Below are 69,368 nucleotides of genomic sequence, written 5' to 3'. Positions count from 1 at the left end.
AATCTTAAGGTTTATTTTTCCCTAAGTATGCCGGTTTTCCTCTGTGCCCCCCACCCCAAACCCTTCTCTCTATGCTGTTTTCTCATCTTAAAATCTAGTTCTAAACCTCTTTTCATTTTTAAAGTTTTATTTTATTTTCATTTTTAATTTTTTTTTTTTTTGGTAGAGATGGGTTCTCACTATGTTGCCCAGGCTAGTCTTAAACTCCTGGGCTCAAGCCATCCTCCCACTCATGCCTGTAATCCCAGCACTTGGCCTCCCAAAGTGCTGGGATTACAGGCGTGAGCCACCGTGCGCAGCCTAAGCCTGTTTTCAGATCTAAGGAAACCACCCAGCTTTCCCCAGTCCTTGGAGAGGCATGCCATGTATGGCCATGGGCATGGACTCTGCAGCCAAACCGTCTGGGTCTGATTCCTGGTTCTGCTGCCCACTTGGAGATTGACAGGAACAAAGTATTTCACTTCTTGATGTCTTTGTTGGTGAAAATAGGGATAACAATATAATTATTGGTAGGATTAAATAAATGTAAATACATATAAAGTACTTAAGATGGTGCAAGAAAACCACCATAAAACAACAGCAACATAAAACGATGCCTGACATGGGTATATATAACTGTAAGCTCTTATTGTAAGTATTTTCCTGTGGATAGAAAGGGAAACCTACATGTGACTTGAAAGGACAATGACACTGCTTGATCTCCCTTGATCCTTCCCCTAACAACTTAATACATCAGAAGCAACAGTGGACAGGTGTGGTGGCTCATGCCTGTAATCCCAGCACTTTGGGAGGCCATGGGGTGGGGGTGGATCACCTGAGGTCACGAGTTCAAGACCAGCCTAACCAACATGGTGAAACCCTGTCTCTACTAAAAATACAAAACTAGCCAGGCATGGTGGCACATGCCTGTAGTCCCAGCTACTCGAGAGGCTGAGGCAGGAGAATCACTTGAACCTGGGAGGCGGAGATTTCAGTGAGCTGAGATCGCAACATTGCACTCCAGCCTGGGCAACAAGAGTGAAACTCCATCTCAAAAACAAACAAACAAACAAACAAAAAATTAGCTAGATGTGGTTGTGCATGCCTGTAATCCAACTACTCGGGAGGCTGAGGCAGGAGAATCACTTGAACCTGGGAGGTGGAGGTTGCAGTGAGCCCAGATTGCACCACTGAACTCCAGCCTGGGTGACAGAGTGAGACTCCGTCTAAAAAAAAAAAAGCAATAGCAGCAAACTTTGTCCCACAGCAATGTTACAGTCTTTCAGCCCAGTGTATGGGATGCCTTGCTCTGCATCCAGCCTCGCCTGCCCCTGTGCCTCCACCACCTGCAGAACCCTCTTGCCTTCAGCCCTACACTTGCCTTTCCTGCGCTGCCTTGGCCAGGCTCTTAAGAGACCTTCCCAACAGTTTCTCACACCTCTGCCCCACTCTGAGTTTTATAGAAACCTGACCTTTCCTTTCCTCTGTGTGGCGACAGACCATATCCTGTTGGGCACAAGCTCCCCAATTCAGGGTGCTCAGAAAAGCCTTGATCTCCATGTAGCAGCTTTGCTTCAGCACATTCACATTTAATACAAAGGACAGGATTTGTTTCATGTTAAAAAAGGAAGCCTTCTTTTTAGAGGGAGAGGGGGAAAGGCACAGTGGTGGCAATGTGTGTGTGTCCCACCAGCAAGTCGATTTGAGAGAAGCAGCAAGAGCTATGGTATATATTATTAGGGTACAAATACACCAAGGATACATTCCAAGAAATTAATCGTTAGGCAATTTCTTTTTCTTTTCTTTCTTTTTTTTTTTTTTTTGAGACAGAGCCTTACTCTGTCACCCCTGAGCTGGCATGCAGCAGCGCGATCTCAGCTCACCACAATCTCTGCCTCCCAAGTTCAAGCGATTCTCTTGCCTTAACCTCCCCAGTAGCTGGGATTATAGGCGTGTGCCACTGCGCCCGGCTAATGTTTGCGTTTTTAGTAAAGACAAGGTTTCGCCATGTTGGCCAGGCTGGTCTTGAACTCCTGACCTCAGGTGATCCGCCTGCCTCAGCCTCCCAAAGTGCTGGGATTACAGGTGTGAGCCACTGCGCCCGGCCTTAGGCAATTTCATCATTGTGCAAACATCATAGGTTGCACTTATGCAAACCTAGATGGTAGAGCCTACTGCACAGCTAGGTGATATAGTATAGCCTATTGCTCCTGGGCTACAAACCCGTGCAGTGTGTTACTGTACTGGATATTGTAGGCAATTGTAACACAATGGAAAGTATTTGTGTATCTAGACATAAAAAAGGCAATGAGTTGCACTACAATGTTACAACTGCTATGACATCATTAGGAGATTTTTCAACTCCGTTATAATTTTAGGAGACCACCCGTAGTAAATGTGGGTCCACTGTTGACAAAAACACCTTTTTTTTTTTTTTTTTTTTTTTTTTGAGACAGAATCTTGCTCTATTGCCCAGGCTGGAGTGCAGTGGCACAATCTCAGCTCACTGCAACCTCCGCCTCCCAGGTTCAAGAGATTCTCCTGCCTTAGCCTCCTGAGTAGCTGGGATTACAGGCATGCGCCACCAGGCCCAGCTAATTTTTTTTTTTTTTGAGACAGAGTCTCCCTCTGTCACCCAGGCTGGAGTGCAGTGGCATGATCTCGGCTCACTGCAACCTCCGCCTCCCGGATTCAAGTGATTCTCCTGCCTCAGCCTCCCGAGTAGCTGAGATTACAGGCACGCATGACCACGCCCAGCTAATTTATTTTGTATTTTTAGTAGAGATGGGGTTTCACCATGTTGGCCAAGCTGGTCTCGAACTCCTGACCTCAGGTGAACCACCTGCCTCAGCCTCCCAAAGTGCTGGGGTTACAGGCGCGAGGTACCGCGCCCAGCCCAGAAACATCTTTATGCAGCATAAACGTCATTATATATGGCCATTCACCCACAAAGGCGTCCCAAAACAGGAGAGCTTAGATGTGCATCATTGGAAGAGCAGGCTGGGACTCAGAAGGAGTACCAGGCATAGAGGAAGGCCAGAGGTCCAAGGGGAAGGCCAGGGACTGGGCACCTGCTGATCATGGTGTAGACTGCGTACTTCACCGGGAGCTCCAGCTGGAAGGTGGCCTTGCTGCTTGAAGCCTTATTGTTCTCACTGGAGACAGAAAGGGGGGACCAATGGGAAGGAATCCAGGAGAGGGGTCTCTAGCCGGGGCATGCGATGGAGGGTGGGGGATACCCTGGCCTGGACCCACCTGCTTGCACTGGCCCTCATAAGCATCCTGTCTCCCAGGGTGGCCTTGTAGGAGACATCGAATGTGACTATGAAGGTGCCCTGAGGGAAGAAGGAAAGAATGGGGATAAAAGGAAGGGCATGGCAGAGTGAGGGACGGATTGGGACAAGGGAGGACAGTGATGGGGATTTAGGGGGAAGCACTGACGTTAGAGCCCTCATGGAAGATGGGGTGGTTGACGCTGCAGCGGCTGCTCCTTAGGCCCTCGTCCTCAGTGGGCACTGTCTCACATGCCAGGCGCAGGGCACTCTGATGGGGCTGCTTCTAGGGGAGGAGAATGAATTTTAAGAAGTTACCCGCATGCATGTGTGGGCTTGATACACAGCAGTGGTGGCACTGCAGAGCACTAGGGAAAATGACAGACTTTTCTTTTTTTGTTGTTGTTTTTTTTGAGACGGATTTCACTCTTGTCACCCAGGCTGGAGTGCAATGGCATGATCATGGTTCACTGCAACCTCCACCGCCTGGGTTCAAGCAATTCCCCTGCCACAGGCTCTTGAGCAGCTGGGATTACAGGTGCCTGCCACCATGCCTGGCTAATATTTTTGTATTTTCAGTAGAGATGGGGTTTCACCATGTTGGCCAGGCTAGTCTCAAACTCCTGACCTCAGGTGATCCACCCGCCTTGGCCTCCCAAAGTGCTGGGATTACAGGTGTGAGCCACTGCACCCGGCCAAGGACAGACTTTTCAATCAATTTCCATCAATGCCAGGAAAATTGACCCATACAGAAAATTTTTTTAAAAGCAGAAGAAAAGTAAAGAAAGTACAAGAGGAAGAGGAGGAGAAAGAAGAAAAAGAAATTGGATCCCTACCTCACTCCATAAATTAAAATAAATTCCAACTGGATTAAATACTTAAATGTGAAAAAGCAAAACCATGAAGCTTTTGGAATATAATATAGGGGGCTATTTTCATAACCTGGAAGTGTTTCTTAAATAAGACCCACACACAGAAACAATATGGTCAGGTGTGGTGGTTCACACCTGTAATCTCAGCACTTTAAGGGCTGAGGTGGGAGGATTACTTGAGCCCAGGAGTTTGAGACCAGCCTGGGCATCATGGTGAGACCCTGTCTCTAAAAAATAAATAAATAAATAAATATTAGCTGGGCATAGTGGCATGCACCTGTAGTCCCGGCTACTTGGGAGGCTGACGTGCAAGGATTGCTTGAGCCCAAGAGGTCTAGGCTGCAGTGAGTGGTGATTGTGCCACTGCACTCCAGCCTGGGTGACAGAGTAAGACTTGGTCTCAAAAAAAAGACAGAGGGAGGGAGGGAGGGAGGAAGTAAGGGAGGGAGGGAGGGAGGGAGGGGTGTGGGAGGGGGGAAGGAGAGAGAGAGAGAGATACAAGGAAATGATGACCACAAAGTCAGAATAGTGATGACCTTTGGGGACAGGATGGAGCTGTGATGGGGAAAGGTAAACAGGGAGGGGGTTCTGGGGATGCTAGCAGTGATTTATTTCTTGATCTGGATGTTAACTCTATGGTTTGTTTAATATTATTCATTAAGCCATATGTATGCTTTATGCACTTTCTCTGTGTGTATGTGTGTGTGTGAGAGAGAGAGAGAGAGAGAGAGCACATATCATCACAGAACAATTTTGAAGAACACTGTGTAACTCCCGGGGCTACAGGGCAGGGGAGAGGCCCCCTCCCACTAGAGCCTACAGCAGTTGTTACCTGGGCTCCTGACACCCGTCGGTGCGACAGCCCTGCTGGATAGTAGAGGCTGACCACGGTTCCATAGGAATCCTCACCCACGTTCCACACAGTCACAATCACATTGAGCTCCAGGGAGCTCCCCACGGTCAGGGTCTGCAGGCTGAAGGGGAAGGACGAGGCTGGGAGTGGCGCTCCACTGGAAATAGGTGGGAACTGGGAAGGGCAGGGCAGAATCCCAGGAACTCTGGAGCTCTGGGCCAATAACAATCCAGTGAACATCACTTTTGTTAGAAAGAGAGCCAGAGAGCAGCACAAGCATCCCAGGAGGATGGGGGACTCAGAAGCCTGAGTGTCTGGATATGAAGGGAGTTACAGCTCACCCTGAGAAGCTGAGGGTGACACCCAGGTCCCCTTCACAGAGGCCATCTTGCCCACAGTTCTTCTCGAAGGGGAGCTGCAGCAAAATAGTATATTCTGTTCCCATCTGACATCTTAGTCTTTCTCCAAGCCCCTCCTTAGAAGCACTCTCCAACATTGAGCATTACTAAGCCACTGCCCCCAGCACTTTGCTGGACACCAACAAGGGGCGCAGGTGCGGTTTGGAGGTTGGCATATAAAAGAAAGATAAGACAAGATCCTTGGCTTCAAGGGACATAAAGTTCAGTTGAGTTACATCCAGCTTATCCTGGAACAATTATTCCACAAACATTATTAAGTGCCAATAATTGTGCAGGTTCTGGGTTGGGCGAGGGCTGGGGGAAGGTGGAAATGACAGGCCAATTCGACATGGTTCCTATGCTCAAAGAAACTACAGTCCCAAGACAGCCTCAAATGTAGATGCAGATGGTTATAACAGCCATGTGATATCTGCTGTGGCACCACCTTGGTGTAACAGGGACCAGAGAAGGAGCGGCAGATGCTGAGTGTGGCCTTCAGAAGAGAGGGAGGTAAGGCTGGAGCTTCGGGGGGAGACGGGGAGAGAAGGCAGAAGGCACTGTTTTCCAAGTGAGGGGCGAGAGAGGGAGTTAAGGCTGGAGCTTCGGGGGGAGACGGGGAGAGAAGGCAGAAGGCACTGTTTTCCAAGTGAGGGGCGAAACAGGGACAAAGGCACAGAGGTAGGAATGAGGAAACTTGGGAGGGATCTGGGAATGAACAAGAGAGTCTGTGCTAGGGAAAAGTGGGAACTGCCTAGGATGTGTACAGTTCCTGGGTGTGTGGATGGAGGTGGGAGAAGGGCCTAAGACCAGAAGGGAAAGCGAGGCTGGCGCATTTATGAAAAGCGTGCCTAGTAAGGGCGAGTGGGATGCCGTGAAGCCAGAGAGGCCAGGAGGCCAAGTCAGAGAGGACATCAGAGGGAAGGACTTGGATCTTTGTAAATGCAAGGGGGATTACGCAGGGGAGTGAAGAGCCCAGATTTGCATTTTAGGACCAGTCGACTCTAGCTCTTCTATGGAAAATGGGTGGGAGGGTACAACAATAGATATGGGAACCACTTCGTGTCAACTCTGGTGTAGGTGGGAGAGAATCGAGGGGCTGGGGGAAGGCAGCAGCTGGGACCAGGAGGAGAAATGGGTGGACTTCATGTCAGTCCTGGAGACAGAACCCGCAGGCCTGGGTGTGAGGAGGAAGGGAGAGACTGGAGTCAGGTTTCTGGACTGGATGTGGTTGGGTGTTGGGGAGCTACAGTGGATTCTTAAGCTCATGGAGACAAAATGAAGTCAGCACATCCCTGGGACTTCATTGGAAGACTCACAGAAGCAGTGAAGAGGTCTTGTGAGCCCACGGCCAGCACAGGACGCAGGTTCTGGGGGGAGGGGATGGGCTCTCTCACCAGTGAGAAGTTGAGGTGCAGAATGATGGGGCTCACCACATCCTCCACACAATCCTGAGAGAGAACAGGCTTTCAAGAACCTGCTGTCCTCTCTACGCTCCACCACAAGTCCTCCTCCACTGCATCCACTCCCCACTGCCCTGACAGTGCTCCCTCCAAGCCGTGGAGCCAGGTTCTCCTGCCCTAATGTCCCTCTCTCCAGCCCCAACATCCTAACCCTTCCCACCTCGCTCAGCAGAGAACGGGGGTGCCCCAGGCCAGCCTTGGGCTCCTCCTCTCTCCCCCTTCCCAGAACCCAAAGTCCTCACTGGCAAAAGCAGCTTCAGGGTTTCACAGTGAATCCCCAGTCCCAGGGTTTTTCTTCGAGTCAAAGTCGGGTTCTTGGTTTCATTGAAAATGGCACGAGAAGTCAGACGACCTGGGTCCAGTGCCAGATCAAACTTGACAGGGCTTTGGATGTCACCTGAAGTGCAGGGGAGAGTGCAAAATGAAAAGGCAGAAATAACCTAGAATGCTCTGTTTTCATTTATTTGTTCATGCAATACATGTTTGCCGGACACTGCTATGGGCCATGAACTGTACCACGTGCTGGGGATACATGTGAAGAAGATAGATGGATGGATGGATGGATGGATGGATGGATGGCTAGATAATAGATAAATAAATGATAGATTAAATAGGTGACAGATTAGATAGACAGATGATAGATGATAGATTTGGTAGAGGATAGATTAGATAGGTGATAGATGATAGATAATAGGTGATAGATTGGTAGATGATTAGATAGGTGATTAGATTAATAGATAATAGATGATAGATTTGGCAGATAGATGATAGATTAGCTAGCTATATAGATATGGCCCCCACTCTCATGAACCTCACAATCTAAGAAAGAAGCCAAGCACATGGGCCGTGATGTTGCAGCGTGATCAGTGCGAGGGGAGGCTCTCCTGTGGTTCTAAGGAGAGCACGCTCGCTGGACCTGGCCAGGCTGCCATCCCGGATGGACCATGGCTAAGCAGCCACCTGGAGAATGAGCAGGAGCCAGGTGAGGAGTGGGGAGAACATCCGGGACCATGGGAACAGGGCCTAAGACCAGAAGGGAGAGCAAAGCTGGTGCATTTACGAAAAGCGTGCCTAGTAAGGAGGAGTGGGATGCTATGAGGTCAGAGAGGCCAGGAGGCCAAGTCAGAGAGAGCATTGGAGGGAAGGACTGGAGTCTTTGTAAATGCAAGGCGGGTTACGCAGGGGAGTGAGGAGCCCAGATTTGCATTTCAGGACCAGTCGACTCTAGTTCCTCTGTGGAAAATGGGTGGGAGGGTGCAAGAAGAGATGTGGGAACTGCTTCATGTCATGACTTTGGTGTAGGTGGAAGGGAATCAGGGGCTGGGGGAAGGCAGTGGCTGGGGCCCAGGAGAGAACTGGGTGGACTTCAGGTCAGCCCTGGAGACAGAATCCACAGGCCCAGGTGTGAGGAAGAGGGGAGAGAATGAGCCAGGTTTCTGGCACAGGTGGTGAGTGAATGTGGAGGTAAGATTGGATTCCTAGGCCCATCCCATCCTCAGGATGGCATTGGGGCCCCTAATGGAATGAGGGGCCTGGGCCCCCTTTATGGGGGAAACACACCTAGCTGGTCCAGTGAGCTTTTCTGGATGGTGAGACAGATGGTGGCATCCCCAGCTTCCAGGGCACTGGGCTTCTCTTCCCAGCACCGGTACACAGCCTTGGCCACCTCCACAGGGCTGAATCTCATGGCCACCCCTACTTTCAGCACCGGCAGACTCCTGAGGGGCAGAGTAGTGGGGAGGACAGAACACTGGCTTCTGGGAGGATAACGTGGCTGGGGAGGCAGCACCGGTGAATCAGACACAGCACGGGAGGGCAGGATGTTGGGGAGTCACTACCTGAGCAGGAGCACCTGGCCCCGGGCCCCCACGGCCAGGTCCATCAGTCCATCCTGGGTGAGGTCCTGACCCCCGCTCAGCGCCTGCCCAAAATACTGCAGCCTGGGGGAGAGCTGGGAGCTGGCAATCCGCTGGCCAGAAGAGAAAAGGGTGAATCAGGCTGGAAGATGGGGGAAGAAGTTGGAAATAAGTAACAAGGGGAATATGGAGGTAGGATGGTGGCAAAGGGAGAGAAGGGGTGAGCTGTGAACAGATGTCACCAACAAGAGCCTGAAAAGAGGAGGTAGGAGTCGGGAGATGATTGCTAAGAAATAGATGTAGGAGTGGAGATTGGAAGGGTGTCCTGGTGACCCGAGTGTCATTCATTCAATCAATCTCTAGTTCCAATTCTGACTCCTCCACGTATGAGCCACGAGGCCGTGGGCAAGGACTCAATCTGTCTGTCCCTCCGTTTGCTCATCTTTCCAGCGACCCGCTGGCCAGAGAGATGGGAGAGGCGGAAGTCAAAGGGAGGTGATGGGAAAGGTTTGAGAAGAGAGATTTGGAAAACAGATTGTGGTGAAAGAGGATCAGAAGACAGCAATTGGAAAGGAGAGATGTGGAGATAGAAATTGAAAGCAAATACAGCCAGGCGGAGTGGCTCACGCTTGTAATCCGAGCACTTTGGGAGGCTGAGACAAGCAGATCACCTGAGGTCAGGAGTTCGAGACCAGCCTGGCCAACATGGTGAAACCGCATCTCTACTAAAAATACAAAAATTAGCCGGGTGTGGTGGCACAAGCCTATAATCTCAGCTACTTGGGAGGCTACTCGGGAGGTTGCAGTGAGCCAAGATTACGCCACTGCACTCCAGCCTGGGCAACAGAGTGAGACTCTGTCTCAGAAAAAAAGAAAAAGAAAAAAAAAAGCAAACAGGGTGAGGACCTCGGGACCCCCAAACAGAGAAGGGGGCTCTTTGGGTCCAACCCGTCATGAGGGTGCAGGTTGGTGAGGAAGTAAGAGCATAACAATAGGCATATAATATATTTGTGTATTCATCACTGGTCAGGTCACTCATGAACCTTCAGTGAGTGCAGTGGTGATTGCCTTAGCACTCTCACTGTTATTTCTACAAGAAGCCTAAGGAGTTGGTTTTATCATTTCTGCGTTTTATAGAAAGAAACTAAGGCTGACCAAGGCTGTCAGTCACCTGCCTAAGGCCACACAGCTCAGGATGGCCGGCCCGGCCAGGGATTTGAACTGGCCTCTGACCTCAAAGTCTGCTCTCCTAACCATTAAGCCGCCCACACAGATGGAAGGCTTTCTGGAACAAAGGAGAGAAGAGAGATGACGTGTGCTTAGCTGACAAACCACTGCAACAAGGACAGGAATGGTGACAGAGACAGGAGGCTGCGTTCAGTGAACTCAGGACATGGGAAGGAGCTGGGACTAAAAGAGGCTGAAGACGGGCCTCACCTGGCTGTGGGAGGGGCTGATGCCGGATTCTGAGGCTCCGTGAAACAGGTAGACAGCACCCCGGTTCTCCTGCTCTCCCGGGGCCCCAATGGCCACGTCTATCAGCTTGTCCTCATTCACATCCCCCAACACTGTCAGGGCTGCCCCAAAGCGGCCCCAGGGGTGGCCCTGCTCACCACGGAGAACAGCATCACACTGCCACTGCACCCTCTGCTGAACACAAGCAGTGTCAGACCCCAATCCAGGTGACGCCTCCACTCACACCGGACCCCACCCAGCCTAGGTCCCATCAGCCACTCACCCCCCTAGGCAAGGGACACACGGACACCTGGCCCCCTCGGGTCTGCTCATAGTAATGGGGGGCCCCAATGAGGATCAGGTCGGTGCTGCCATCGCTGTCCACATCCACGGAGCAGAGGGAGGCCCCGAAGTAGGAGCCGATCTGAAGGGCAGAGCCTGGGTCATGCTGCCTGTCCCAGCCAGAGGCAGCCCTGTGGGCCAGGGTCCCGCCTCTCCCCAGGTACCAGGGCCTCTCCCAAGGCCCCCAAAGCCCCTCCATCCTCTCCCTAGCCCCGGCCACTGTCCCCACCCTCATCCTCCCCACCCTCATCCTCCCCTCTGGCTCCTGTCACGCCCAACCTGCGTCCCTGTGACTTCGGCCTTCATCCTCCATTGCCTGGACACCTGGGTGAAGATGACAGCCTTCCCGGTATGCTGGTAGCGGGGGGCCCCCAGGACCAGGTTCTGTACCCCCTTCCACAGGGCTAGCTCGGTGGAGTAACCTGAGGGGCCCAGGCCTCAGCACAAAGGCCCCCATTCCCCCTCCCCAGAACCCTGGACCCCCACCCCAGGCAGCGCAGCCCCCATCTCCCCTCCCCAGAACCCTGGAACCCACCCCAGGCAGCACAGCGCCCATCCCCCCTCCCCAGAACCCTGGACCCCACCCTGGCCAGTGCATCTCCAACCTGTCCCCAACCCCTGGCCGTTTCTCACCCAGGTAAGAGTCCCTCATGTCCACATTCTCCTGAGACATGTTGATGAAGGTGGGGCTCATATTTGGGGGATACAGGAAGGCACCTCCAGACCAGCTAAAGCTCCCCACAGCCCCCAGGAAGAGGCCATCCTGGGAGGAAAGAATTCCAGGGCTGGGCAGAGACTAGAGCGGGAAGACAGCATATCCCAGAGACACGCCTGCCACCCGCATCACTCGCCATCCAGGCTTTTCTTCTCTGTCTTCCCGGCCCGCACCAGCAGCCTCTGTGCCTCTGCCTGTCCCCACAGCCACTGCTCCGCCAGCCCCCTGTCCTCTCACTCACCACCCTGTCTGCCCCCGCTGTGCTCACCACTGCCTCTCTGTCTACTGCCCCAGTGCCAGGCTTTCCCAAACCCAAATGTGCAGCCACCCCTGCTGGAAAACCATCGCCAAGGCCCTTACGGTGGTACTTAGGACCCTTCCCCATCAAAGCCATGGAGCCTCCCTCTGTTCCAAAGCACATCAAGCCTTTGGCCAGGACACCTCCCTCCCCTTCTTGTTTTCTGGGACTCAGCTCATTTCCCCTCCCTGGAAGAGTCAACTTCATCCTTTCTCTTTTTTTTTTTTTTTTTTTTTTTTGAGACAGGCTGTTGCTCTGTCACGCAGGCTGTGACGCAGTGGCACAATCATCGCTCACTGCAGTCTTGAACTCCTGGACTCATGCAATCCCCCCATCTCAGCCTCCTGAGTAGTTGAGACCACAGGCATGTGCCACCATGCCTGGCTAATTTTTTTTTATTTTTTGTAGAGACAGGGTCTCACTATGTTGCTGATCTCAAACTCCTGGCCTCAAATGACCCTCCCACGTCAGCCTCTTAAAATGTTGGGATTACAGGTGTGAGTCACTATGCCCGGCTGGAAAAGTCAACGTCAATGTTGCCTCCTCTGTGAGGTCTTCCTCAGCTCCTTCAGGGAGCCACAGGCATTTCCTCCTGGGTGTACTTTGTTTATTGCTTTCTTGAACTTTTGATATGGATAATTTAGAACACATACAGAAGTAGAAATAAATGTATAATGAACCCCCAAGTACGTGTGACCTACCTTGAGTGATCAATTCTTGACCAATCTTATTTCATTTCACCACCCCCTAGACACCCCCAAATTAACTCTGAAGTAAACCCATCTGGGGTTTTTTTTTTTTTTTTTTGCTTTGTTTTGTTTTGTTTTGGTTTTGTTTTTGTTGTTTTTGTTGTTGTTTTGAGACGGAGTCTCATTCTGTCACCTAGGCTGAAGTGCAGTGGCACAATCTCGGCTCAGTGCAACCTCTGCCTCCTGGGTTCAAGCAATTCTCCTGCCTTGGCCTCCCAAGTAGCTAGGATTACAGGCATGAGCCACCACACCTGGCTATTTTTTTTGTATTTTTAGTAGAGGTGGGGTTTCGCCATGTTGGCCAGTTGGTCTCAAACTCCTGACCTCAAGTGATCTGCCCGTCTCAGCCTTCCAAAGTGCTGGGATTACAGGCATGAGCCACAGTGACCGGCCCCATCTGGATCCTTTGAACACACACGCACTTCCAAACCACATCTTTGATCCCACCTGGTCCTTCTCAGCCTCCAGACCTCTCCTTCCAGGCTGCCTGGGCTCCCTGGGCTCTGGCAAGCCCGGATCTCTCCCGCCGAGGACCTGGGTCCTGCCTCAGGACCTTGGCACTTGCTTTGTCCTGTGCCCAGAACAGTCTCCCCTGATTTGTCCAGGGCTGGCCTTTTCCATTACTGAGGCTCCTCTGGCTATCTCTCTCTCTACCCTGATGCTTAGTGCTATCTGAGAGGCTCTTGCTTACTGTCTCCTCCACTAGAATACGTGATCCTTGAGAGCAGGAACCCAGGCTACCCTCCTCCCTGCTGTGCTCCTGGCCCCTAACACACGTGTGGGGGCCTCTCCCTGGCGATTGAGGATGGGGTCTGCTCTTGTTTATGTCTGGCTCCCAGCCCCCAGCCCAGGGTGGGCGCAGAGTTGGTATCCAAGAGCTATGGATTGAGGGCAGGCTCTACCCACCATTGTGAGGGCTGTGCTGAAGCCTTCTTGGGACATCTCGTGCTGGAAGGAGCTGCTTGCCCTGGACTGGGTTCCTGTGGGGAAACAGGTCAGTGAAGTTCCTAGAAGCCATGAGACCCATGAGGACTCAGAACACAGGGAGGAGAACATGATCTGAGGCTTGGGTTCCAGACAGCAATTTTGAGTGAGTTGTGAACAGGAATGGCCCATCAAGACTGTACGGGACAGGCTGGGCGCAGTGGCTCACGCCTGTAATCCCAGCACTTTGAGAAGCTAAGGTTGGCGGATCACCTGAGGTCAGGAGTTCGAGATCAGCCTGGCCAACATGACAAAACCCCGCCTCTACTAAAAATACAAAAATTAGCTGGGCGTGGTGGCGCGTGTCTGTAATCCCAGGTACTCAGGAGGCTGAGGCGAGAGAATCACTTGAACCCAGGAGGCAGAGGTTGCAGTGAGCCGAGATCGTGCCACTACACTCCAGCCTGGGGACAAAGTGAGACTCCATCTCAAAAAAAAAAAAAAAGCCTGCACGGGACAATTGGGTGGGGACCGCTTGGCTCCCAGGCGCACCCTTGCTTCCATTTACCCTCAACTGCATAGATCTTCTCCTGCAGCTGCTTCTGGATGCTGCCAAGGGCTGCAAAGTTGTCCACCTTGAACACGTGGTCCTGCGGAGGCGCTGAGCTGATGGTATTCAGCTCCTGCCTGGCAGTGGGTCCCTGGAAAGCGTGTCCCACCTGCAGCAGAGAGGCAGCCGAGGAGGATGAGCCCAGCAGCACTGCACCTGAAGGAGGTGCAGGCTGAGCCTGGGGCAGGGGTGAAGAAGAGACGCACCCCGATAGCGTAGCGGATGATGCCAGCCTTCTCTGCCTGGGGGATGACATCACTGTATTCCAGGGGGTCTTTGTACTTCTGCCCATCTGTGATGACAATGAGGATCTTCTTGGCACTTTTTCGGGCCCCATTCTTATGATGAAATAGCTGTGTCCTGTCGGGGAGGAAAGGAAGATGACTCTACTGAGATGTGATTGATTCTGGAAAGACATCATTTGCAGTCCTCCCATCTGGAGAGGCTGGGGAGTCCTGGCACCCTCACATTCTATCAGGCATGTTAAGGAATTGATTTTGCCGTTTTGGGTTTTCTTTTGAGACAGAGTCTCGCTCTGATGCCCAGGCTCTGGAGTGCAGTGGCATGATCTCCACTCACTGCAACCTCCATCTCCCGGGTTCAAGTGATTCTCCTGCCTCAGCCTCCTGAGTAGTTGGGATTATGGGTGCCCACCACCATGACCGGCTAATTTTTGTATTTTTAGTAGAGAGGAGGTTTTACCATGTTGGCCAGGCTGATCTCAAACTCCTGACATCAAGTGATCCACCAGCCTCAGCCTCCCAAATTGCTGGGATTACAGGCGTGAGCCACCATGCCCAGCTAATTTGGCCATTTTTGAAAGCCACACAAACCATAATTAAATCAATAATAAAAGAAGTCACATTCTTTGTTTCTAAATTCTATCCATGGCTGAACTCTCTTCCCCAGAGGCAGTGTGATTCAAAGCAGGGGCTTTGGAGTCAGACACACTTTGGGCATGGGACTTAACCTCTCCGGGCCTCTGCCTCTCTCCATGCATGATGAGGATAACTGTGCTGTAGCTGTCTCAAAAGATGGCCCCCAGTGAACCACACCTGGTTCCCTCCCACACTGGACCTGGCCTGGCTGAGTCCCACTCTCATCAGTAGCGTGCGGTGGAAGTGACACCATGCCAGTTATAGGTCTCAGAAGCCTTGGTTTCTTTTGCTTTTGCACTTTTGGAAGCCCTGAGCCACGATGAGAGAAGTCCAGCTGCCCTATTGGAGGCACCCATGGAGGAAGGCCACCTGAAATAAGAGGCTCAGCCGTCCCCACCAAGCCTGCCTTCCAGCATATCCCCCACAGGCACCAGACACCAGCTTAGTGCTGGATTGTTTAACCCACTTAATTTGGGGATGGTTTGTTAGGCAACAGTAGATAACTGAAAAAATTAGTGTCAGGTTATCCTGAAGATTAAACAAGGTCAAGCTTTTACAGTGAATGGCCTACGGTGACTACTAATTAGATAACAGCTGTAACAAACAATTAAAAATGTAACTATCTGCCGGGCACAGTGGCCCACACCTGTAATCCCAGCACTTTGGGAAGCCAAAGTGGGAGGATCACGAGGTCAGGAGTTTGCGACCAGCCTGACCAACACGGTGAAACCCCATCTCTACTAAAAATACAAAAATTAGCCAGGTATGGTGGCGCATGCCTGTAATCCCAGCTACTCAGGAGGCTGAGGCAGGAGAATTGCTTGAACCTGGGAGATGGAGGTTGCAGTGAGCCGAGATCATGCCGTTGCACTCCAGCCTGGGCGACAGAGCAAGACTCCGTCTCAAAAAAAAAGAAAAAAAAAAAGTAACTACCTGCTCATGTAACTCTATAAACTCAGATAAACTCAGAGCAAATACACACAGGTGTCAAATACAATATTGGAAATAACCCAAATATCCAACACTGGGGAAAGGGTTTAGCCAGTCATGACCTAGCCTGTTAGTAGACACAGCCATTTCAAAGGAAAGCAGTATGGGAGGCCGAGGCAGGAGGCTCTCTCGAGGCCCAGAGTTCAAGACCAGCCTGGGCAATATAGCAAGACCCCATATCTACAAAAAATGTTTTTTAAAATTAGCCAGATGTGGTGGCATGCACCTGTGATCCCAACTCGGGAGGCTGAGTCAGGAGGATTGTTGAGCCCAGGAGCTGGAGGCTGCAGTGAGCCGTGATTGTGCCACCGCACCCCAGCCTGGGAGACAGAGTGAGACCTGTCTCAAAAAAAAAAAAAAAGGAAGACAAAAAATTGTGGACCTAGATGAGGGGGAAAAAAACCCAGACAGGATGAAAATAGCTTCTGCCCTGAATGTGACCATACAAAATAAGCCTGAATAAAGATGAGTATGGAAGTGGCATTGTGCTATGCAGCTGAGATTTATTGATTCACTTGTAAGTATCCCTTGATGTTACTAAAATACTGTAGGGTGGTTGACTAGAGGGACTGTGGGTAATATAATACTTCTTTTTAAAAAAGTTTCCTTACTATTATGGCCGTTTGGGTTTTGCTTTGTTTTTGTTTTTTTGTAATAAAACTTCTTTTTAAAAAAAGAAGAAAAGAAAGAAAGGGAAGAAAAGAAGAAAGAGAAGGAAGAGGCTGGGCATGGTGGCTCACGCCTGTAATCCCAGCATTTGGGAAGCTGAGGCAGGCAGATCACTTGAGGTCAGGAGTTCGAGACCAGCCTGGCCAACATGGTGAAACCCCATCTCTACTAAAAATACAAACATTAGCCAGGTGTGGTGGTGCGGGCCTGTAGTCCCAGCTACTCAGAGGTTGAGGCAGGAGAATTGCTTGAACTTGGAATACAAAAATCAGCCGGGCATGGTGGTGTGCACTTGTAATCCCAGCTACTTGGGAAACTGAGGCAGGAGAATCCAGGAACCCAGAAGATGGAGGTGGCAGTAAGCCAAGATTGTGCCATTGCACTCCAGCCTGAGCAACAGAGCAAGACTCTGTCTAAAATACAAAACAGAGTGAGAGAAGAAACGAAGTGAGGGAGGGAAGGGAGGGAAGGGAGAAAGGGAGGAAGAGAGGAAGGGAAGAAAGGAAGGAGGGAAAGAGGGAGGGAGGGAGAAAGGAAGGGAGGGAGGGAAGGGAAGGACCGGCAGCAGGGAGGTCCAATCCTTGGCTGAGTCCAGCCCTGAGATGGGCTTGGCTCTGGGGAGCAAAGGCTGCTGGGAAATTTCCTGCAGTCTGGGCATGAGAGCAGGACTGGAGTTGGTGAGAACCACTCGGTCACCCCTGCCTCATTCATTTTTTTCCCCAGGCCCCACCACTGGAAGAACTTTGAGGGGTGAGGTGGAGACTCCAGAATGGGACACTCCCGTGTGACTTTAAACTTACAGGACAGACGGAGGCCTTCCTCTGGGTTGCTGAGTCACAAGGGGCCACCGTTCAAGGCAGAAGAGCCTCCCAGAAGTAAAGAGGGTGCGTTTGGTGGGAACATCTCTTGTTTAAGCCAAATTCTAGCACCACCCCAGGGCTGCTCCCAGGGGTGTGTGCAGGAAGCCAAGGATCCCCGACCTTCAGCCCAGCTCCTTCCTACAAGAACCACATGCCCTTCTCGGGGGTCCCACCTCCTACATCGTTTTAGGAATAGACTGCATGTGCATGGGGCAGGCCCACGGTGAGTGCCTGGGTAGCACAGGGGGTGCGCAGGGGTGAGGGATGTGGGAGAGGAGGTGAGTGGGGAGAAAGGCACCAGGACGACCTTGGGTGACAATTCCTGAGTCCCTGACTGCTCCATTCTCTGATAAAACCTCAGGCATTTATCCGACACCTCCTGCGTGCCCCGGGCTGAGCACCCCACACACATGATCTCAATCCTAAACTGTGAGCTTATCTTCATCTGAGAGTTACTGAGACTTAGAGCCCATCACCCCCAGGGTTACACCCAGAGTAGCTCACGGGGAGCCAGGATGGGAGCCTGATGTGTCTGAGCCAAAGCCCGGGCCTCTGGCTGCTGTGGGGTGGGGAGGGGTCCTGGGGTCCAGGCTCTGCAGAACCAGGCAAAGGGGAGGCATAGCTGCAGAGGAGCCTAGTCCTATATCAGGGAGACCGGCAGCGAGGCAACCAGGAGCACCCCGGGGGGAGGTTCTCCCTGCAGCCCCGACATGCCCCTTGGTAGCCCCTTTCCCTGGAGCCTCCCTCAGCCTCTGAGAAGAGCTGTGCTGACCCAGGGTTAGGAAGTGGGGGTGGCAGTCACATCGCCAGGCTGGGGTCGGGGGTGCTTACACCACTGTCTGGATGCCCGTGGCCGTGAACGTCAGGCCTTTCAGTTGGACGATGGGATCCACCAGGCTCTGCTGGCTCGGGCTGGTCCGGAATTGGGTGAAGGTGAAGTGGATCTTCAGGAGGTTTGAGTACTGCATCAGTGCAAACTGCAAAGGCCAGTGGGGAGGGCCCAGGGCTCAGTGCCTGTTACTATTGTTTTTATTTTAATTTTTTGTAGAGACAGGGTCTCTCAAACTCCTGGCCTCAAGTGATCCTCCTGCCTCAGCCTCCAAGTAGCTGGAACTACAGGCACACGTCACATGCCTGGCTTTGTTTTTTGTTTTGTTTTGTTTTTGGTAGAGACAAGGTCTCACTATGTTGCCCAGGCTGGTCTCGAACTCTTGGCCTCAAGCAATACTCCCACCTCAGCCTCCCAAAGTGCTGGGATTACAGGTGTGAGCCACCACACCAAGCCATATTGTTTTCAGTTTTAATAAACTTTATTTTGGAATTATTTTGGATTTACAAACCATTTCCCATGTGTTTTGAAGCCCTACAAATAATATACTGAAACCCAGAGAAGAAAATTCATTGGCCCAAAAATACAAAATATAAACTGGAAAATCTAAACCAAATGATATTTCCTTCACAGTTTATTAAAAATAACTTTGCCAACCACAATATTTGCTACCCTTAGCTTTTTAAAATTTTTATCACACATTAAATCAATTTGTGTATTTCCTCCCTTCTCAAGAATTTGTGGCTGGGCATAGTGACTCATGCCTGCAATCCCAGCACTTTGAGAGGCCAAGGTGGGAGGGTTGTTTGAGCCAGGAGTTGGAGACCAGGTTGGGCAATATAACAAGACCCCATGTCTACAATAAAAATTTTAAAAAATTAGCCAGGCATGGTGGCATGCACCTGTAGTCCCATCTACTCAGGAGGCTGAGGAAAGAGGATCACTTGAGCCTGGGAGATCAAAGCTGCAGTGAGCTATGATTGCACCCCCACACTGCAGCCTGGATGACAGAACAAGACCCTGTTTAAAAAACAAAACAGTGGGGTTTTTTTGCACATACATAGGCACTAGTTATGGGAAAATAAAATAATAAAAAGAAATCATTAGTTACATAGAAAATATAATAAATCATCAATCAGTTGGATGAGTTATAGTCAGTCAAATTCCATAGCAAAATTATTTTTTAAACACTTTCAATGTTTTTAAACAGCAGAAACATTGTATTTCCTGTAGCTTTTGGATACATTATTAAATGCCAAGGGGGGCCTCCTAGGTCAGGGCTCAAGTTGGGCCTGTGCTGGGACCATAGCTTCATTCTCCACCCCAGCCCCATCACACACGGCTCACTGGCCTGCCCCCACCCCTCCCGGGATGCCTCCCCGAGGCCAGCCTCCCCCGTCCCCCAAACCCCAGCCCCAGGTGCCCAGTCTTCACCAGGGTGTCAGTGCCCTCAAACTGGCCCATGACAGCTTGGACAAAGCCCTTCATCTGGTTAAAGTCATTTTGGTCAATGCTTCCAGAGCCGTCAATCAGGAAGACGATGTCCATCTCTTGATGTGGACACTCTGTGGGGGAATGGGGAGGAATCGGAGATGCACTGCGGGGGCCCAACCCCCTCCTGCAGCTCCTGCTCAACAGAGCCCAGGGGCTGTTCTTGGCATCCCCACCTAGTTTCCGACCCCTCCTTGGAGGAGGCCCCAATCTGCCACCCCAGCCCCCTGCTCCCTTCCTCCCACATGGCCTGGAAAGAGAGGGATGACAACACAGGACCCAGGTGGGCTCCTCATCCATTTAATCAACAAATATTCATTAAACACAGATGCTAGGGGTGCCACAAGCATCATGGGCGAATGTTTAGCAAAGTGGTTCAGGGCGCGTGTTCTGGAGCCAGTGTGCCTGGGCTAAACCCCAGCTCAGCCACGTGCTAATTGGTGAATTCAGGCACATTACTTAACTTCTCTGGACTTCAGTGTCCCTATCTGTAAAATGAAGGTAATACCAGTGGCTACCACGTGGGATCACTGCAAGGATAAAGCAACACGCACATGGGTGCTGGAGACACGTCCTGGCCCTCTGCCAGGGTCAGCTGCTGGCACCATTCTCACCACGTGCCAGGCACCTTCGAGGCCTGTAGGATATGCCTGTAGGGATGCTGTGGGGGCGGGGCAGGGATCCACCCCAGACCCCACCCTACCCCCAGTCAGGTCAGAGGTCCTTATTTCCAGCTACGTGGAGTTGGCTCTGAGCTGAGTCCCTTCCCAGGAATCACGCTAGGCAGAGGGGAACTGTTGCCCACTGGGACACCTCCTGCCCCTGGAGGAAACCTTTACCGATGACTGGTTCAGCGTCTGAAGGGCCAGCTGCACTCTGAGCCCCCCAGGCATTGGCTGAGGCCTCTGGTTTTTTCATTTTTTGTCTTTTTGAGGCAGAGTCTCACTGTCACCCAGGCTGGAGTGTAGTGGTGTGATCACAGGTCAGTGCAGCCTCGACCTCCCCAGGCTCAGGCAATTCTCCCACCTCAGTCTCCTGAGTAGCTGGGACTACAGGTGTGCGCCACCTTGCCTGGCTAATTTTTGTATCTTTTTGTAGAGACGGAGTTTCGCCATGTTGCCCAGGCTGGTCTCAACCTCCTGGGCTCTAACGATCCACTCACCTCGGCCTCCCAAAGCACTGGGATGACAGGCAAGCACCCCCGTGCTGACCTTGGGCCTCTGTTATGATTGCATTGCATCCACCCTTCATGCTCCCATGGGTGCGGCACCCAAGAATATTCCCAGTTGGGAGTGGTGGCTCACGCCTGTAATCCTAGCACTTTGGGACGCTGAGGTGGGCGGATTACTTGAGGTCAGGAGTTCAAAACCAGCCTGGCCAACATGGTGAAACCCCATCTCTACTAAAAATACAAAAAAATTAGCCCGGCATGGTGGCGGGTGCCTGTAATCCTAGCTATTTGGGGGGCTGAGGCAGGAGAATCACTTGAACCTGGGAGGTGGAGGCTGCAGTGAGCCAAGATTGTGCCACTGCACTCCAGCCTGGGCGACAGAGTGAGACTCTGTTTCAAAAAAAAAGAACATTCCCAAGTGACCTCAGAGTTTGTGGAGTTCACTCTGCAATCGTGAGGGCACATCATATGCACATGAACAAATAAGACTTTTCATGCTGTCCCCAGGCTCATGGGGGGTGTGTGGCCTGTGTTCAGGGCCCAGTTGGTACCTCCACCAGCAGCCACATCCTGTGCTGCCCGCAGGGCACTGGGAGATCAGGCCACCAGAGCACTAAGGTGTGAGGCCCACACCACAGGGCTGTGGTTTCTGCCCCCTGCCCACCACTGCAGAAAAAAAAAATGCCTTTTCCTCTTTCCTCTCCCCTACCCCACTTGCTCAACCACTGGTGCTTCAAGGGTGCTGGGGAGAAACAGAAGGTCACTTCCTTCCTGCTTCTTCAATCACCAGCAAATCTTGACATCCATGGGGCAGGCTGCAGATTCCCCCAGGAGCTCCCCGTTTTTTGCCCACATCTGGGCAGCCAACATCTTGCAGTGGTGCCTGTTTTTTCAGCTGCATCAAGAAACCACCCTCTCATCCTCTCTCAGGCCAGGTCTGTGGCAAATCCTCTCACAATGTCTCTTCTGTTTCTTGGTCTTTTTATTGTATCCCCTGGTCTCCCACTAGCAGAAGCCTGGACTTATCCTTTTGAAAAAGGACCCCACCAATCAGGCAAGGATGGCTCAAGCTCTGGGCTCTGCCTCTTGCTATCGATGGAACTCATCTATCTGAACCTTGGTTTTCATATCTGTAAAATGGGAATGGGCCTGCCCACCACCCAGGATGTTGTGAGGATGCAATAAGGTGATTCATACCAGGTATTCAGCACTGCTTGGCACACAGGTGATCCTCAGTGGACCCTGGTCCCTTCTACTTGGACCCACACCCTCCTTGCCTGCACCAGTTTTGTGCTCCAGTCCCATTTGCATCAGGCATCCCACCTCATGAGTTCCACGGATGGCTGTGAGAAGACATTTACCCCTTGTTTTTAAGTGCCACCTCCCTAACCTGACTTTGCAGACATCTCAGGCTGGGCACGGTCCCCCCAAGAGCCCTGGATGTCCCTTCCCCCTTCCCTTGGTCCCCTCCATAGACTCCACCCTTACCATTTGCTCTGGTAATGTTTCTGCTGCTGCTCCACCTTTGTCTAAAGGCCCAGCATGCCTGTCATCATGGCCTCTCTGGTCTGAAGCCCCACCCTCGGTCAGCACCCTGAGCGGCCCCTGGCATTCCCTCTCGCACGGCAGATGAGACAGTTTGCCTGTATCTTCCTCCCAGTCCCAGCATGCAGTCCCCAGCTGGAAGATGGGTCAGAGGGGCTATCACATACTATGTGCCAGGCAGGGTTCTAAGTGCTTTATGCACCTCAATCCCTTTCACCTTCATAACCCCCTGATTATTGAGCTCTATTTTACCAATGAGGAAACTGAATGGCTTTGAGGGAATGAAGCTTCAAGGGAATGAAGCCTGGTGCCCATGGAAAACAAACTTGGGAACCACCATGATGCAGACCAACCCTCAGAGAGATGTCATGGTGGTGTCCCCAGGCCCTGTTCTCTGTGGAAGACATGGGCACTGACAAAATTGCACATCGCATTTTCCGCAGCCCTGTCGTTTGCTCCTCTTCGAGAGGAAAGTTAGTTTGGGGAATCCTGGAAGCTCAGCAGTGAACCATCCAGAAGAAACACCTCCCTCATGGATTTATCTTCCTCACCACGTTCTTTACCACACTAAGGTCCTTCCTGTGAAACTCAAGAAGTGGCCATGCACCTGTTGGCAACTGGAAGATGCTGTGCCCTCTACAGCCCGCACAGTGGGGCTCCTCTCTGCCTCCATCAGAACTTTCACCCCTCAGGCCAGGCACAAGGACTCATGCCTGTCATCCCAACACTTTGAGAGGCTGTGGCAGAGGATTACTTGAGCCCAGGAGTTCAAGACCAGGCTGGGTAACATAGCAAGGCCCCCATCTCTACAAAAACGATTTTTTTTAATTAGCCAGGTGTGATGCATGTACCTGCAGTCCCAACTACTCAGTAGGCTGAGGGAGGAGGATCACTTGAGCCCAGGAGTTCGAGGCTGCAGTGAGCTATGATTGCACCACTGCACTCCAGCCTGGGCGACAGAGCAAGACTCTGTCTCAAAAAAATTAGTAGGGTGTGGTGGTGCATGCAGCCTGACAGAAACTCTGTTTTTTTTTTTGTTTTTTTTTTTTTTTTGAGATGGAGTTTTGCTCTTGTCACCCAGGCTGGAGTGCAATGGCACAATCTCAGCTCACTGCAACCTCCGCCTCCTGGGTTCAAGCGATTCTTCTGTCTCTGCCTCCCGAGTGGCTGGGATTACAGGCGCACACCACCACATCCAGCTATTTTGTTTTGTTTTGTTTTGTATTTTTAGTAGAGGGGTTTCACCACATTGGCCAGGCTGGTCTCGAACTCCTGACCTCAGGTGATCCACCCACCTCAGCCTCCTAAAATGCTGGAATTACAGCCCTGAGCCACCGTGCCTGGCAGGGACCCTGTCTTAAAAAGAAAAAAATATAAAGAAAAACCCTGCAAAGAACTTCTACCCTGGAGCAGCAGGGCTCCTGCCTGAGCCACCCTCTTCTCCTGGCTTCTCTCCTAGCCACACTCGGCCCTCCAGGGAGGGCACAGGGGCCCAGACACAGGCCTCATGCCTGCTCACCCTCAGTGCCAGCATGTGCTCCACAGGGAACCACGGCCTGCCAGGGACCTACCTGGCGTGGCGTCGGGGACTGTCTGGATGATCTCCCAGCGCGAGCCCAGCAGGAGGCAGGAACCCTTTGAGTACGAGTTCTCCCCACAGACTCTGTGCAGGGTCGGGCCACAGGCCTGGAGGCAGAAGCCTGTGAGCCAGGAGTCCCTAGCAGCCCCTCCTCCTTCACCCCCAGCCCCAGCCTCCTCCCCAACAACACCCCCCACCCCACCCCACCCCACCCCCCCCCCACCGTGGCCCAAGACACTCACTCACCAGGAGCTGGGAGCCGTTGGTGGAGGCTGCCAGGGTCAGGCCCAAGGACATGTTCACGGCCTCAGGGCGGACTGCAAGGGCAGACACGCGGGGTCTCACTCACAGCACACACTCATTTGCGGGGAAGGTCTGGACTGGAAGCTAAGCGGGGGCACAGTTGGGTCCAGGAGGGTTGAGGGGCCCAATTCCCAGGTGGTCACTCACTGTGCAGCGGGATGGGCTGGCACATGCCGGTGGCAGCTGCGCAGTCATACAGCCGTCCCGTCTGGTTGGCCGCCACCACCTCCAGGGGTGCTCCCACCACGAGTCTGGAGACACAACCATGGCCATGTCACTGCAGCCACAGGAGGGGTGGGAGCAGCGGGCACTTGGGGGTGAGGAAGTGTCCCTCCATGGGGAAGCGAGACTCTGTGGGGGAAATTCCTGGCATTTGCCACTTGGCAGAATATTCAGAAATCAGGGCCCAAGTGTAACTCACAGATGCCCAGGGGCCATGCTGGGGTTTATTTGGTTTTGAGTGTGCATACGTACGTATGTGTGTATTTATGTTTAGAAATTTTTTTTTAACATTCACCAAAAAAAAAAAAAAACCTATTTAAAGACCAAAATGGCATTTCCCAATCATGGGTAAGCACATTGCGTTTCTGAGTTGCCATTATTTTGAGCCACCCAAGAAATAAGATCATCTCAAGTTAATTGGAACGATTTCCTGAAGACATGTGCTTTCAAAACAAATAGTTGATTCTGTAATTCATTGGACCAATTTAAATATTGTATAAGCAATTTCAATTGGCCAATGTAAAGCAGTGTACTAGGATCCATAACTATATCTATAGTTATGTAGAGTCAAGGGTTTATTTGCAAAACTCCCTGAGTGGGAAAGTTTTTTGATTTTGGAAATGTTTTCTCACTACCCACAATCTCCTCACCCCGGTGAGAAAAGCAGACAGATACTGGTGTATTTTAATGCGCCAAGCAAGGCTTCATTAAATGGCCATGTGAGGGTTCCTTCTAGGTGCCGCTCCTTTACAGAAAGCTACAATCCCTGTGCATCATGATTCAGGGGATGCCTAAGGCTTTGTGAAGAAAATCTGAGCATTGGCTAGAGAGGTAGCAGTTTGGAACCTGCTGATACAAACGATGAGCAAAACTTTAGTGTAACCCATCAACCCATATGTTTTTTGAGACAGAGTTTCACTCTGTCACCTAGGTTGGAGTACAATGGCGTGATCTCAGCTCACTGCAACCTCCACCTCCCAGGTTCAAGCAAATCTCCTATTTCAGTCACCCAGCTAGCTGGGATTACAGGCACCTGCCATCACACCAGGCTAATTTTTGTATTTTTTAGTAGAGACAGGGTTTCACCATATTGGTCAGGCTGGTCTCGAACTCTTGACCTTAGGTGATCCACCCGCCTCAGCCTCCCAAAGTGCTAGGATTATAGGCATGAGCCACTGCACTCAGCCAATGTATTCTTTTTTTTAAAATGTGGCCCGAAAAACTGATGGTGACAGAAGTCTGACCAGGGGTTCTCTGGGGATGTTGGGTGATGAGAAGGGGTCCACAGCAGCCCTGTGCCTGTGGGATTTTACACAGGAGCAGCTGACCTAGGTGGGGCTCACCCAGGCACGCACATGTGTATCCTTTATCAGATTGGGTCTTTCAGATTTGTGCACCTCAGTTGACCACATTTCCAAATAAAGAAAAACAAAACCCTGGTGCCTGGTGCTTGCTTCCATCCCCCCAGACTGCCAGTCACATGAGGAAGGGAGAGGGGTGCGCGGTGGGAGCTCGGTGACCTCTTATAGCTCCTCGTGACCAACTGAGCCTTCCTGTCCACTGGGGCTCACTGCCAGCACCACTTCCTCCATGGAGCCCTCCTGGGTCTGCTCTCTCCCTGCCTGCGCCCCCCAGACCTTGGTGACACCTGTGTCACATTGTGACTTGAACTCTCTGGGACAGGAGAATGTGAGCTCCTGGAAGTGGGGGCAGGTTCATAATTTGTGGGTCCCAATTTGAAATAAAACTGTGGGGTCTCTTGGGGTTGGGGGGCTCTTACCTTTCTTCTGCTCTCTTCCTCAACCTGTCCTGGCGTTTTTTATTTGCTATGTAGCGTCCCACTCCCTCGGGGTACTCCCAGGGTGAGCGCCCCTAACTGACTTTACCCAGCTCATGCCAGGGGCGGAAGGTAGCAGCGGTCATTGCTCCCACATGGGTGGGGGAGCCAGCAGCTGATACCCCTTCACCACCCTTCAGGAGGCGGTGGGAGGTGGGGCTGCTGCTGAGCTAAGGCTCCAAACCCCCAGTGCATCTCCCTTCTCCCATGACTTTTTTTTTTTTGACGGAGTCTCACTCTGTCACCTAGGCTGGAGTAAAGTGGCACAATCTCGGCTCACTGCAACCTCCACCTCCCAGGTTCAAGTGATTCTCCTGCCTCAGCCTCCCAAGTAGCTGGGATTACAGATGCCCGCCACCATGCCCAGCTAATTTTTTTTGCATTTTTAGTAGAGACGGGGTTTTGCTGTGTTGGCCAAACTGGTCTCAAACTCCTGGCCTCAGATGATCTGCCCGCCTCGGCCTCCCAAAGCGTTGGGATTATAGGCGTGAGCCATGGTGCCCAGCCCTGCCATCATTCTTTACTTGCAAAACACAAATGCACAGATAAAATTTTTAAGATTTGGCAAGACAGGGTGGCTCACACCTGTAATCCCAGCACTTTGGGAGGCCAAGGCAGGAGGATTGCTTGAGCCCAGGAGTTCAGCCAGTCTGGACAACATAGCAAGACTCCATCTCTGTAAAAAGTAAAACAAAACAAAACAAAAAACAGGCATGATGGCATGCACCTGTGGTCCCAGCTATTCAGGAGGCTGAGGTGAGAGGATCACTTGTGCCCGAGAGTTTGAGGCTGCAGTAAGCTGTGATTGCACCACTGCACTCCAGCCTGGGTAACGGAGCTGGAGTAAAAATAAAAATAAAAATAATCAGGAATTTCAAGAGGTCAAGGGCAGAACATTAAACTCCAAAGTTAATGAGTGTGGGCCCTGTGTGACCGTACTGGCCCCAAGAAGTGGGCCCTGCCTGGAAGGCAGGTTCAAGGCTTCCCTCCCGCGGTAAGGTAGGGTCTTGTCTAGAGTTTTGTGGCCTTTCCTGGGATTGAGAATAATAGGTGCTGATGTGAGGGCCTCCAAGGAGCCAAGGAAAGACTTCTCACCCCTGCTGGCCTTCCTCCAGGACACCTCCCTGGGGTAACCCACGTGTACCCATCCACAGGACTTGATGTAGTGGAGGTTGGGGAAGGAGGGTGAGTGGGGCCTACCGAGATCCACCGAACTGCACCACGCTCTGCCCAAAGCCGCCTGCATCCTCCTGGAAGATCGTAGGCTCCTCCACATCCAGGTTGAATCCATGATAAGAAGCCAGGACTAAGAATATTTGGCGGGCGGGGAGGCTGGGAGTTAAAGAAGCCCCAATCCCTAGGACCTCCCAGCCTCTTTTTCTTTTTCTTTTTCTTTTTTTTTTTTTGAGATGGAGTCTCGCTCTGTTGCTGAGGCTGGAGTGCAAAGGCACGATCTCGGCTCACTGCAACTTCCATCTCCTGGGTTCAAGTGATTCTCTTGCCTCAGCTTCCCAAGTAGCTGGGATTACAAGTGCACGCCACCATGCCCGGCTAATTTTTACATTTTTGGTAAAGATGGGGTTTCACCATGTTGGCCAGGCTGGTCACAAACTCCTGACCTCAGGGGATCTGCCCATCTCGGCCTCCCAAAGTGCTGGGATTATAGGCGTGAGCCACCACACCCAGCCAAGCCTGATTTTTGATGGCACGTGAATGTGACTCTGATGCAGTTTTCAGCAAGGGGACTCTTCCCTACGTGCAGTCAGGACTTGGGGGAAACAGGCCCAGGGAGGTGATGTCCAACCTTTCCCCCTCCCTGGTGGCTTCTGTGGCCTTCCACTCCCGGGGGAGGCTGGGGAGACCTCTCTCACCCACACCAGGGACTCCATGAGCGGGAGCGGGGAAGCCTGGGACAACATAGCCAGCTGGAGAGGTAGCTTAGTCGCCACCTGAGCACAGCCCCTGAGCCCCTCTTCATTCAGGTCACACTCTACTGACTCCAGGCCACTCGCACATGAAGCACTCCCCTGCCTCAGCTCCTCATAAGAGTGGTTGGAGCCGACCACCAGCCCCCAGCCTGCCCTCCCAGATGGAGTCCCCTCAGAACTCCTCCAAGCTTCTCCCCAGCCCCCTGGCCCCACTTACCACTCAGAAGAAGCACAGTGCCGAAGGTCATCCCTGAGCAGCGCGTTGAGGGGAAGTGGAAGGTTGGGGACAGAGCACAGAAGGTGCTCACCCTCCCAGGGGGTAGTTAAAATAATGATTCAGGGCCTCCACGCAGCAGGAGGAGGGGCACAGTGGGTAGGAGGGCCGTGGTTAATTATGGAACAGAAGTGGGGGCAGGGGCCAACAACACCCTGGGGAAAAACCCTCATTCTGTCCCCCTCCACCACCTGCAGGGACCTGGCTTCCTTCTCCCAGAAGACCACCCTCCCCCAGGCCTCAGGAGCCAGTTGGTACCCAGGGAGCCCCGTAGCTCTCTGAGGTCCCACAGGAGTGGAAGGACAGGAAGCAGAATGACTGCAGAGGCCCTGGCATGTGGATGTGAGCCGGGAGAGAGGCAGGGAGAAGGGGAGCTAGGCCAGGGTGTGGTTTCAAAAAGCAGAGCCCCTCCAGAGGAAAATGGACACCCAAAATAATAAAGTCATGCCATGGGCTACTACTCAGCAAGAAATAAGATCAAACTACAGATCAGATGCCGTGGCTCATGCCTGTGGTCCCAGAGCTTGGCAGGTGGATTGCTTGAGGCCAACAGTTCGAGACCAGCCTGGGCAACATAGCCAGACCCTGTCTTTACAATAAATAACAAAGAACAAACTGCAGTTCTGTACAACAACACAGGTTAACTCAATTTTATCTTAAGTGAAAGAAACCAGACACCAGAATGCCTAATGTCTGGTTCCTTTCATATACAAGTTAGAGAATGGGCAAAATTCATCTACGAAGATAGAAATCAGAAGAGTGGTTGTCTATGGTGGGGCAGAGAGGAAACTTTTTTTTTTTTTTTGACAAGTTTTGCTATGTCGCCCACGCTGGAATGCAGTGGCATGATCAGGGCTCACTGCAGCCTCAAATTCCCAGACTCAAGCAATTCTCCCACCTCAGCCTCCCAGTCACTGGGATTATAGATGCACACCACCATGCCCAGCTAATTTTTTTGTTTTTTGTAGAGATGAGATCGCACTATGTTGCCCATGCTGGTCTCGAGCTCCTGGACTCAAGCAATCCTCCCACCTCCTCCTCCCAAAGTACTGGGATTACAGGCGTGAGCCACCACATCCAGCCAGGAACCTTTAGCATGTGTTAAATTTAGCATTTAACATAATATTTTAACATTTATTACATGGGGTTGGGGAGAAGATAAATGACTGGTTGTTATTTATTTTCTGTGATTTTTCTGTATGTTTGAAATATTCCATGATTAAACATAAAATTTCCTTTAAAATGTGAAAAAAAAAAGGTCTATATATAAAAGGCTAGGAATAGGCCAGGCGCAGTGGCTCACACCTGTAATCCCAGCACTTTGAGAGGCTGAGGTGGATGGATCACCTGAGGTCAGGAGTTTGAGACCAGCTCTGGCCAATATGGTGAAACCCCGTCTCTACTAAAAATACAAAAATTAGCTGGGCATGGTGGTGCGCACCTGTAATCCCAGCTACTCAGGAGGCTGAGGCAGGAGAATCGCTTGAACCCAGGAGGTGGAGGTTGCAGTGAGTCGAGATTGCGCCACTGCACTCCAGCCTGGGCGACAGAGCAAGACTGTCTCAATAAATAAAAAATAAAAAATAAATTAAAAGCTTAGGAATATACTTTGAAGGTTAAAATATAACAAGATCCCTACCTATAACATAAATTATTTTGTATAGATATGTGACAATTATTTGAAACATTTGGTTGGGCACAGTGGCTTATGTCTGTAATTCCAGCACTTTGGGAGGCTGAGGCAGGTGTATAGCTTGAGGTCAGGAGTTCGGGACCAGCCTGGCCAACATTGTGAAACCCCATCTCTACTAAAAATACAAAGATTAGCCAGGCATGGTGGTGCACGCCTGTAATCCCAGCTACTCAGGAAGCTGAGGCAGGAGAATCGCTTAAACCCAGGAGGCAGAGGTTGCAGTGAGTCAAGATCACACCACTGCATTCCAGCGTGGGCAACAGAGCAAGACTCTGTCTCAAAAACAAAACAAAATGAAACAAACAAAATATTTAAAATGTAATTAAACATCAAGTGCAAATAATATGAAATAGTTTTCTATACAAAAATTTTACATCAATTTACTTGAGAGCTGACATTTAATGGACAGAAGAAATTAATTGTGACACAGTAACGATGCCCTTGCAGGAAACCGAGCCGAGGGCTGTGATTGCTAACTTCGAGGCTGACTTATCTACTGCCTTACAAAGACTGCCCAGGCAAAGTGGAGCGGCAGCCTTCTCCCTCTTGTGCTGAAAGGTTTGTGGCTGGCAGCACCCTGTCATCAGTTCTGTGGATCTGTGAACTTCTCCCTGTATTTGGAACCACAAAATAATTTGTTGGTGATTCTTCATAATTCAGAAATTTAAAGAGCTCTTCATTTTCTCCATCTTCACCACACCTCATCTTTTACACATTTCTATATCCCCTTTAATTTTGGACTTCCTTCTGTAAGTAGTGCTTGAAACTCACGATTTGCTGATATCAGCAACTATAAAATTCTCCAACTTTCCCTAACTCGTATTATCGCTTGTCTCAGCAAAATTTTTTGTTTTCCACTCATGTTTGGAGAGCAATGATAAGGGCAAAATGCAGTAAGGTAGTCAAATGCTCACAATCACCGCACGCTGCCAGGAAATCATCTTTCTCCCAGGCCTGGAGCTGGAGCTGCCAAGGCTCAGAGTCCACAGCAGCTGAAGGTGATGCCCCCAAATTCAGGGCATCTTCTGGGGACTTGATGGCGGCTCCACCCTTAAAGGAACCACCAGCTCTCAGTAAATTTTTAATTAATTAATTAACTAATTTTTATTTTGAGATGGAGTCCTGCTCTGTCGCCCAGGCTGGAGTGCAGTGGTGCAATCTCAGCTCATTGCAACCTCTGCCTCCCAGGTTCAAGTGATTCTCCTGTCTGAGCCTCCCGAGTAGCTGGGATTACAGGCACACACCACCACGCCTGACTGATTTTTGTATTTTTAGTAGAGACGGGGTTTTGCCATATTGGCCAGGCTGGTCTCGAACTCCTGACCATAGGTGATCCACCTGCCTTGACTTCCCAAAGTACTGGATTACAGCAGTGAGCCACCGTGCCCGTCTTCTCTCAGTAAGTTTTAAAAAGTTACACTTAGATAAATAAGAAAACAAGAATTTAATAATTGTTTTCAAATCAATGTGAAGGAGAATATTTTTGCAGCCTTTCTCCAGAATGAGCTGTGTCTGCCTGGAGAGCACAACTCCAGGTCCCCATGCCTTAGAGGCCACAGCCAGGATTTGGTTTTGTTTCTCCTGGTCTTCCCCTCCTCCCAGGAAATTTGGCTTTATTCTTCACATGCATTCATAATTCTCTCTCTCCAAATCACTTTTTCCCCCTGCATGAGAAAAATACATCCATAGTAATGTGTTCAAATTGCTGGCTTCCAATTCTCCCCTTTTCCATTTGGGGTATGGATTAGATGCCCTGGAATATTTGCATTGAATTTTACCTATTCATCTACTTTGATCATCATAATGATCGCTGAGGGAAGCCAGGCTGTCAATAGACACATCTAAAATACAAAGTTGATGAGAAGGATAGAGTTTGCAAATGAAAGTAATTAAATGCATTAGTCAAAAGCAGAGAGAAAGAAAACCTAGCCAATAGTTCATCAGATAGAAAAGGTTTTTCTTAATAGAAGGATATCATGAAACTGACAGTTAAAGTAGAATTAATTTTTGTTGTTGTTGTTGTTAAGAGACAGAGTCTGGCACTGTTGCCCAAGCTAGAGGGCAGTGGCGTGACCATAGCTCACTGCAGCCTCGGACTCCTGGGCTCAAGTGATCCTCCCACCTCTGGTTTTTTTGTTGTTGTTGTTTGTTTGTTTGTTTGTTTGTTTTCTACAGATGGAGTCTCACTATGTTGCCCAGGTTGATCTCGAACTCTTGGGTTCAAGCAATCCTCTGGCCTCCTAAAGCACTGGAATTACAGGTATGAACCACCGCACCTGGAGCCACTGCACCTGGCCTCGAAATTAATTTTGTTTTTTTTGAGACGGAGTCTCACTCTGTCGCCCAGGCTAGAGTGCAGTGGTGCGACTCACTGCAACCTCGGCCTCCCCAGTTCAAGCAATTCTCCCACCTCAGCCTCCTGAGTAGCTGGGATTACAGGTGCACGCCACCATGTCCAGCTAATTTTTTTGTATTATTAGTTGATACAGGCTGGCCTCCAACTCCTGATGTCAGTCGATTCGCCCTCCTCAGCCTCCCAAAGTGCTGGGATTACAGGCATGAGCCACCACACCCAGCCCAAAATTAATTTTTATATCATCAGGGATAATACCCTTGTCCAGAGGGCACAAATACAGATGTTGACTTCAAATTCTTGGTCATGTCACACAATATACTACCCTGAAGATTTTCAGTAGATCCTTTTACTTATCTGTTCACACTTGTTTTGTGCATTTCTTCATCATGCTGAGTTCCTGACAGCTTTGTATAAACCACGTAGTGTGGAGACAGGTTTTCCCCTCTGAGCTGATAAAGTTTATAAAATATTCTGGACACACATTCACTCAGACTAGAAACGAAATCATGACTAACTTGGATTCTGTATGTATGCCTCTCTTAAGAATCAGTTTGGCCACTTTGCCCCACTCACCCATGGGTGGGCTAACAGGCACAGATGAACAGGGGCCAGCAGAAAACACCCATGTCCAGCAGGCACTTTGCATCCAATCTAGTTAATGTATTTCTTTTTTTCACTCAGTTCTCCTAAAACCACCAGCCCAGGCTCCTTGCTACAAAAATTGCCAGGTCATGAGAGTTAAATCATAAAAAGTTGGATGCTCAACTTTTCTAGCTTTATAGATGTGTTTTTTGCAGACATGCGACATTAAAGACAATTTAGCTAGGCCAGGCGTGGTGGCTCATGCCTGTAATCCCAGCACTTTGGGAGGCAGAAGCAGGAGGATCACTTTAGGGCAGGAGTTCAAGACCAGCCTGGGTAACACGGTGAGACACCATCTCTAAAATTTTTTTTTTTTTTTTTTGAGACAGAGTCTCACTCTGTCACTCAGGCTGGAGTGCAGTGGTGCAATCTCGGCTCACTGCAGCCTCTGCCACCCAGGTTCCAGCAATTCTCCTGCCTGTAGCTGGAACTACAGGCACATGCCACCACACCCAGCTAATTTTTGTATTTTTAGTACAGGCGGGATTTCACCATGTTGGCAAGGCTGGTCTCAAACTCCTGACCTCAGGGGATCCACCTGCCTCAGCTTCCCAAAGTGCTAGGATTACAAGCACGAGCCACCATGCCTGGCAACGTTTTTAAAACATTAGCCAGGCATGATGGCACACACCTTTAGTCCCAGAAGCTCGGAAGGCTGAAGAAAGAGGATTGCTTGAGCCCAGAAGACCAAGGCTGCGGTGAGCTCTGATTGTGCCACTGCACTCCAGCCTGGGCAACAGAGCAAGATTCTGTCTCAAAAAAAAAATTACCATATGATTCAGCAATTCCACTTCTGGGTGTATACCCAAGAGAATTGAAAGCATGGTCTTGAAGAGATATTTGTGCGCCCATATTCATCATTCACGAGAGCCAAAAAAAGCAACCCAAATGCCCATTGATGGGCAAATGGATAAACAAAACGTGGTATATACACACAATGGAATATTATTCAGCCTTCAAAAGGAGGGGAATTCTGACACATGCTACCACATGGGTGAACCTTGAGGACACTATGCTAAGCAAAATATGCCAGTCGCAAAAAGACAAACGCTGTATGAGTCTATTTCTATGACATGCCAAAGCAGTCAAATTCATAGAGACAGAAAGAATTGTGGTTGCCAGGAGTTAGGGAAAGGGGAGAATTGGGAGTTGTTTAATGGGTATAGGGTTTCAGTTTTACAAGATAGAAAGAGCTCTTGAGATTGGCTATACTTAAAAATGGTTAAGATGGTAAATTTTATGTTATGTATATTTTATCACAATTAATTTTTTTAAGTTCCAAGTAACTATCTTTCTCTTTGACATTAATGTGAAAAGCAATCTCCTACTTGCCTATTCCTCCATACAACACTGAAAAGATGAATAGGCAATGGCCATGATTTGATCATGTTCACCATTTTCCCTCCTTTCTTAAGCACTGAGTCAAGGGTGAGAGGCATCCCACGAACTACCGTGTGCTCTGTGAATACTGCCCTGCAAGCATCAGCCTCTTTAGCCTGAGTGCACCATAAGTAGTTAGCCCATTCTACTGATGCAGGGCAGGCAAGCTCCAAAATTGGGGCTTAGCCAGGGAGGGTTCTTAGCTTTGCTCAGGAAAGAACTGAAGAGCGAGCCTGTGGTGGAAGAAAGCAGGTTTATTGAAGCAGCAGTGGCAGCAAGGTGGCTGTTCCTTGCAGAGCAGGACAACCCATAGGCAGTGAGCCCACAGTAGCAGCCAGTGGGCTGCTGGCTAACTGTACTTATACCGACTTTTAATTACATGCAAATTAAGGGGTGGGTTATTCAGAACTATCTGGAAAAGGTGTGGGGAGTTTCCAGAACCATATGAGGTAACTTGCTGACCGTTGCTATGGTGTGTTGCCATGGCATTTGTAAACTGTCATGGCACCGGTGGGAGTGTCTTTATGCTAATAAGTGGCGAGGGTAATGAGAGTTTGCTTTCCTGGCCATCTGCTGGTTTGGGCTGTTTTTTTAGTGCATCCCATCTTGACCAGATCATGCTCTGATTAGCTGGGTTGTGACCAGAAAACAAGTCCTGCTGATCTCCTACCTCACTATCTCTCTCACCACTCATAGGATTAACATTAATTACAAACGAACAACAAAACCTCCTTTTCTGTCACTAGAGGTTTCAGCAGCTGAAAAGCTCCCACATACATGTGTTGCACAAAGACGAAAGCTGATTCAGACTTTGTGTGGCAGTGACTTATTCCAAGTATGAGGTGACATGCTTGCTCTCCCACACAAGCATTAGTCACTGCTATTCTGCTGTATACCTCTGACATACACAATGTCCAAGCTGTTCCTTCACAAAGGAATCTTGCTTACAGCATAGTCTTCAAGCATAGTATTTGCCAGACACTGTAGGTAGCCTATCCAACAGCCAGCAGTGCTGCCACCTTCCTGGCTGGTGGAGCTACCCCTCCTTTTTTTTTCTTTTTCTTTTTCTTTTTTTTTTTTTTTTTGAGACAGAGTTCCACTCTGTCCCCCAGGCTGGAGTGCAGTGGCATGACCTCAGCTCACTGTAACTTCCACCTCTCAGGTTCAAGCGATTCTCCTGCCTCAGCCTCCCAAGTAGCTGGGATTACAGGCACCTGCCACCATGCCCAGCTAATTTTTGTATTTTCGGTAGAGACAGTTTTGCCATGTTGGTCAGGCTGGTCTCAATCTCCTGACCTCAGGTGACCTACCCACCTCGGCCTCCCAAAGTGCTGAGATTATAGGCATGAGTCACTGCACCTGGCTGGAGCTACCTCTTTTTATTAAGCCTGTGAAAAGCACATGTTCACCTTCTCAGCACTGCATGCAACCAAGGGGATGGAATTTGACCCAATCCTAGTCAGTGGGAAAGAACTAAACCGCCCCCCCAAGGATGATCAATTGGAAGATCAGAAAGAATCTGTCAATGCTGAGACTCTGCATTAAACACTAACCTGCACCTGAACCTCTTGCAGAGTAAAGGTCTTCTGCCTGCTCTTACATGCTTTTGTTTTTTTCTATTATTTGCAGCCAAAAGCAACCTTTCAATACAGGTATGAACTCTACTGCCGTTTCTACAAGCTTCTTGGAAATTATGTGACTTGTACCTACTTTTGCTACTTTAAAAAGCACCTTTAATTTATGTCACTGTAGTTTTGCTGTCTCCTCTGTATTCGGTGACAACACTAATCACTTTTGAATAGGAAAGCTACATGTAGCAGTTGTTCTAAGAAATCTCTATTGCTTTACCTGAGGCAGGCAGATCATGAGGTCAGGGGTTCGAGACCAGCCTGACCAACATGGTGAAACCCCCGTCTATACTAAAAATACAAAAATTAGCTGGGCGTGGTGGTGCGCGCCTGTAATCCCAGCTACTCAAGAGGCTGAGGCAGGAGAATCGCTTGAACTTGAACCTGGGAGGCGGAGGTTGCAGTGAGCCAAGATCATGCCATTGCACTCCAGCCTGGGTGACAGAGAGAGACTCTGTCTCAAAAATAAATAAATAAAAATGGGCATGGTGGTACGCCCCTGTACTCCCAGCTAACTTGGGAGGCTGAGGCAGAGGGATCACTTGAACCCAGGAGACAGAGGTTGCGTTGAGCCGAGATCGTGCCACTACACTCCAGCCCGGGCGACAAAGTGAGACTGTCTCAAAAAATAATAATAATAAAATAAAATAGAAAATAACAACTTGTTGCCTGAATTTAGACAAGAGCCCACTGTAGTCCCTGGAGTCCGTGTGCCACACAATTATTAAGGCCACAACACTATTTCTGTGCAAATCACTAGTTTCAAATGTTTGAGATGTATGGGTTTCTTGCTCTTTTTCTCTAAAACCTTCCACTTAGAAGACCATCACTGACCACCAGTGGTTCGTGGAACACATTCTGAGAAACACCACTCTACGGTCAATTTTTTTTTTTTTTCTGAGACATGATCTTGCTCTGTTTCCCAGGCTGGAGTGTGGTGGTCCAAATCACAGCTCACTGTATCCTCAACCTCCCAGGCTCAAGTGATCCTCCTGCTTCAGCCTACCAAGTAGCTGGGACTACAGGCACATGCCACCATGCCTGGGTAATTTTTAAATTTTTTTGTAGACACAAGGTTTCAATATATTACCCAGGGTGGTCTCAAATTTCTGAGCACAAACAATCCTCCTGCCTCGGCCTCCCAAAGTGCTGGGATTACAAGCATGAGCCACTGTGCCCAGCCATTAGGGCTGAATTCTTACAAAGCCTTATCTTCTGATTCCCTTTCTGAGGAAACTGCATAATAATTAGTCATCCTGGGGACTCAAAAGCTTCAAAATCCACAGGGATTTTGGACCCTCTGCTGATGTATAGGACAGACATTTTTGGCTGGAGGTAAAGGGCCACTTTCCATCTTCCCTTCAAATCACTCAACTGCCTCCCTTCTGTTTTTCTAATTGAAACATCCACACGGCCCGGGTCCCTTGCTGGTGATAGCTGCAGTGGCATCACTCCGAGGTCAGGAATGGCTTGTCCTGTGAGGCCCCCAGCTCAGTGCCAAGCACCATGATGAACTTTATGCCAGGGTGGTGGCATAATAACAAGAATGACCTTATTGTGGGCAGCAGCTCTCAATGTGGGAGCTCTTCAATCACTCACTATATGCAGACAGTGTGCCCTTCAACACATCCTAGGACTTGTAGGAAACACTTGTGAGTATTGGTCACTCCAGAGACCTTGCCAGGTGGAAAAGTAGCCACTGGAGGTTGTCCCTTCTCTATTCTATGCCCCCTCCACCCGACAGCTCCACCAGCTTACCATCGGCACCAGCCCTGAGAGTGGAGTGAGCAGATTAAGAGGTCAGGTTACTTCCAAGAGAGGGATATTCACAACCCTACTCTGGTTAACTTCTTGTCCTGGCCCCAGGCCTCAGGGCTGGCCAGGGTCCACCGTGGTAAAGGGACCCCATGGGTGTCATCCTTCAGGACTCATATCCACAGAAGGCTTTTTTTTTTTTTAGACCTTTGATATATTTCCCAAGAGCGGTAGATGCATCTTTTTGTGCATGTTTTAATTTATTAACACAAACATTTAAAGTACGCTTTTTAAAAAAATAATCATGTCTTGGCATTTTTTCAGGTACTATATTCATAGCCTCAAAAAATAGAAGTGGTTGGGTCTCTTCTGCCCCTGGGGCTGGGTGAGCTGGAGCCGCACCGGGGCCGTGTCCCTCCCTAGAGGGCGCTCCTCCCTTCCAGCCAGCAATGTTGCCCAACGCGGGAGGCCAACTGTGCAGAACCCAGCATGCAGGCATCTCACTCCCAATTCAGCCTGGGAAATCGGAACTGAGAGCCCCACGATGAAGCCCTGAGCTGATGCTGACATGACACTAATTCACTGGAAACGAGGGTGATGGGGGCACAGAGCCTCTCATGCTGTGTGCCCTGAAGCCCACCCTCTGGGATGGAAGGGGACTTCTCACGCAAAGCTGGAGAGTTCAGACATTGTCCTGAGGGTAATGGGGAGCTGTTGAAGACAGGTGGGGATGAGCAGCATATTCAGAACTGTATTTTAGAAAGATCGGGCCGGGCGAGGTGGCGTGTGCCTGTAGTCCCAGCTACTCAGGAGGCTGAGACAGCAGAATTACTTGAACCCAGGAGGCGGAGGTTGCAGTGAGCCGAGATCACACCATTGCACTCCAGCCTGGGTGACAGAGCGAGACTCCGTCTCAAAAAAAAAAAAAAAAAGAAAGAAAAGAAAGATCATTCGTGCCTCACGGGAGAAGGGAGACTGAGGCCTGGGGGTATTGTCCATGTATTTCTAGGTAGAAATTGCAAGTCAAGTCCTGTGGGGAACACAGCAGGGACCCTGTCCTAAGGGTTTCCAGTTGGAACCTTGACAAGACAAAGGCCCCTTCCCAAGCAAGACGTTTTCTCCCAAAGACAGGAAGCAGGCTCATCCCAGCCTCTCTCAGTGGTGCAGTGGTTCCTCCCCGTCAGGCCTGACAGGTGAGGGTAAGTAAGTGGGGAAAACTCGCCGGGGAGAAGAAGTCCAAGGCAAAGAGGGGATCATTTCTCACTGGGCGGGCTGGGGGTCTGTGTCCCGTTTTCTGGGGCAATTTGTCCATTTGCCTCCTCCATCATTTCCTTGTACTGACGCTTGAAGAAGCCAACCTGGGGGGGAGGGCGAAGAAGAAACTCAGGAAGTCCATTCAGTGGAAGAGAGGAAAAGAGATGACTGAGGGAGAGGGGTCACTATTTCTGAAATCCTTGCTAGGTTCAAAGCACTGCACTGGGAACTTTATATGCATCATGTCATCTAGATTTAGCCAAAATTATTTTCTTTTTGAGATGGAGTCTCACTCTGTTGCCCAGGCTGGAGTGCAGTGGTGTGATCTCGGCTCACTGCAACCTCCACCTCCTGGGTTCAAGCAATTCTCCTGCCTCAGCCTCCTCAGTATCTGGGATTACAGCCACCTGCCACCATGCCCAACTAATTTTTGTATTTTTAGTAGAGACGGGGTTTCACCAGGTAGGCCAGGCTGGTCTCTTAACTCCTGACTTCAAGTGATCCACCTGCCTCGATCTCCCAAACTGCTGGGATTACAGCCATGAGCCACCGTGCCCAGCCTAGATTTAGCCAAAATTCTATGAGCTGGGGTAGAATCACCTTCACATTGAGAAATCAAGGCCCAGAGTGGAGCAGACACTGGCCTATGGTCAAAGACAAAAAGAACCCGTGGTGATGTCGACATTCAAATCCAGGTCTGTGCTTTTATATGATAATCTGCTGTCAAGGGAAACACGTAGAATGATGGAGAAGAGCAGGAAAGAAAGGGAGAAAGATTAGAGGAAGCCTGGGAATCACAAAGCAGGGGGCCACTGGGGACAGGTAACATTGCAGGTGGGAGGCAGTTTCTCATATGAAGTGACCCAGTAAGAATGTGCCTCTGCCTTCAAAGTGAGCTCCTTCTCACTCTGCAAAAAGAGCGGTACCAGATGCTGGTGGTGTCAAGAGTGGCATAAAACACTCACTTTGTACAGTACCGCTGTGATGAGTGCCAGCAGCAACAGACCCCCAATGGAGCTGCCTACGATGAGGGGGGTGGGGTTGTGGACCTTGTACTTCTCCAGCACCGTTGTCGTCTGAAGTGGAAGTGACCCTGTCAGAGCACTCCCATCCTCCTACTATCCCAGACTCCTCCCAGGCTCCCCAACTTTTAACTCCCTCCCCTCCTTCCCCAGGCCCTGCTCCAAGAGGTGAGACACAGCAGCACCCGTGCCCTTAGGGACAGCTGTCCTGCCCAGAGGCCTTCGCCCTCCTCCCCCAAGGCTTGCAAACCCCCCACCCAGCACCACAGATGTAGCCCTAGGGGCCCTCTTTCCAGCCTGGTCGCTGCCCTCCACATGGTCTCTACCTGAGCTCTCATAAATGCCTCCTGTCCTGGAAGCTGGGAGTACACGGATGTGTCGAACGTAATTTCAGCCACACTCACGACCGACACCTTCTTCTGCAATGTCTGCAAAGGGGTTGGGGGAAACCTGTTGAACTGGCTCTGGGGGAGGCTCAGAGCTCTGGGGGTGCCCTGGCTTGCAGATGGGCACAGACATGCCAGGTCCCGCCTGAGTCTGGGGCAGGGGCTCTGTCGTTGTGCCCACACACCTGGCGGACCCAGCCAAAGCTGAGGTTGCCCTTCAGGGTGAAATCCAGCTCCTCCTGGACGCTGAAGGAGGGGACGTCACAGCGGAACCGCAGGCAGCCAGCAATGGAGCAGTCCTGGGGGCAGATAAATAGCATGGGGCTGAGAAAGATGAGTGTGAAGGTGGGAGGCAGCATTACACGGTGTGATTTGAGGGCAGCGGCCATATCTGAATGCAAGAGGGTACTTCAGCAGGATGGATGTGGAACATGAACTCCTGGGTTGAATTCCTCTGATGTGGGGCCTACAGTGAGGGCCAGCCCAGAGCCCTCCTCACCAGCACAGGATTCTTCTGAATGTGCGCCAGGAAGTCAGATGCTGGGGGTGCGATTTTCTCTGAGGAGCACCGAAGGGATGGGTTCTGGGGGAAAATGCAGAGAACAAGTGTCTCAGCTGGGACATCAGGGACCCACATGGGGCACAAGGAATCCAGGTAGAAAGGGCATTCGTGGAGGAGCCACATGCAGTCCTTTGGTACCTGAGGGTGGGAGACCTCCACATCCATCCACACAGCCTCCTGGTTCAGCTCCACAGGCACCCAGAAGTTGATGCTGACAGGCAGGTCCCTCTGTCCCAGGTTATTGACCTGCACAGAGGGCACTGAGGGCAGAGCCCACGCCAAAGCCCAAATCCCTCCCCAGTCTCCGGCTCCCAGCCTCCCACCCCAGCCCAGTCTCCTGCATCTCCACCACCTGCCTGGTATCTGTGCATGGCCACATGGCTTTCCTTCTCCTCAGACTCTGAGAAGTTGAGGTATTTGGTGAATTGTTCGTGGCTGGAGAGAGAAGACGCATAAGTGGATGTGAACTACCATGGGGCATCTGCAGAAGGCATTGGCTAGAGCATGAGAGGACAGGTGGTCGGTGGCGCCTTGGAATGTCCTGGAATGAGGGCTGTGGCTGAGTTAGGTTATAAGAGAGTTTAGAGGCCAGGCGCGGTGGCTCAGGCCTGTAATCCCAGCACTTTGAGATGCTGAGATGGGCGGATCACCTGAGATTAGGAGTTCGAGATCACCCTGGCCAACATGGTGAAACCCTGTCTCTACTAAAAATACAAAAATTAGCCGGGCATGATGGTGTGCACCTGTAATCCCAACTACTCGGGAGGCTGAGACAGGAGAATTGTTTGAGCCCGGGGGACAGAGGTTGCAGTGAGCCAAGATCACGCCACTGAATGACAGAGCAAGACTCTCTCTCTCAAAAAAAAAAAAACAGAGAGAGAGAGTTTAGAGGCCAGGCACAGTGCTCACGCCTATAATCCCAGCACTTTGACAGGCTGAGACAGGCAGATCACCTGAGGTCGGGAGTTCAAGACCAGCCTGGCCAACATGGAGAAACACCGTCTCTACTAAAAATACAAAAATTAGCCAGGTGTGGTGGTGGGTGCCTGTAATCCCAGCTACTTGGGAGGCTGAGGCACGAGAATTGCTTGGAGCCAGGAGGCAGAGGTTGCAGTGAGCAGAGATGGTACCACTGCACTCCAGCCTGGGCAACACAGTGAGACTTGGTCTCAAAAAAAAAAAAAAAAGAGAGAGAGAGTCTAGAAAAGCAGGGCTGGGCTTCAAACAAGTGCTAATTGGCTGAGTGCAGTGGCTCACACCTGCAATCCCAGCACTTTGGGAGGTTGAGGTGGGAGGATCACTTGAGGCCAGGATTCAAGATCAGCCTGGGCAACATAGCAAGACCCCATCTCTCCAAAACAATTTTTTAAATTAGCCAGGCATGGTGGCACACATCTGTAGTCTCAACTACTTGGGAGGCTGAGGTGGGAGGCTCGCTTGAGCCCAAGAGGAGTTCAAGGCTGCTGTGAGCTGTGATCACACCACTGCACTCCAGCCTGAGCAACAGAGCAAGACCTGGGCTTTAAAAAAAAAAAAAATGAGTGCAAAGAGCTCATAGCTGCCTGCAGAGGAGGCTGCCAGTGGGGCCGGGTAGTTGGTACAATGAACGGAGCAGAGAGCTCTGCCACTGACTGCAGGAGAGCAGGGGCCATGGCCTGCCCCTCCGCTTTCCTTCCATCCCTTTGTGGGGATGTAGGATGCCAGGGCTCTGTGGGACACAGCACAGAGTTGGGGTGGCCCAGGCTGACGCTGTTGACCAAATGCTACTGAGCATTGCCCCTTCCCAGTCCCCCACATACCTCCCCGGGGGCCCTTTTTTCCCATTTCCTTGGCTTTTCCGGGCCTGGGGCTTGGAGGGGAGGGAGGGCCCACAGCAGACTCTTCATGAGGTCTCAGTTTAACACCTCCTGAGCCCTTTTTGGGCACAAGCCTGGAGACCTGGTGGGCAGCTAGGACCATCACACAGGTGGCCAGTCTCACCACTGCCTCACTGCTTCACTCTTCCGGCACCTGTCCTCCAGCTGGCATAGTCCAAACACCAGCCCACCATGCCTACTCTGAAGCCTCATTCCTCCTCTGCCAATTTTTTGTAGAGCTAGGGTCTCACTATATTGCCCAGGCTGATCCTGAACTCCTGACCTCAAGCAATCCTCCCACCTTGGCCTCCCCCAGAAATGCCCCAACCTGGCACTCCCTGTGCCCTAACCCACAGAGTCACACCTGCCATGTGTGGCCAAGCTGTGGATCACACCTGCCATGTGTGGCCAAGCTGTGGACCACACATGCCTAGAGTAGGTGAGCCCTGCCTGTGGGTCCCCTGCCAAGGGGTATGAGAGCCTGGGGCACACCCCAGCACACGAGCTCAGAGCGTGCACCTGGCTGGGAGCCTCCACGCATGCAGGTGCAGGTGAGAGTGGGAAACACCAGGCACAGGAGAACATCCAGCAAGGCACACCCCACAAGGGCGAGGGTTCATGTCTGGTTTTGATCACACATAATGGGGGCTTAGTAAATCTTCGATGAATGTCAAATGAATGTATGGAAAATAACCACAGCACCCTGCCTGGCACACAGCAAATTCGAGGAAGGCATTGGCTGAAGGAAGGTGTCTGCTGAAACACCTGACCTTTTAGTTTCAAACACCTTATCTCACCCTCTCTGGCAGCGTTTCAAGGCCTTTTTTTTTTTCTTTTCTTTTTGAGGCGGAGTTTTGCTCTTGTCGCCCAGGCTGGAGTGCAATGGTGCAATCTCGGCTCACTGCAACCTCCACCTCCCGGGTTCAAGTGATTCTCATGCCTCAGCCTCCCAAGTAGCTGGGATTACAAGCGCCTGCCACCACACCCAGCTAATTTTTGTGTTTTCAGTAGAGATGGGGTTTCTCCATGTTGGCCATGGCCAGGCTGGTCTCGAACTCCTGACCTAAGGTGATCCACCCGCCTCAGCCTCCCAAAGTGCTGGGATTACAGGCATGAACCACCACACCCAGCCAGCCCTATATTTTTACCCAGCTTCTCCCTGATATACGGCCTCTGTGGCAGGCAGGTCATCTGTCCCTATCCTTCCCCAGGGGTACTGGGAAGAGGAAGAGGGGCTTCTAAAAGCCCTGCAGTGTACAAGTGTATTCCCAAGACAAGAAGAAATGTCCCGTCCAGATGCCAAGGGCCCCTCGATGCTGTGGACCCTTCCGTGTTAACTGAGGCCTCTCCTTACAAGGGGTCCTAGCCCCATCTCGGAAACCCACATCCCCCGCGCCCCTGTAATAGAGAACCACAGTGGCCCTAGATGGAATTCGGGCTTGGACACTGCTCCCCAGTGAGGCTTAGAAGAAGATCAAAGGTAGAGACATGTCTCGTATCTCCTGGGGAAGCCAAGAGAATCTTGGTGCTTTTGAGAAAGGCTTCAGTAACCTCTATTAAAACTGGGATATAATGATAATAACATCACAATTATTATTATCATAACTAGCCCACAATAAACACTTGTTGACATCCAGACATGATAGTTCACGCCCATAATCCCAGCACCTTGGGAGGCCGAGGAGGGTGGATCACTTGAGGTCAGGAGTTCGAAACCAGCCTGGCCAACATGATGAAACCTTGTCTCCACTAAAAATACAAAAATTAGCCGAGCGTGGTGGTGCATGCCTGTAATCCCAGCTACTCCAGCGGCTGATGCAGAAGAATTGCTTGAACTTGAACTTGGGAGGCAGAGGTTGCAGTGAGCCAAGATCACGCCACTGCACTCCAGCCTGGGCAGCAGAGTGAGACTCCATCTCAAAAAAAAAAAAAAAAAAAAATGGGCAAAGGATACCAACAGACACTTCTCAAAATAATATATATGGTGTTTCAGTAATAAAACATTAACAAAAAAGTAAAATAAAAAGAACATTATACAAGTGGCCAAAAAATGTATGAAAAAATGCTCAGCATTACTAGTCATCAGAGAAATGCAAATCAAAACCAAAATGAGAAACCATCTCACACCAGTCAGAGTGAATATTATTAAAAAGTCAAAAACAGCAGATGCTGATGAGGCTGCAGAGAAAAAGGAACTCACACAATGTTGGTGGGGAAATAAATTAGTTCAGTTACTGTGGAAAGTAGTTTAAGTTCTCAACAAACTTAAACACAGAGCTACCATTTGAGCAAGCAATCTCATTAGTGGATATATCCCCCCTTTCCCAAAAATAAATCATTCTACCAAAAAGAGACATGCACTCATATGTTCATTGCTGTGCTATTCACAATAGCAAAGACATGGAATCAACCTAGATGCCCATCTGTGGGATAAGGAAAATGTACATATACATGGTGCATATACACCACGGAATACTGTGCAGCCATAAGGAGAATGAAATCATGTCCTCTGCAGTAACATAGATGGAGCTGGAGTCCATAATCCTAAGCAAATTAGCGAGGGAACAGAAAATCAAATACCACATGTTCTCACTTACACGTGGGAGGTAAGCACTGAGCAAACATGGACACAAAGATGGAAACAATAGACACTGTGGACCACTAGAGAGTGCAGGGAGGGGCAGGGGTTGAAAAATTACCTATCGGGTTCTGCGTTCATTACCATAATGGTGGGATTTGTACCCAAAATCTCAGCATCATGCAATATTCCCATGTAACAAATCTGTACAGGTACCCCCGAATCTAACATCAAAGTTGAAATAAAAATTTAGAAAATAGGCCAGGCATGGTGGCTCATGCCTGTAATCCCATCACTTTGGGAGGCCAAGGCGGGTGGATCACCTGAGGTCAGGAGTTGGAGACCATCCTAGCCAACATGGTGAAACCCCGTTTCTACTAAAAATACAAAAATTAACTGGGTGTGGTGGCGCGCACCTGTAATCCCAGCTACTCAGGAGGCTGAGGCAGGAGAATCACTTGAACCCAGGAGGCGGAGGTTGCAGTGAGCCGAGATCATGCCATTGCACTCCAGCCTGGGCAATGAGAGAAAACTCTGTCTCAAAAAACAATAATAATAATAATAATTGAATCAAAGATAAAAGGAAACCAAAACCAAAACAAAACAAATGTGTTGACTGGTAAGTGCTGCTGGCAGTATTAGCTACCACACAAAACTTAACACAGCTCATGTTCAGCTGCTGCAGGGGGTGAGATCCACCCCCATCAGGGTCAGAGAGAAGAACCCTTTTTCCTGCAGTGGGGTACCTGCTGACCTGCTAACCACAGTGTAGACGGCATACTTCACCGGGAGCTCCAGCTGGAAGGTGGTCTTGCTGGTCCTGGGAGTGTTGTTCTCACTGGAGAAAGAGGAGAGACCCAGTTGCCAAAGGCCCCAGAGGAGAAGAATGGGGTGTGAGGCTGGAGATGAGGGGCACTGCCCCTGGCCTGGCCCGGCTCACCTGCTCACATTGGCTGTCAGAAGCAGCCGGTCTCCCAGGACAGCCTTGGGGGAGACGTCAAAGGTAGCCAAGAAGGTGATCTGAGGAAAAGGAACTGAGAGGTCACAGAGCAGTAAAGTCAGGGTGGGGCAGGGGAGCAGTGAGGGGACAGAAGCCAGGCTGACCTGGGCGCCGCCACGGAAGATGAGGTGGTTGATTCTGCAGCTGGTGCTCCAGGTGCCCTGGCTCCCAACTGGGGCACTGTCACATGTCAGGTGCAGGGAACGCAGCTCCCCTTGTTTCTAGGCATGAGAAAAAGTAGAGGAGTATTAGTTGAAATTGAAAGCAATGGCAAAAACCACAATTACTTTTGCACCAACCTAATATAACAGCATTCCAAAGACACGCCACGAAGTAGTGATGAAGCTTCCTGGAGCCCACCTTAAGCTTATGTTTTTGTTTGTTTGTTTGTTTGTTTTTTGAGACCAGGTCTCACTCTGTCACCCAGGCTAGAAAGCAGTGATGCAATCACAGCTCACTTCAGCCTCAAACTCTGGCCTCAAGCCATCCTCTTGCCTCAGCCTCCTGAGTAGCTAGGACTACAGGCACACACCACCACCATGCCTGGCTAATTTAAAAAAAATTTTTTTATAAATGGGACCTCGCTATATTGCCCAGGCTGGTCTTGAACTCCTGGCCTCAAGCAATCCTCCCATCTTGTCCCCCCAAAACACTAGGATTACAGGTATGAGCCACCATGTCCAGCCAAGGTTACGTTTTTAAAAGCTCCCCCATAGCTATCTGGTCAAACTTTCTTCCAAAGTAGAAATCTCAAATGTATTAAAATGTTCACCTTTTATTGTTATTTTAAAGGCCTCTTATTATGGAAAATTTGGAACACATTCAAAAATAGAGAGACTGGAAAATCAACCCCATATAACCGTCACTCATTTTAAGTAACCAACATTTTTCTACTCTTGTTTCTACTATGTTCTCTTTCTGAACACTTTAAAGCACATTCCAAACACCATATTGTTTCATCTAGAAATACTTCAGTGTATACCACCAACAGATAAGGGTATTTTAAATGTAACCACAAGAACCAACAAATCACAGCCAACAAAATTAACAATTACTCCTTAATATACCAATATACTGGTCGTGTTCTATTTTCTTAGATTGTCTCCAAAAATGTTATTTTATAGCTCATTTGTTAAAATCAATATTCAGCAAAGGTCCACCCATTACATTTGGTTGATATGTCTAGGAGCACTTTCATTGACAGTGATCACCCCTCACATGCAAGAGATGGCCTTTCCTGCTGTGTTCTTTTATACATTAATCAAAATGTGCTTCCGCTGGGAATATTAGACTAAGAGAGGCAGCAGAAATAACAACCAACCATCATGTATGGACCTAGTTCGAATTTTCGTTCAAATAGACCAGAAGTAAAAAGATATTTTTGAGACAGTTACACAATTTTGACTATGATCTTAATACCAAGGAATCACTTATTTCATTGGGTGTGATAATGGTGTTGAGGTCATATAAGAGGTCCTCATTGTTCAGAACTATAGCGTGTGTCTTTGTCTGTTCCCTGCTGCTATAACAGATTACCGCAAACTAGGTAATGTATCAATAGAAGCTTTGTGGTTCTGGAGGCTGGGAAGTCCAAGAACATGGCACCAGCATCTGGTGAGGGCCTTTGTGCTGCATGTGCAAGGCAGTGCATGTGAGAGTGAGAGGGAAAGGGGGCCAAACTCATCCTTTAATTAGAAACCCACTCCTGGGCTAGGCTCTGTGGCTTACGCCTGTAATCCTAGTACTTCGGGAGGCCGAATCGGGTGGATCATTTGAGGTCAGGAGTTCAAGACCAGACTGCCCAACATGGTGAAACCCCATCTCTACTAAAAATGCAAAACTTAGCTGGGCGTGGCAGTGGGCGCCTGTAATCCCAGCTACTCAGGAGGCTGAGGCACAAGAATTGCTTGAACTCGGGAGGCAGAGGCTGCAGTGAGCCAAGATCGTGCCACTGCACCCTAGCCTGGGCAACAGAGCAAGACCCTCTCAAGGAAAGAAAGAAAGAAGGAAAAGAAAGAAAGAAAAAGAAAGAAGAAAGGAAGGAAGGAAACCCACTCCTGAAATAACTAATCTACTCTTGAGATAATAGTATTCATCCATTCATGAGGGCAAAGCCCTCATAACCTAATCACCTTTAAAAGGTTTCACCTTTCAACACTGTTGCATTGGGGATTAAGTGTCCAACACACGAACATTGGGTGATGCATTCAAACCACAGCAGAGTGAATAAGGAGGAGTACAATGACCCCCATGTCTGAGATTTGTTTTAAAATACTTTAGCAGGTCAGGCACAGTGGCTCATGTCTGTAACTCCAACACTTTGGGAAGCTAAGATGGGAGGACTGCTTGAACCCACGAGTTAGAGACCGGCTTGGGCAGCATTTGTAGACCCCAACTCTACAAAAAAAATTAAAAAATTAGCCAGGTGTGGTGGTGTGTGCATGTGGTTCTAGCTACTCAGGAGGCTGAGATGGGAGGATCGCTTGAGCCCAGGAGGTCGAGGCTACAGTAAGCTGAAATTGTGCCACTGCACTCCAGCCTGTGTGACAGAGCAAAACCCTGTCTCAAAAATAAAGAAATAAAGAAAATACCTTAGCAAAGGGGAACAATTGATGAAACAAATGTGGCAAAATGCTGCTAATTGTTGAATCTAGGTGACAAGTTTTGGGGAGGTTTGTTGAACTACTTTCTACTTTTGTAAATGTTTTAAATTTTTCATAATAACTTTTTTTTTTTTAGACAGAGTCTTGCTCTGTTGTCCAGGCTGGAGTGCAGTGGCACAATCTCAGCTCACTGCAACCTCCGTCTTCCGGGTTCAAGCAGTTCTCTCACCTCGGCCTCCCCAGTAGCTGGGATCACAGGCACCTGCCACCACACCCAGCTAATTTTTGTATTTTTCGTAGAGATGGGGTTTCACCATGTTGGCCAGGCTGGTCTCAAACTCCTGACCTCAGGTGATCCGCCTGCCTCAGCCTCCCAAAGTCCTGGGATTACAGGCGTGAGCCACCACTCCCAGCCATAATAACATTTTTGTTTAAAAAATCTGGTTCTCTTTGACTCCCCGTGGTCCTAGTTCTGCATTTTAAAGCAGGGATTGGCAACCAACAGCCACTACCTATTTTTATAAAGTTTTACTGCATCGCAGGTATATTCACTCATAAACTCATTCATGTCAATGGCTGCTTTCATTCCACAACACCAGAGGTTAGCAGCTGTGACACAGACCACGCGGACCACGAAGCTGAAATATTTACTATCTAGCCCTTTATAGAAAAAGGTCGCCAAGCCTTAATGTAGAGTGACCAATAAATTCAACCCCTTGCTTCTACAGAACAGTGTTTTAAAATATTTGAAGGCTGAGGTATGTTTTCATTTAAAAGAGGAATATTGATATAATATGGAATAGAAAGAAATTTGGGCAGGTTCCCCTCTGTCTCCACATTAGCGGCCTCTCAGGAAATCATTCCTGATAGTCAGTGTCCTTAAACTGCAATGCCCAAAGTTGAACACCCACACGAGCGGAGGCGTGCCCCAGATGGCACTACCACCTCCAAGCCCAGCCCGGGTTCTGAACCGCATGGGATTCTACGCTAACGCCCAGCCCTGCCTCCTCCTCCTTCCCCAGAGGGTGCACCTGGCCCTCTGCCACGTAGCGGTAGGACAGTCCTGCGGGGTGGGAGAAGGTGATGGTGGTTCCGTAGGAGTCTTCCCCGTCATTCCACACCATCACTTCTGCGTTCAGCTCCAGGTTACTCCCCACCAGCAGGGTCTTCAAGCTGGGTATCAGGTGAGGGGAAGGAGAAGATGATTCTGTGACTGAGGCTAGAAATGGTCTGGGATAAAATGGGGTGGGTGGGGATTTGGGAGATAGACAGGGGACGGACACCTGGGTTCTTCTTCTTCTTTTTTTTTTTTTTTTTAAGAGACAGAGTCCTGCTCTTTCACCCAGGCTGGAGTGCAGTGGTGTGATTATGGCTCACTGCAGCCTCCAACTCCAGAGCTCAAGCAATCCTTAAGCTTCAGCCTCCCAAGTAGCTGGGACTATAGGCATGCTCTACCACACTCAAGTGATGTTGTTGTTGTTGTTGTTGTTGTTGTTTTGTTTTTGTGGAAATGGGATCTCGCTCTGTTGCCCAGGCTGATCCCTAACTCCTGGCCTCAAAAGATCCTCCCACCTCGGCCTCCCAAAGTGCTGGGATTACAGGCGTGAGCCACTGTGCCCAGCCAAGACACCTGGGTTTTGACTATAGGATGAGACAATGTTAGGGAGAGCCAGAGACAGGAGTCCCAGATTCCAGGAAGGAGGCTGGGGCAGTAGGGCAGGTCTAAGGTGGGGGCGCTCACCCTGGGAAGCTGAAGGAGATGCCGAGATTGTCCTGGCAGATATGGTCGGCTCCACAGTTCTTCTCAAAGGGTAGCTGCGTGGGAAGGCAACGGGGGGTTTTCTCCGAGACCCAGGCCCCACGCTGTGCACCCTCTCTGGGAGACCCAGTGCCAGGACTCACAGAGGCCGTGAAGTATCTCTGAGCATCGGCGGCCAGCATAGGCCGCAGGTTTCTGAAGGCAGGGAGGGGCTTGCCCACCAGCGTGAAGTTCAGACGCAAGGTAATGGGGGTCACAGAGTCCTCCACGCAGCTCTGGGGGACGGGCGTCGCGGGGAGCGGAGGGTAAGGGGAGGGTAAGAGCTGCGCTCGGCCTCATCCGCAGTTCTTATCCTGCCTCTGCCCAGCTCCCACGCGGCTTCAGCTTCCTCCAGGGCCTGCTCAGCGTCACCGCCTTCAGGAGGCCTCCCTGACACCCTCTCTGTTCTCTCCCCTTGTTTGTCTTTGTTTTTTTCCTCCTCCCCCCAGACCTCCCGATCAGCAATGGCTGTTTTGGCCACCGCTATGCCCCTGGCCCCCAGGGCAAGGCCTGTCTCCCAGGAGCAGCTCGATAAACCCCTGTCCAGTGAATGCCTGAAAAAAAGCCCAGCCGGAAGCCCCAGAGCTCTCTCAGGCTGCCCAATTCTCTTTCCTGAAATCCAACCGTGTGGCCCCTGGAAATTGCAGCCGATCTCATCACTTGTTTGCTCGCTCACTCACTCACTGGCTAACGTGCAGTAAGCACATCCTGCATGGCTGGTCCTGTGCTGGGCTGAGCCACAGGGAGGCCGGAACACAGCCTGTTCTCTCCCTGCCCTGCCTTCTGCCAGCCCCAGCGCAGCCGCCACCCACGTTCATGCCCAGACGCACCGGGAGCAGCAGGTTGAAGTTTTCACAGTGTGCCTTCAGCCCGAGGACTCGGACTCGGCTCAGACTCCGGTTCTTTGTTTCCTGGAAGGTGGCACGGGGACTCAGGCGGCCAGGGTCGAGGGCCAGGTCCAAGGTCACGGAGCTTTGGAGGTCACCTGTAGGCGGTCGCAGGGACGGCGTTGAGACAGGAACTCCTTGGGTGGACAATGAGCAGGGTGGGAGACAGGGGCCTGGGATGGGGGACTCCAGAGGTCAGGGTGTCCTGGGTTGGAGGGGAGGGGACTCACGGCTCCCAAGCAGGTTCTTAGAACGTTTGTCAATGTAAAGGCAGATGTTGGACTGTACCAGGGTCTGCTCAGAGACCACCTGCTCCCGACACTCAAACGCAGACCTGGGGATCTCGGCAGGTATGAACTGCATGCTCACCCCCACCCAGAGCACAGGTCTGGTCCTGCGGGCAGAGCACCGAGCTGAGGACAGGCCGTCGGCTCCTGGGAGCACCACGTGGGGTGGGCACCCCCATCTGAACCTAGGACCACCTGGGGAGCCTCTGAGAAAGGCTGCTCTCACCTGAGCAGGAGCACCTGGCCTCGGGCCCCCACAGCCAGGTCCACCAGTCCATCCTGGGTGAGGTCTTGACCCCCGCTCAGCGCCTGCCCAAAATACTGCAGCCTGGAGGAGAGCTGGGAGCCCGCGATCCGCTGGCCAGAGGAGAGAAGGGTGAATCAAGATGGAAAGTAGGGGAAGAAGTTGGAAATAAGTAACAAGGGGAATATGGAGGTAGGACCATCGGAAAGGGAGAGAAGGGGTGAGTTGTGAACAGATGGCACCAAGAAGAGCCTGAAAAGAGGAGGTAGGAGTTGGGAGATGATTGCTAAGAAACAGATGTAAGAGTGGAGATTGGAAGGGTGTCCTGGTGACCCGAGTGTCATTCATTCGATCAGTCTCTAGTTCCAATTCTGACTCCTCCACGTATGAGCCACGAGGCCGTGGGCAAGGACTCAATCTGTCTGTGCCTCCGTTTCCTCATCTTTCACATAATGATACTATTAGCTCAGAGTTTAGCCATGCTCAGGAGAGGAATTCCTACAGTTCTTCGAACAGCACCCAGGATACAGCCAGCAGTCAATAATATATCACAATGAGTATTAAGGCTGAAAGGGACCTCAGAGTTCATCCAACCTCACCTCCCTCATTGCAAAGATGCAGGAGAGAGGTTGGGGACAGTGTCAACCCCAGGTAGCCTTTAAGAGGCTGACTGCAGACCTAACACCAGACCGTCCAACCCCAGGCCCAAGTCCCCTTTTTGTTTCTTGCTGTCACTCTGTCTCTTCAAAGGACAAGAAAAAGCCGGGGTGGGGTAGGGAGTGGTTGCATCCACACCCAGATCCACCCTCCCAGGCACTGCCTCCCCTGTAGAACCTATCACCTTCATTCCCAGTGCTCATGTTATGCCCAATCCCTGGAAGAATGTGCCCTTTAAATCTCTGTGCACCCTGGAACTAGCAGCCATTAAAAGTAATAATAATGGCTGGACGCGGTGGCTCACACCTGTAATCCCAACACTTTGGGAGGCCGAGGTGGGTGGGTCATCTGAGGTCAGGAGTTCCAGACCAGCCTGGCCAACATGGTGAAACCCCGTTTCTACTAAATAAACAAAAATTAGCTGGGCATGATGGCACATACCTGCAATCCAAGCTGCTCAGGAGGCTGAGGCAGGAGAATCACTTGAACCCGGGAGGCAGAGGTTGCAGTGAGCGGAGATTGCACCACTGTGCTCCAGTCTGGGTGACAGAGCGAGACTCTGTCTCAAAAAAAAAGGTAATAATAATGGGCAGGGCACACTGGCTTTGTGCCTGTGGTCCCAGCTACTCAGGAGGCTTTGGCAGGAGGATCTCTTCAGTCCAGGAGTTCGAGGCTGCAGTCAGCTATGATTGCGCCACTGAACTCCAGCCTGAGTGACATGATGAGATTCTGTCTCTAAAAAATAAAAATTAAAAAAAAAAGAAAAAGAAAAGAAAAAAAGGAATAATAACAAAATAAAAAGAGAAATTTACCAATTACTGAGGGAGTCTAGAAAGGCTAGGTGTACCCCCTCTAAATCTAAAATAAAAGTTCAAAAATAAAAATAAAATATTTGATTGGTAAAAAATGCTAACAATCGTTTAAGCCTTTAGCAAGGCATAATCTTTTTGCTGGTGGAGGGTCTTGCCTGACGGTGACACGGCTGACTGATCACAGTGGCAACTGCTGGAGGTTGGGGTGGCTATGGTAATTTCCTAAAATAAGACAGTGAGGAAGTTTGCTGCCTGGATGGACTCTTCCTTTCATGAAATTTCCCTGGAGCATGCGATGCTGGTTGATAACATTTGGCCACAGTAGAGCTTCTTTGAAAGTTGGAGTCGTCCGGGAGGTGAGGGGCGCCTCTGCCCGGCCGCCCCTACTGGGAAGTGAGGAGCCCCTCTGCCCGGCCACCACCAGGTGTACCCAACAGCTCATTGAGAACGGGCCATGATGACAATGGCGGTTTTGTGGAATAGAAAGGGGGGAAAGGTGGGGAAAAGATTGAGAAATCGGATGGTTGCCGTGTCTGTGTAAAAAGAAGTAGACATGGGAGACTTTTCATTTTGTTCTGTACTAAGAAAAATTCTTCTGCCTTGGGATCCTGTTGATCTGTGACCTTACCCCCAACCCTGTGCTCTCTGAAACATGTGCTGTGTCCACTCAGGGTTAAATGGATTAAGGGCGGTGCAAGATGTGCTTTGTTAAACAGATGCTTGAAGGCAGCATGCTCCTTAAGAGTCATCACCACTCCCTAATCTCAAGTACCCAGGGACACAAACACTGCGGAAGGCCGCAGGGTCCTCTGCCTGGGAAAACCAGAGACCTTTGTTCACTTGTTTATCTGCTGACCTTCCCTCCACTATTGTCCTATGACCCTGCCAAATCCCCCTCTGCGAGAAACACCCAAGAATGATCAATAAAAAAATTAAAAATAAATAAATAAATAAATAATGAAAAATAAAAAGAAAGTTGGAGTCAATTCTCTCAAATTCTATGCTGATTTATCAACTACGTTTATATAATATTCTTTTTTTTTTTTTTTTTTTTGAGACACACTTTCACTCTGTTGCCCAGGCTAGAGTGCAGTGGTGTGATCTCGGCTCACTGCAACCTTTGCCTCCCGGGTTCAAGCGATTCTCCTGCCTCAGCCTCCTGAGTAGCTGGGATTACAGACATCTGCCACCACACCCAGCTAATTTTTTTAGTAGAGATGTTTAGTAGAGAGGTTTCCCTATGTAGGCCAGGCTGGTCTTGAACTCCTGACCTCAGGTGGTCTGCCCACCTCAGCCTCCCTAAGTGCTGGGATTATGTAACATTCTTAATCTTGTGTTGTCATTTCAACAATATTTATATCATCTTCACCAGGAATAGATTCCATCTGAAAAAAAAAAACTCTTTCCTCATCCGTAAGAAGCAGGTCCTCATCTGTGCAAGTTTCATCATGAGACTGCAGCAATTCAGGCTCCACTTCTAATTCTGGTTCTCTATTTCCACACATCCGCAGTCACTTCCTCCCCTGAAGCCTTGAGCCACTCAAAGTCATCCATGAAAATCAGAATCAGCTTCTCCCGAACTCGTGTTAATGTTGATATTTTGACCCCCTCTGATGAATCATGAATGTTCTTAATGGCATCTAAATTGGTGAATTTTTTTCCAGAAGGTTTTCAATTGACTTTGCCCAGATCCATCAGAAGAATCACTATCTATGGCAGCTATAGCCTTATGAAATGTATTTCTGAAATAATGAGACTTGAAAGTCGAAATTACTCCTTGGTCCATGGACTGCAGAATGGGTGTTGTGTTTGCAGGCATGGAAACAACACTAATCTCCTTGAACATCTCCATCAGAGCTCTTGGGTGATCAGGTGCACTGTCAATAAGCAGCAAACTTTGGAAAGAAATCTATTTTTCTGAGCAGCAGGTCTCCAGAATGGGCTTAAAACACTCAGTCAAGCATGCTGTAAACAGATGTGCTGTCACCCCAGCTCTGTTCCATTTCTAGAGCACAAGAAGGGTAGATTTAGCATCATTCTTCAGGGCCCTGGAATTTTCCAAATGGTAAATGACCACTGGCTACAACTTGAAGTCCTACCAGCTGCATTAGCCTCTAACAAGCGAGTCAACTTGTCCTTTGAAGCTTTGAAGCCAGGCATTGACTTCTCTGAAAGTCCTAGATGCCATCTTCTTCTATCAAAGGCCATCTCATCTACACTGAAAACCTGTTGTTGAGTGTAGCCACCTTCATCAGAGATCTTCTGGAGAACTTGCTGCACCTTCTCCATCTGTACTTGCTGCTTCACCTTGTACTTTTATGTTGTGGAGATTGCTTCTTTCCTTAAACCTCATGAACCCTGCTGACTTCCACCTCTGCTGACTTCCAATTTTTCTTCTGAAGCTTCCTCACGTCTCTCAGCCTTCATAGAACTGAAGAGCATTCGGACCTTGCTCTGGATTTGGCTTTGGCTTAAGGGGATGTTGTGGCTGGTTTGATCTTCTATCCAGATCACTCAGACTTCCTTCATATCAGCAATTAGGCTGTTTCACTTTCTTATCATTCATATGTTCACTGGAGTAACACTCTTAATTTCCTTCAATAACTTTTTCTTTGCATTCAGAATTTGGCTGTTTGGTGCAAAAGGCCTTCAGCCCATTTTGGCTTTTGGCATGGCTTCTTCACCAAGCTTAATCATTTCTAGGTTTTGATCTAAAGTGAGAGATATGTGGCCAGACGTGGTGGCCCACGTCTGTAATCCCAGTGCTTTGGGAGGCCAAGGCAGGCAGATCACTTAGAGTCAGGAATTCCAGACTAGCCTGGCCAACATGGTGAAACCCCATCTCTACTAAAAACACAAAAATTAGCCAGGCATGGTGGCACCCACCTGTAATGCCACCTACTCAGAAGGCTGAGGCAGGAGAATCACTTGAACCCCAGAGGGAGAAGTTTCAGTGAGCCAAGATCACACCAGTGTACTCCAGGCTGGGTGACAGAGTGAGATCCTGCCTCAATAAATAAATAAATAGTGAGAGACATGTGACTCTTCCTTTCACTTGAACACTTAAAGACCATTGTAGAGTTATTATTTGGCTTAATTTCAATATCATTGCATTGCAGGGAGTAGGGAGGCCACTGGAGAGGGAGAGAGAGACAGGGGAGCTATCAGTGGTGGAGCAGTCAGAACACACACATTTATGAAGTTCGCCTTCATATACGGACGTGCTTCATGGTGCCCCAAAAAGAGGACAATAGCAACATCGAAGATCACTGATCACAGATCACCATCACAGACATGATAATTACAAAAAAGTTTGAAACATTGTGAGAATTACCAAAGTAACACAGAGACACAAAGTGAGTGCATGCAGCTGGGAAAACAGCACTGATAGACTTGCTCAGTGCAGGGTCGCTGTATACCTTCAGCGTGTAAAAAATGCAGTATCTGCAAAGCGCATAAAACAAGGTATGCCTGCATGTGATGGGTTGTGGGAATTGGTACGAACTGTTTGCAGTTTCATGACAACACGTGGGCCCTTGTTATTCTCAACAGTCTTTCACCCTCTTCTTTAGATTCCCCTTCAGGTGTTAAACTATGTGTTTTTTGTTTGTTTGTTTGTTTAGAGATGGAGTCTCACTCTATCACCCAGGCTGGAGTGCAGTGGCGCAATCTCAGCTCACTGCAACCTCCGATTCCTGGGTTCAAGCCATTTTCCTGCCTCAGCCTCCCAAGTAGCTGGGATTACAGGCATGCGCCATTACGCACAACTAATTTTTATATTTTGGGTAGAGACGGGGTTTCCCCATGTTGGCCAGCCTAGTCTGGAACTCCTGACCTCAAGTGATCTGCCTGCCTCAGCCTCCCAAAGTGCTGGGATTACAGGCGGGAGCCACCGCGCCTGGCCAGTTGTTAAACTATATTAATGATAATTAAAACAGATTATAACAACATGATACCTATTGTGTGCCAGGCACTTCATGCATACTAACTCATTTAATCCTCACAGCAGCAGCTCAATAAGGTTGGTTCTATTAGTATCACCATTTTACCAGTGAGAAAACTGAGCACAGAGAGGGTGAGTTACCTGTCAAAGATCATACAGCTGGTGTGTGACAGAACTGCAGGGACCTTCCTTGGCACTTTTTTCTTTTTGGTAACAGCTTTTTTGAGCTATAGACCACATAGCACACAACTCACCCCTTTAAAGTATATGACTTAGTGGCTTTTGGTATGTTTAGAGAGTTGTGAAACCACTACCACAATCAATTTTAGAACATTTCCACTACCCTAAAAAGAGACTCCACACCCATTAGCAGTCACCCTCATGCCCCTGACTTTCCCCCACACCCAGCCCTGCGAAACTGCTCATCTACTTTCTGTCTCTACAGATCTGTCTGTTCTGGACATTTGGCCTGAATACATGTGGCCTTCTGTGTTTGGCTTCCCTCACTTAGCATGTTTTATAGGTGGAATTGCCAGATCACATGGCAACTCTATGTTTAACTTTTTGTTTGTTTGTTTGTTTGAGACGGAGTTTTGCTCTTGTTGCCTAGGCTGGAGTGCAGTGCCGCGATCTCGGCTCACCACAACCCCCACCTCCCAGGTTCAATAGATTCTCCTGCCTCAGCCTCCCAAGTAGCTGGGATTACAGGCACCCACCACCATGCCCAGCTAATTTTTTTTTTTTTTTGTATTTTTAGTAGAGATGGGGTTTTACTGTGTTGGCCAGGCTAGTCTCAAACTCCTCAGGTTATCCACCTGCCTCGGCCTCCCAAAGTGCTGGGGTTACAGGCATGAGCCACTGTGCCCAGCCTATGTTTAATGTTTTGAGGACCTGCCATGCTGATTTCCAAAGCAGCTGCGTGGATTTACATCATCCCCAGCATGGGGGAGGATGCCCGGTTCTCCACATCCTCACCAACACCTGTCATTATCCGCCTTTGTTTCTAGCCATTCTAGTAGGTGAGAAGTGGCATCTCATTATAGTTTTGATTTGCTGATGACTAATGACATTGAGAATCATTTTATGCACTCATTGGCCCTTTGTACCTCTTCTTTGGAGAAACGTCTACCCTATCCAAATCCTTTGCCCTTTTTTTTTTTTTTTTTTTTTTTTTGACACGGGATTGTGCTCTTTCACCTGGGCTGAAGTGAAGTGATGCAATCATAGCTCACTGCAGCCTCAACCTCCTGGGCTCAGGTGACCTCCCACCTCAGCCTCCCGAGTAATTGGGACTACAGTTACTACAGCACCACAATGCCTGCCTAATTTTTAAAATTTTTTCTAGAGATGGGGTCTCCCTATGTTGCCCAGACTGGCCTGAAACTCCTGGCCTCAAGTGATCCTCCTGCCTCAGCCTCCCAAAGTGTCGGAATTACAGATGTGAGCCACCTGGAGCAGCCCCTTTGCCTATTTTTTAACAGAGCTTTCTTGACTTTTGCCAAGAAAAGCAGCCCTTTGTTCTCAGGGAACCCTGCTCCCTTGGGGTGGAGGGCGGCTGCAGGGATGGGCATTTGGTGGGACCTTGATGGCAGGAAGGGAATAAAATCATGTAGCATCCAGGGAGGAGAGGGGCGAGTGGAAGGGAAGGTTGAAATGACTGGACCTAAGTGGTGAGCAGCAGGGAGCCGGGAGACTGCACACCGGGTTAGAGGTCAGGAGGCCGGAGTGCCCTTCACCATCTCGGACCCACTCTGAACCTCCAACAAACCAAGGCCCTTGTCTTCCTAGTGTCCCAGATTCCATCTGTAAAATGGGTTTTCTGTGCCTGACCTGTGTACCTTGTAAAACTGGCAGGGGCCTGGGCATGGTGGCTCACGCCTATAATCCCAGCACTTTGGGAGGCCGAGACAGGCAGATCACCTGAGGTCAGGAGTTCAAGACCAGCCCAGCCAACATGGCGAAAGCCTGTCTCTACTAAAATACAAAAATTAACCGGACATGGTGGTGCATGCCTGTAATCCCAGCTACTCTGGAGGCTGAGGCAGAGAATCGCTTGAACCTGGGAGGCGGAGGTTGCAGTGAGCTGAGACCACGCCACTGCTACAAGGTGCTCAGAGCTGGGCAAGGGAGGTAGGAAAAGGTAAAAAGGGACAGTTTTCCAGTATGACAGAGTGGGAGAGGCAAGAAGCAGGCTGCTCTAGTGACAGAAACGGGACACGGCCTCACCTGGCTGTGGGAGGGCCTGATGCTGGGTCCCAAGACTCCGTGAAACAGGTAGACAGCACCCCGGTTCTCCTCCTCTCCTGGGGCCCCGATGACCACATCCGTCAGCTTGTCCCCATTCACATCCCCCAGCACTGTCAGAGCCGCCCCAAAGCGACCCCAGGGGTGGCCCTGCTCCCCGTAGAGAACAGCATCACACCACCACCTTCTCCACTGCAGAAAAAAAGCAGTGCCAGGCCCAACCCGGGCAACCCCTCCACCCACACCAGACCCCACCCACCCCAGGCCCATCAGTCACTCACCCCCCTGGGCAAGGGACACACAGACACCTGGCCCCCTCGGGTCTGCTCGTAGTAATGGGGGGCCCCAATGAGGACCAGGTCGGTGCTGCCATCGCTGTCCACGTCCACGGAGCAGAGGGAGGCCCCGAAGTAGGAGCCAATCTGAAGGGCAGAGCCTGGGTCAAGCTGCCTGTCCCTGCCAGAGGCAGCCCTGTGGGCCAGGTCCCACCTCTCCCCAGGTACCAGGACCTCCCCCAAGGCCCTCAAAGCCCCTCCATCCTCTCCTCTGCCCCAGCCACCTCCCCTACCCTCATCCTCCCCTCTGGCTCCTGTCACGCCCAACCTGAGTCCCCGTGACTTCGGCCTTCATCCTCCATTGCCTGGACACCTGGGTGAAGATGACAGCCTTCCCGGTGTGCTGGTAGCGGGGGGCCCCCAGGACCAGGCTCTGCACCCCTTTCCAGAGGGCCAGCTCGGTGGAGTAACCTGAGGGGCCCAGGTCTCAGCACAAAGGCCTCCATTCCCCCTCCCCAGAACCCTGGACCCCCACCCCAGGCAGCACAGCACCATCTCCCCTCCCCAGAACCCTGGACCCCACCCTGGGCAGTGCAGCCCCCATCCTCTCTCCCCAGAACCCTGGAACCCACCCCAGGCAGCGCAGCCCCCTTCTACCCTCCCCAGGCCCCCCACCCCAGGCAGCACAGCCCCCATCCCTCCTCCCCAGAACCCTGGAACCCACCCCAGGCAGCACAGCGCCCATCCCCTCTCCCCAGAATCCTGGACCCCCACCCCAGGCAGCACAGTCCCCATCCCCCCTCCCCAGAACCCTGGAACCCACCCCAGGCAGCACAGTGCCCATCCTCCCTCCCCAGAAGCCTGGACCCCACCCTGGGCAGCACAGCCCCCATACCCCTTCCCCAGAACCCTGGACCCCACCCTGGGCAGTGAATCTCCCACCTGTCCCCAACCCCTGGCTGTTTCTCACCCAGGTAAGAGTCCCTCATGTCCACATTCTCCTGAGACATGTTGATGAAGGTAGGGCTCATATTTGGGGGGTACAGGAAGGCACCTCCAGACCAGGTGAAGCTCCCCACAGCCCCCAGAACGGGGCCATCCTGGGAGAAAAGGATTCCAGGGCTGAGCAGAGGCCGGAGCAGGAAGACAGCATGTACCAGAGATATGCCTTCCGCCTGCGCCCCTTACCCACCTGACACCCACCCTGGCCTTCCCTGCTCCCCCTCCCCTCATGGCACATCATCGGCCTAAGGGGCCCCACTCACAGGTGTGAACACAGCGCTGAAGCCCTCCTGTGCCATCTCCAATTCGAAGGAGCTACTGCTTGTGGTCTCCGTACCTGGGGGAAGGCATGACGCTTGAGTGCCAGGGAGGGAGACGGGCTTTGCCAGGTCCAAGAACACTTCAGCTTTAGGAGAAGCTAAGACTGGAGGCTACAGGGAGAGCTGGTGCCTGTGACAGGGACCAGGCTCTGCCCTCCAGATCAGCTCCGACTTCGGGGCCCCCCTCTGCTACATGGATGTGGACAGCGATGGCAGCACCGATCTGGTCCTCATCAGGGCCCCCCACAGGTCTACAAGCAGACCCGAGGGGGCCAGGTGTCCGTGTGCCCCTTGCCCAGGGGAGTGAGTGGCTGGTGGGACGTGGGCTGGGTAGGGCCCGGTGTGGGTGGAAGGGTCTCCTGGGTTGGGCCTGGCACTGCTTTTTGTTCTGCAGTGGAGCCGGTGGTGGTGTGAGATCATTCTCTGTGGGGAGCAGGGCCATCCCTGGGGTCACTTTGGGGCAGCTCTGACAGTGCTGGGGGACGTCAGTGGGGACAAGCTGACAGACGTGGCTATCGGGGTCCCGGGAAAGCAGGAGAACCGAGACGCTGTCTACCTGTTTCACGGAGCCTCGGGTTCTAAGTGGAAAGGTGTTAACGGCTGAGGATTCCCCAAGCGAAGAGCTCCCTTCAGACTCACCCTCAATGGCAAAGATCTTCTCCTTCAGTTGGTTTTGAATATCTTTCAGAGCATCAAAGTCCTCCACTTTAAATATGTGTTCCTGGGAGGGCTTCGATGCAATGTCATTTAATTCTTTCCAAGAATTTCTGTTTTGAAAAGCTAATCCAACCTGTCCCCAGAAAAGATCAACTCAGTAAAAATAATAAATCAAATGTGCCTGTGTGCACTGGGTGCAACATCTTCCAATAACCCCACAAGATCAACATGATCACACCCGGTGGACACAGGAGAAACACGAAGCCCGGACAGCATCAGGGAGTTTAGGAGAAAGGATCATGGTCTCCAGTCTGGGGCAGAGTTTTCATCCTTAAGGCAGGAAGAGCCGAGAGAGCTGGTGTTTCTATCCTTGAAAGGGATGTTGTTGGCGGTGGTTCACGCCTGTAATCCCTGTGCTTTGGGAGACCAAGGTGGTAGAATTGCTTAAGGCCAGGAATTTGAGACCAGCCTGGGCAACATAGCAAGACCCCATCTCAACCAAAAAGAAAATAGCCAGGCTTGATGGCACACACCTGTGGTCCCAGCTACTGGGGAGGCTGGGGTGGGAGGATCACTGGAGCCCAGGAGTTCAAGGCTGCAGTGAGCTAGGATTGCACCACTTCCTGGGTGATAGAGCAAGACCCTGTCTCAAAGAGAAAAGAACATACACAGAAAGGGAAGTTGCCCTGAGAGGAAGCCGTGGGAGAAGTGGGAAGCCATCCCACGCCCTACCCCAATTGCATAGCGGATGATGCCTGCTGCATCAGCCATGGGGATGACATCCTTATAATCCAGGCTGTCGCCTTCTTTCTTCCCATCAGTGATGACAATGAGAATTTTGGCGGCATCCCTACGGGCCCCATATGAGGCATGGAACAATTGGTGCCTATCAGGAAAGGAGAGGTCTTAGAGGCCTGTGAACCAAACCACACTAGCCCCTGGTGCCCTTGTGAAAATTAGAAGATGCCTTTTCCTTTGGGAGGCCCCAGTCCCACCCAGAGGCCCCAGCTTGGCAAGGGTATCACGGGCTGGATTTTGGTCCCTGCCTGTCCCCTTCTCGTGGAGACAGATGAGGCCCAAGGGAAGACCTGGGTGCTTTGGGACTGTGCCTGGAAGAAATCAGGACTCACACGACATTTTGGATGGCGGTGGCCGTGTATGTAAACCCTTGCAGCTGGTGAACAGAAGCCAACAGGCTGAGGGGGTTTGAGCTGCGCCTGAATTCCTCGAAAGTGAAGTGTGTTTGGAATTTGTTGGAGAACTGCATCAGGGAAAACTGGGAGAAGCACACAGGGCTGGGGCTGAGGCCATTTCACCAGGATCCAAGCACCCACCCCCAGCAGCCTCCCTCCCCCAAAGGCACACCTGGGTGCTGGGTCTCTGGAACTGGCTTATCACAGCTCTCACGAAGTTCATCATCGTGGCAAAGTTGCGGGAGGAAATGCTGCCTGAGCCATCAATCAGGAACACAATGTCCTGCTCCTGTCTTGGGCACTCTGGGGAAGGAGGTGGCACCGGTCCTCCAAGTGACACTCCTGGAGTCCAGGACCGTGGCCTCCTGGCCACAAGAGCTCACTCTCCCAAAACCCTTCCTCCCCTAAGCCCCTAGTCTGGCGATGGGAGTCAGGTTCCACACCCTGGGTCCTCTCCTCATCAGGGGCAGAGCTTCCCTAACCCCTTGCCTGGAACAAGGCCCTTCATTCTCTTAAAGTTGCCTAAAGAGGCTGTGATGAGCCAGGCGTGGTGGCTCACGCCTGTAATCCCAGTACTTTGGGAGGCCGAGGGGGGCGGATCACGAGGTCAGGAGATCGAGACCATCCTGGCCCACATGGTGAAACCCCGTCTCTACTAAAAATACAAAAATTAGGTGGGTGTGGTGGCACGCGCCTGTGGTCCCAGCTACTCGGGAGGCAGAGGCAGAATTGCTTGAACCTGGGAGGTGGAGGTTGCAGTGAGCTGAGATCGCACCACAGCACTCCAACCTGGCAACAGAGTGAGGCTCCATCTCAAAAAAATAAAAAATGAAAAAGGCTGTGATGAAGCTGCTCAGCCCCATCAACAAAAAAGTGAAGGTCAGACTGGGTGCAGTGACTTACTCCTATAATCCAAGCACTTTGGGAGGCCTAGGCAGGAGAATTGCTTGAGCCCAGGATTTCAAGATCAGCCTGGACAACATAGTTAGACCTCACATCTACTAAAAATTGTTAAAAATCAGCTGGGCATGGTAGCTCTTCTCTGTGGTCCCAGCTACTCTGGAGGCTGAGGTGGGAGGATCACTTGAGCCCAGGAGTTGGAGGCTGCAGTGAGCTGTGATTGTACCACTGCACTCCAGCCTCAGTGACAGAGTAAGACTATCTCTAAAAAAAAAGAAAAAAAAAAAAAACAGGAAGATTTCTCCAATTCAGACGGTAGGAAGCAGAGGGCCTCCCCCTCCACCACCCTGGATATCTGTGCCCCTCCCTGGACCCACCCCTCCTTCCTCCCTCAATGTCACCCCATCCAGCAATGACACAAACTGGCACCAGTCCCTAGCCAGTGTTTGTCCTCACTGCTCAGTGCTGAATGGTAGTTTTGTTAAATTTCTTTTTTTAATTGAGGTGGAGTCTCACTCTGTCACCCAGGCTGGAGTGCAGTGGTGTGATCAAAGCTCCCTACAGCCTCCAACTCCTGGGCTCAAGCGATTCTCCTGCCTCAGCCTCCCCAGTAGTTAGGACTAGAGGTATGTAACAGCATGCCAAGCTACTTTGTATTTTATATTTATTTTTTGTAGAGATGAGGTCTCACTATGTTGCCCAGGCTGGTCTCAAACTCCAGGCCTCAAACAACCCTCTTGCCTTGATTGTTAACATTTTAAACAAATCATCCCAGGCAACAGCCACACACTGGGCCTGTTCCGTTCTCAGCTTAAATACAGGCCCCCACTCCCCTCCTGTGTGAAGTTAGCATCTGTCCTAAGAAGAGACGCTCTTCCAGCACCTGGAGAGGAAACCCCCTTCCATGTGACCTCTCAAGCATCCCCTCTGCCCCAGAGGCCTCCACCGGAGAGACAGGTGTCCTGGGCATTCTGATGGGTGCCCAGGCCCCTGTGGATGGAGTCTGGACCCACGGAGGTGCTGGAAGGCACACCCTATTTGCAGCCAGATGTCAGTCTCACCAAAGGCTTGAGAGCAAATGTGAAACCAGGGGGAGGCCTCAGCCTGCCAGGTTTGAAAAGCCCACTGTTCTGCTTCCTTATCTTTCTTCCCCATCAGCACCAGGGAAGTCAGGCCCTGCGTCTCAACCTGCATGTGCACACGCACACACACATACATGCACACACATGCATGTACATGTGTGCATGTGCACATGTGTACACGTGCATACATATACACACATGTACACACACACACGTTGCTCACACTGCACTTTCACTGACCTTTCCTAAACTACGGCACAAACCAATTGGTCATATCCCAGGACCCATTGGATGAAAATAGCTCCTCTCCTCTAAAAATAACAACAGCTGGCCTTCATGGGGCTGTCGCCTGGTGCTAGCTGCTGTGCTAACCCCTGGCCATGAATCATCCTGTGTTGCTTTCAGTGCTGGGTGTGTTATTATCCCCATCCAACAGATGAAGAAACTGAGGCTTGGAGAGGTTAAGGTCACAGGAAAGGTCCGGCAGCGTGCGGGCGACCGGCAGGATGTGCGGGCAGCAGCGTCAGGAACCACTGCAACACGTGGTAACTCTTTTTCCAGATCCCTTCTTTCTGATCCACTCTGGCAAGACTGTCTCTAGCCCACCGCACCCCCAATTGGATGTGCGTGAGCTCCTCAAAGCCTTGGTGGTCCCGACACTCACCCTGCCTGGACACCGGGAGCCTCTGGGTGAGCTGGGTGGGGCCCAGGAGGAAGCAGAGTCCGGTGAGGTACATGTTCCTCCCGCACGCGTGGTGCACGGTGGGGCCGCAGGCCTGGGGACACAGCGGGCTGCTGGGGGGCTGCCCCTGCTTCCTCCCACCCTCACATTCCGGCACCTCCACCCTACAGGAGACTCCCAGCCCCCCGCGGCCCCGGCTCCTCCCTCCCTCCCTCAGAAGCCTCCTGTGACCCAGGGCCACTCACCAGCAGCTGGGAAGGGCTGGTGGTAGACGCCAGGGACAGGCCCAGGGACATGTTCACGGCCTCCGGGGGCACTGCGGGGACAGATATGTGCATGGTCACTCTCGGGGGTACAGAGAAGGCTGTGGAAGAGCTAGGCAGGGGTCACCTCCACCTGGGAGACAAGGAGGTCTGACGGTGAAGGAAGCTGTCGGGTCTTGACAGAGCTGCGGGGGTGCGATGGGCGGGGAGGCCTTAAGGGGCCAGGAAGCATATCTGAGGGTGAGGGTCTCAGACACAGTGGAAGCTGGAAGTGACACTCCGGTGAGTCCGTGGGCCCCTGGAGCAGGGAAGCCTGGGAGCCCGGCCCTGGGTCCCGGGAGGGGCGGTGACTCACCCTGCAGGCTGATGGGCTCACAGGCACCAGTGCTGTAGACACACTGGTAGAGGCCACCCGTTTGGTTGGCAGCTGTTATCTTTTGGGGGGCTCCAACCACCACCCTGCGAGGAGACAAAGAACACTTTAGGTAAGAGTGTGGACGCTGCAGCACAGCTGCCACTCCGGCAAGTTTGCGTTCCCTCCCTGAGCCTCAGCTTCCTCATCTGCAAGATGGATTTTGATAATTTAAAGTCCATGTGGAAGGGATTTCTGTCTGTTGGATTCTCTGGCATATGGAGACAAGAAATATTTGTTGAGTCTGGGTGTGGTGGCTCACACCTGGAATCCCAGCACTTTGGGAGGCTGAGGCGGGAGGATTGCTTGAGCCCAGGAGTTTGAGACCAACCCAGGCAACATAGTGAGACCCTGTCTCTATATATATTTTTAATGTATAGAAAAAAAGAAAGAAAAAACAAATAAGTGTTTGTTGCACGACTGATTCCTACTCACAGGCTGTCGTGTGGACTAAATCAGCATCCACCTGTGATGAGCCTGGCACTGCACTTACTGCTCTGTAAATGTTAGCTGTGAGACCGTGCCTGCCTTCAAGGCAAATCTTCATTAGCCAGGGCAGTCGCTACACCAGACAGAGAGGAGAGTTTGCAAATAACAGGGCAGGGCCGGGGGCATGGGGCCCTGAGCAGGGAGAGGATGGATGGAGCCAAAGGCCAGCACCACCTGGGCCTCACCAGGAGTTGGCATACTGGACCACGCTGTCTCCAAACCCAGCGCTGTCCACACGGAAGGCTGTCAGCTCCTCTGTGTCCAAGTTGAAACCTAGAGAAGTTGCTAAGGCTGGGAAAGAGGTGGGAAGAGAGCTTTGGAGAAGGGTCTTCCTCCTGCCTGGCTGCCCTCCACCCCCGGCCCCAGCGTCCCAATCTCCCCTCCGAGCCTGATGCCCGGGGTGCCTGGGTCTTCTGGACACCCAACTCATCCCCTTCTCTCCTTCCCAGGGTCCAGGGAGGCCTCTTGCCCACCATCCACTATCGAGTTGCAGTTCTCCATTTCTGCAGAGCAGTACCCAGGCTCTAAAAAGGATCCTTCCCCAACGTGCACCTCAGGCGCTATGAGAGTGAGTCCAGGAAAACTTGCGGACCAAAGCATCCTGTCCACAGAGCACAAGTTGGCGCATTCTGCCTATTTTAAAAATCTCTGCGGTATAGAGACAACTGGCCTCTCTTCCAGCATCTCTGGAACTCTCCCAAAATTGGTTCATCAATATCCTCTCCCTCCACAAACTCCAAATCTCAAACCCTATGTGCCTGCCTCCCCCTCAGGCTTGACTGAGTCTCTCTTCCTACCCAGATCCTAACCCCCCAGCCTGAGCCCCCAGTTCAGGGCCCTGGCTCCCTTGGGCCTGGGTCCCCAGCCCTACTTCATTGGGGTCCAGGCTCACCTGTGAACAGGAGGAGTGCTGCCCTGGTCCTGGTCATGACTAGAAGGTCAGACGTGGAGCTCTGAGCTCCTGGGCCGTTGCAGGAAGAGCTGGACCAAGGTACTGAGGAAGCAAGTGGGCAGAGAGGTGGCCAGGGGAAGGAAGAAGATTGTCAGCATGAGTCAGAGGGGGCGGGCAGAGTACGCAAGTGATCCGAGGACAGGCTCGGCCGCCCACATGCCCCCACCCCCCGACTGGAGTCACTCTCATCAGATGACTTGGCTTGATGCCCTTTGCTTAGATGGATGCAAATCCCTGCCCTGCCCCTCTCAGGCTCACCCTTGACTGCCAGAAGGCACCCCTTGACCTTGAAATTTCAGCCAGACTGGAGGGGGTTTGGGCAGATGCCAACCCCTCAGGACCCTAAAGGAAACCCTGGTGGGAGCCCTCCAGTCTGACCTGGAAAGTCTGGGCCAAGGAGTGGGGCATCCGGGTCCCTAGGAGGAGCACAGAGCAAGTATTTGTTCATTCATTCATTCACTCATTTATTCATCATTTATTCAAGAAGCCTAATTTGAGCCTGGAGATGCAAGCCCTCTGCTAGGTGGGGAAGAAAACATAAACCACAAAGCCCCAGCCCTGGGGTCAGTGGAGAGGCAGATGTATAAACAGCAAGTTCATTGCTGTGAGGGGGAAGCACAGAGACCACAGGGTGCCTCACCCGGGTTGTGAAGGTGTGGCTTTCTGAGAAGGCTTCCTGAAAGAGGTGGCACTTGAGCTGAGCATTGAAAGCAACCAAAGTTGGGAGATGACAGAGCAGCCAGACATGGATGAGGCAGGGGACAGGAGGGTCTGTGTGTGAAATCAGCAATGGGAACCAGACAGTCAGGGTGGGAAGTTGTAAGAGACAAGGTCAGGGCCACTGGGAGGAAAAGAAGGGGAAGCAGGCCTCAGGCCGTGGAAGCCCCCCTAATGTACATCAATTTTTTTTTTTAATTTCAGAAACAGGGTCTTGCTCTGCCACCCAGGCTGGAGTGCAGTGGGTGCATAGTTCACTGCTGCTTCAAACTCCTGGGCCCAAGGGATCCTCCTGCCTCAGCCTCCCGAGTAGCCAGGACTATAGGATTGCACCACTGCACCTGAATATATATATATATTTATATATATATTTTTTTTTAATTTTAGTAGAGATAGAGTTTCCCCATGTTGGCCAGGCTGGTCTCAAACTCCTGATCTCAATCAATCCTCCTGCCTCAGCCTCCTAAATTGCTGGGAT

At 50.9% G+C, this 69,368-nt stretch overlaps 2 protein-coding genes across 5 annotated transcripts in view; both read right to left on the bottom strand.

Moving 5' to 3' along the window:
- ITGAD (integrin subunit alpha D) overlaps positions 1–24,599 on the bottom strand; it is a 29,136-nt gene extending 4,537 nt beyond the window's left edge. Inside the window, exons 1-21 of the mRNA XM_016929755.4 lie at positions 24,246–24,599; positions 24,042–24,112; positions 23,788–23,902; positions 19,444–19,574; positions 18,012–18,157; positions 13,990–14,143; positions 13,742–13,892; positions 13,156–13,229; positions 11,121–11,250; positions 10,767–10,909; positions 10,429–10,569; positions 10,128–10,337; positions 8,673–8,803; positions 8,395–8,552; positions 7,077–7,231; positions 6,691–6,822; positions 5,318–5,391; positions 4,956–5,097; positions 3,421–3,537; positions 3,235–3,314; positions 3,051–3,134 (exon numbers count right to left, since the gene is read on the bottom strand). Of these exons, the coding sequence (XP_016785244.4) occupies positions 3,051–3,134; positions 3,235–3,314; positions 3,421–3,537; positions 4,956–5,097; positions 5,318–5,391; positions 6,691–6,822; positions 7,077–7,231; positions 8,395–8,552; positions 8,673–8,803; positions 10,128–10,337; positions 10,429–10,569; positions 10,767–10,909; positions 11,121–11,250; positions 13,156–13,229; positions 13,742–13,892; positions 13,990–14,143; positions 18,012–18,157; positions 19,444–19,574; positions 23,788–23,902; positions 24,042–24,112; positions 24,246–24,270 (2,564 nt within the window). The 5' untranslated portion in view covers positions 24,271–24,599. The remainder of the gene's footprint in view (positions 1–3,050; positions 3,135–3,234; positions 3,315–3,420; positions 3,538–4,955; positions 5,098–5,317; positions 5,392–6,690; positions 6,823–7,076; positions 7,232–8,394; positions 8,553–8,672; positions 8,804–10,127; positions 10,338–10,428; positions 10,570–10,766; positions 10,910–11,120; positions 11,251–13,155; positions 13,230–13,741; positions 13,893–13,989; positions 14,144–18,011; positions 18,158–19,443; positions 19,575–23,787; positions 23,903–24,041; positions 24,113–24,245) is intronic.
- A 13,451-nt stretch (positions 24,600–38,050) lies between these two features.
- Positions 38,051–68,259, bottom strand: ITGAX (integrin subunit alpha X). Of its 4 annotated transcripts, XM_054668339.2 has the most exons (31): positions 68,114–68,259; positions 67,407–67,512; positions 66,676–66,779; positions 66,303–66,373; positions 66,040–66,151; positions 63,566–63,696; positions 63,331–63,476; positions 62,933–63,086; positions 62,183–62,333; positions 61,487–61,560; positions 61,192–61,321; positions 60,550–60,692; positions 60,228–60,368; positions 59,929–60,005; positions 53,389–53,506; positions 52,273–52,403; positions 51,990–52,153; positions 51,703–51,857; positions 50,977–51,108; positions 50,816–50,889; positions 50,106–50,247; positions 46,576–46,692; positions 46,412–46,491; positions 46,226–46,309; positions 41,394–41,472; positions 41,176–41,283; positions 40,975–41,058; positions 40,661–40,774; positions 40,416–40,517; positions 40,033–40,143; positions 38,051–39,171 (listed from the first exon to the last, which is right to left on the bottom strand). In XM_054668339.2, exons 1-31 carry the CDS (start codon positions 68,148–68,150, stop codon positions 39,067–39,069), a joined length of 3,477 nt encoding a protein of 1,158 aa, XP_054524314.1. In that variant the 5' UTR covers positions 68,151–68,259; the 3' UTR covers positions 38,051–39,066. The 4 variants fall into 4 exon arrangements, 3 of the variants coding, with proteins under 3 accessions (XP_054524314.1, XP_016785242.1, XP_054524315.1); XR_010152585.1 differs by lacking the exon at positions 53,389–53,506 and having other exon boundaries at positions 46,218–46,309; positions 59,929–60,138; XM_016929753.3 differs by lacking the exon at positions 53,389–53,506 and having other exon boundaries at positions 59,929–60,138.
- Between the last annotated feature and the right edge of the window lie 1,109 nt (positions 68,260–69,368).

This window comes from Pan troglodytes, chromosome 18 (assembly GCF_028858775.2).
Source record: "Pan troglodytes isolate AG18354 chromosome 18, NHGRI_mPanTro3-v2.0_pri, whole genome shotgun sequence".
NCBI lineage: Eukaryota > Metazoa > Chordata > Mammalia > Primates > Hominidae > Pan > Pan troglodytes.
The sequence above is the reverse complement of the archived record's forward strand: the minus strand, read 5'-3'. Positions and strand labels throughout refer to the sequence as shown.

Excerpts from the sequence above, each read along its gene's own strand:
- ITGAX (XM_016929753.3), bottom strand. The coding sequence starts at position 68,150 with ATGACCAGGACCAGGGCAGCACTCCTCCTGTTCACAG. Across the intron at positions 61,561-62,182 it reads GAAGATCTTTGCCATTGAGG|GTACGGAGACCACAAGCAGT; the intron begins GTGAGTCTGAAG and ends GCCTTCCCCCAG. Across the intron at positions 51,109-51,702 it reads ACTTCAACCTGCTGCTCCCG|AGCTGCGTGGAGGACTCTGT; the intron begins GTGCGTCTGGGC and ends CCCGTCCCCCAG.